Below are 72,089 nucleotides of genomic sequence, written 5' to 3'. Positions count from 1 at the left end.
CTCTGAGCCAGGCTCGCCACCAGCCCACTGCCATCATCGCCAAGACCACCAAGGGCAAGGGCATCCCAGGTACTCTCAGCCTCACATGGCTACTGGTTACGTTATATTACTCATACTAGGCCTCTATCTCAGTGATGGGCTTCCCCTATCTCAGTGATGGGCTACCCTCTATTTCAGTGATGGGCTTCCCTCTATCTCAGTGATGGGCTTCCCTCTATTTCAGCATATGCACACACAAGTCACTGTGGAATGTATTGTTTATGTGTTGCGAAGGACCTTTTACTGACCATGTGACCTGGTTTCAGTACCAGTGTTTTTATTGGTCAGGTCATATGATCAGGAAAAACTCCTGGGCCTATGTATACGTATACAATATAATGTTGAGTATACTGTGTGTATTTTGATGTTGTGTATTCTGCTGTCCACGTTTGCCAGCTGTGGAGGATAAGATGGGCTGGCATGCCAAGCCCCTGCCCAAAGACATGGCTGAGGGAGTCGTGAAGGATCTGCAGGCGCGCATCATGAACAGCAGCAAGCGCCTGTACCCTGCCACGCCCATGGAGGACGCCCCGCCAGTCAGCCTGTGCAACATCCGCATGCCCAGCGCACCCGCCTACAAGCAGGGAGAGAAGGTAACACATAGAACACACACCTCACCACAGGAGGACAGGCTAGTAGTCCTCCCCTCAGCAGCCTCCATTGCACCTCACCATTTACAGTACATCTGGGATTGTGCTCTCATCCCAATGACAGAGGTGTCAACATTATTGACTGCACTGACACTTGGGACTCAGCCCATAGTCCCAAACAAGATATCATAAAATAAGCTGTCACAACTGTTATTTATTTATTCATTTTTCATTTCATCTTCATTTAACCAGGTAGGCTAGTTGAGAACAATTTCTGATTTGCAACTGTGACATGGCCAAGATAAAGCATAGCAATTCAACACATACAACAACACAGAGTTACATATGGAATAAACAAAACATAGTCAATAATACAGTAGAACAAAAGAAAACAAAAAGTATATATAAAGTGTGTGCAAATGATGTAAGATAAGGGAGGTAAAGCAATAAATAGGCCATGGTGGCGAAGTAATTACAATGTACCAATTAAACACTGGAATGGTAGATGTGCAGAAGATGAATGTGCAAGTAGAGATACTGGGGTGCAAAGGAGCAAGATAAATAAATAAAACGGATGGCACTGTGATAGACTGCATCCAGTTTGTTGAGTAGAGTGTTGGAGGCTATTTTATAGATGACATCACCGAAGTCGAGGATCGGTAGGATGGTCAGTTTTACAAGGGTATGTTTGGCAGAAGTGTTTTAGGGAGTGTTTGACAGTGATGAGGGGTGGTCATTTGGTCACAGACCCATTACGGATGCAGGCAATGAGGCAGTGATCACTGAGATCTTGATTGAAAACAGCAGAGGAGTATTTCGAGAGCGAGTTAGTTAGGATTACATATATGAGGGTGCCCGTGTTTACGGATTTGGAGTTGTACCTGGTAGGTTCATTGATAATTTGTGTGAGATTGAGGGCATCAAGCTTGGATTGTAAGATGGCCGGGGTGTTAAGCATGTCCCAGTTTCGGTCACCTAGTAGCACGAGCTCAGAAGATAGATGGGGGGCAATCAATTCACATATGGTATCGAGGGCACAGCTGGGGGCAGAGGGAGGTCTATAGCAAGTGGCAACAGTGAGAGACTTGTTTCTGGAAAGGTGCATTTTTAGAAGTAGCAGCTTGAATTGTTTGGGTACAGACTTGGATAGTAAATACAGAACTCTGCAGGCTATCTTTGCAGTAGATTGCAACACCGCCCCCTTTGGCAGTTCTATCTTGGCGGAAAATGTTATTGTCATGCAGGTGAAAGAGGACCCAAAAGCGACTTGGCGAAAACAGAGTCTTTAATCCAGTAAAGTAAATACAATCAAAAAACACAACTTTCACTCGAAATGACGAGGACAAACTGGAGACTCGATCTTGAACAGCAGGTGAACAGCAGGTTGCCTCGGGAAGGCACTTGAACCAAACAGACTCAGACACCTGCTCACCACGCAGCATCTGAGGAAAACACGACACGACAGGGCGATACACAAACACAGCACGGTGAATTCTAGACAAGGAACCGACAGGGCAGAAACGAATAACAAGGAGAGAAATAGGGACTCTAATCAGGGAAAAGGATCGGGAACAGGTGTGGGAAGACTAAATGATTGATTAGGGGAATAGGAACAGCTGGGAGCAGGAACGGAACGATAGAGAGAAGAGAGAGCGGGAGAGTGAGAGAGGGAGGGGGAGAGAGAGGGATAGAAAGAGGGAAAGAACCTAATAAGACCAGCAGAGGGAAACGAATAGAAGGAGAAGAACAGGGACAAGGCATGATAATCAATGACAAAACATGACAGTACCCCCCACTCACCGAGCGCCTCCTGGCGCACTCGAGGAGGAATCCTGGCGGCAACGGAGGAAATCATCAATGAGTGAACGGTCCAGCACGTCCCGAGACGGAACCCAACTCCTCTCCTCAGGACCGTAACCCTCCCAATCCACTAAGTATTGGTGACCCCGTCCCCGAGAACGCATGTCCATGATCTTATGTACCTTGTAAATAGGTGCGCTCTCGACAAGGACGGGAGGGGGGAGGGAAGACGAACGGGAGTGCGAAGAAAGGGCTTGACACAGGAGACATGGAAGACAGGATGGACGCGACGAAGATGTCGCGGAAGAAGCAGTCGCACAGCGACAGGATTGACGACCTGGGAGACACGGAACGGACCAATGAACCGCGGAGTCAACTTACGAGAAGCTGTCGTAAGAGGAAGGTTGCGAGTGGAAAGCCACACTCTCTGGCCGCAACAATACCTTGGACTCTTAATCCTGCGTTTATTGGCGGCTCTCACAGTCTGTGCCCTGTAACGGCAAAGTGCAGACCTCACCCTCCTCCAGGTGCGCTCACAACGTTGGACAAACGCTTGAGCGGAGGGAACGCTGGACTCGGCAAGCTGGGATGAGAACAGAGGAGGCTGGTAACCCAGACTACTCTGAAACGGAGATAACCCGGTAGCAGACGAAGGAAGCGAATTGTGAGCGTATTCTGCCCAGGGGAGCTGTTCTGCCCAAGACGCAGGGTTTCTGAAAGAAAGGCTGCGTAGTATGCGACCAATCGTCTGATTGGCCCTCTCTGCTTGACCGTTAGACTGGGGATGAAACCCGGAAGAGAGACTGACGGACGCACCAATCAAACGACAGAACTCCCTCCAAAACTGTGACGTGAATTGCGGGCCTCTGTCTGAAACGGCGTCTAACGGGAGGCCATGAATTCTGAATACATTCTCGATAATGATTTGTGCCGTCTCCTTAGCGGAAGGAAGTTTAGCGAGGGGAATGAAATGTGCCGCCTTAGAGAACCTATCGACAACCGTAAGAATCACAGTCTTCCCCGCAGACAAAGGCAGACCGGTAATGAAGTCTAGGGCGATGTGAGACCATGGTCGAGAAGGAATGGGGAGCGGTCTGAGACGACCGGCAGGAGGAGAGTTACCCGACTTAGTCTGCGCGCAGTCCGAACAAGCAGCCACGAAACGGCGCGTGTCACGCTCCTGAGTCGGCCACCAAAAGCGCTGGCGAATAGACGCAAGAGTGCCTCGAACACCGGGATGACCAGCTAACTTGGCAGAGTGAGCCCACTGAAGAACAGCCAGACGAGTGGAAACAGGAACGAAAAGGAGGTTAGTAGGACAAGCGCGCGGCGACGCAGTGTGCGTGAGTGCTTGCTTAACCTGTCTTTCAATTCCCCAGACTGTTAACCCGACAACACGCCCATAAGGAAGAATCCCCTCGGGATCAGTAGAAGCCACAGAAGAACTAACCAGACGGGATAAGGCATCAGGCTTGGTGTTCTTGCTACCCGGACGGTAAGAAATCACAAACTCGAAACGAGCGAAAAACAACGCCCAACGAGCTTGACGGGCATTAAGTCGTTTGGCAGAACGGATGTACTCAAGGTTCTTATGGTCTGTCCAAACGACAAAAGGAACGGTCGCCCCCTCCAACCACTGTCGCCATTCGCCTAGGGCTAAGCGGATGGCGAGCAGTTCACGGTTACCCACATCATAGTTGCGCTCAGATGGCGACAGGCGATGAGAAAAATAAGCGCAAGGATGAACCTTATCGTCAGACTGGAAGCGCTGGGATAGAATGGCTCCCACGCCTACCTCTGAAGCGTCAACCTCGACAATGAATTGTCTAGTGACGTCAGGAGTAACGAGGATAGGAGCGGACGTAAAACGTTCTTTTAGAAGATCAAAAGCTCCCTGGGCGGAACCGGACCACTTAAAACACGTCTTGACAGAAGTAAGAGCTGTGAGAGGGGCAGCAACTTGACCGAAATTACGAATGAAACGCCGATAGAAATTAGCGAAACCTAAAAAGCGCTGCAACTCGACACGTGACCTTGGAACGGGCCAATCACTGACAGCTTGGACCTTAGCGGAATCCATCTGAATGCCTTCAGCGGAAATAACGGAACCGAGAAAAGTAACGGAGGAGACATGAAAAGAGCACTTCTCAGCCTTTACGTAGAGACAATTCTCTAAAAGGCGCTGTAGAACACGTCGAACGTGCTGAACATGAATCTCGAGTGACGGAGAAAAAATCAGGATATCGTCAAGATAGACAAAAACAAAGATGTTCAGCATGTCTCTCAGAACATCATTAACTAATGCCTGAAAAACAGCTGGCGCATTGGCGAGACCAAACGGCAGAACCCGGTACTCAAAATGCCCTAACGGAGTGTTAAACGCCGTTTTCCACTCGTCCCCCTCTCTGATGCGCACGAGATGGTAAGCGTTACGAAGGTCCAACTTAGTAAAGCACCTGGCTCCCTGCAGAATCTCGAAGGCTGATGACATAAGGGGAAGCGGATAACGATTCTTAACCGTTATGTCATTCAGCCCTCGATAATCCACGCAGGGGCGCAGAGTACCGTCCTTCTTCTTAACAAAAAAGAACCCCGCCCGGCCGGAGAGGAAGAAGGCACTATGGTACCGGCGTCAAGAGACACAGACAAATAATCCTCGAGAGCCTTACGTTCGGGAGCCGACAGAGAGTATAGTCTACCCCGAGGAGGAGTGGTCCCCGGAAGGAGATCAATACTACAATCATACGACCGGTGAGGAGGAAGGGAGTTGGCTCGGGACCGACTGAAGACCGTGCGCAGATCATGATATTCCTCCGGCACTCCTGTCAAATCGCCAGGTTCCTCCTGAGAAGTAGGGACAGAAGAAACGGGAGGGATGGCAGACATTAAACACTTCACATGACAAGAAACGTTCCAGGATAGGATAGAATTACTAGACCAATTAATAGAAGGATTATGACATACTAGCCAGGGATGACCCAAAACAACAGGTGTAAACGGTGAACGAAAAATCAAAAAAGAAATAGTCTCACTGTGGTTACCAGATACTGTGAGGGTTAAAGGTAGTGTCTCAAATCTGATACTGGGAAGATGACTACCATCTAAGGCGAACATGGGCGTAGGCTTCTCTAACTCTCTGAAAGGAATGTCATGTTTCCGAACCCATGCTTCGTCCATGAAACAACCCTCAGCCCCAGAGTCTATCAAGGCACTACATGTAGCACCCGAACCGGTCCAGCGTAGATGGACCGACAAAGTAGTACAGGATTTTGATGGAGAGACTTGAGTAGTTGCGCTCACCTGTAGCCCTCCGCTTACTGATGAGCTCTGGCTTTTACTGGACATGAATTAACAAAATGTCCAGCAACTCCGCAATAGAGGCACAGGCGGTTGGTGATCCTCCGTTCCCTCTCCTTAGTCGAGATGCGAATCCCTCCCAGCTGCATGGGCTCAGTCTCTGAGCCAGAGGAGGGAGATGGTTGCGATGCGGAGCAGGGAAACACCGTTGCTGCGAGCTCTCTTCCACGAGCCCGGTGACGAAGATCTACCCGTCGTTCTATGCGGATGGCGAGAGCAATCAAAGAGTCCACATCTGAAGGAACCTCCCGGGAGAGAATCTCATCCTTAACCACTGCGTGGAGTCCCTCCAGAAAACGAGCGAGCAGCGCCGGCTCGTTCCACTCACTAGAGGCAGCAAGAGTGCGAAACTCAATAGAATAATCCGTTATGGACCGTTCACCTTGGCATAGGGAAGCCAGGGCCCTAGAAGCCTCCCTACCAAAAACTGAACGGTCAAAAACCCGAATCATCTCCTCTTTAAAGTTCTGGTACTTGTTAGAGCAATCAGCCCTTGCCTCCCAGATAGCTGTGCCCCATTCTCGAGCCCGGCCAGTAAGGAGTGAAATGACGTAAGCAACCCGAGCTCTCTCTCTAGAGTATGTGTTGGGTTGAGAGAGAACACAATCTCACACTGCGTGAGAAAGGAGCGGCACTCAGTGGGCTGCCCGGAGTAGCAAGGTGGGTTATTAACCCTAGGTTCTGGAGGCTCGGCAGGCCAGGAAGTAACAGGTGGCACGAGACGAAGACTCTGGAACTGTCCAGAGAGGTCGGAAACCTGAGCGGCCAGGTTCTCCACGGCATGGCGAGCAGCAGACAATTCCTGCTCGTGTCTGCCGAGCATGGCTCCTTGGATCTCGACGGCAGTGTAACGAGCGTCTGAAGTCGCTGGGTCCATTCCTTGGTCGGTTCCTTCTGTCATGCAGGTGAAAGAGGACCCAAAAGCGACTTGGCGAAAACAGAGTCTTTAATCCAGTAAAGTAAATACAATCAAAAAACACAACTTTCACTCGAAATGACGAGGACAAACTGGAGACTCGATCTTGAACAGCAGGTGAACAGCAGGTTGCCTCGGGAAGGCACTTGAACCAAACAGACTCAGACACCTGCTCACCACGCAGCATCTGAGGAAAACACGACACGACAGGGCGATACACAAACACAGCACGGTGAATTCTAGACAAGGAACCGACAGGGCAGAAACGAATAACAAGGAGAGAAATAGGGACTCTAATCAGGGAAAAGGATCGGGAACAGGTGTGGGAAGACTAAATGATTGATTAGGGGAATAGGAACAGCTGGGAGCAGGAACGGAACGATAGAGAGAAGAGAGAGCGGGAGAGTGAGAGAGGGAGGGGGAGAGAGAGGGATAGAAAGAGGGAAAGAACCTAATAAGACCAGCAGAGGGAAACGAATAGAAGGAGAAGAACAGGGACAAGGCATGATAATCAATGACAAAACATGACAGTTATAGTTAGCGATGGAGATTTCAAGGTTTATGGTGGATTTCCTAAGCCAGGATTCAGACACGGCTAAGACATCTGGGAGCAGTGAGTAAAACAAACTTAGGGAGTAGGCTTCTAATGTTAACATGCATGAAACCAAGGCTTTTACGGTTACAGAAGTCAACAAATGAGAGCACCTGGGGAGTGGGAGTGGAGCTAGGCACTGCAGGACCTGGATTAACCTCTACATCACCAGAGAAACAGAGGAGAAGTAGGATAAGGGTACAGCTAAATGCTATACGAACTGGCTGTCTAGCACGTTCGTAACAGAGAGTAAAAGGAGTAGGTTTCTGGGCACGATAGCATAGATTCAAGGCATAATGTACAGACAAAGGTAACTTTGAGTACTGTCAACTAGAAGGTCGTATAATTATGCATAAATAACAGGTAGACTTATTGGCTTATTGACTTGCTTTCTTATATTGCTTTCTTCTTATTATTAATGACTGGTTGATTGATTTATAGATTAGTTGATTGGTTGATTAATTGATTGAATGGTTGTCTTTCTACAGGTTTCCACCAGGAAAGCCTATGGCATGGCCCTGGCAAAACTGGGTCGTTACAACGAGCGCGTGGTGGTCCTGGACGGAGACACCAACAACATCACCTACTCAGAGATCTTCAAGAACGAACATCCCAACCGCTTTGTGGAGTGTTACATCGCTCAACAGAACATGGTAGGAAATGAAACCCTCTTGAGTTGGTCCTGGTCACAGGTGATGTGGTCAGGGTCAGATGAAACCGATTGGAACTAAGTATGAACACTCTATAAACACAGACACTTTCTCTAAAGTGTCTTTCTCTAACTTTCTCTAACCTCACCAAGCTTTAAAAAATGACCTGTCCTCCAAATAAATATTTTTGTAAAATATTAAATAAGAATCGTAGAAATGTACTCAGATTAAAATAAGAAATACAATTGCAGCAGCATTTTGTGGCTCAGTTTAGCTCTCCTCTCTCCTCTACTTACATATCTCTCTCTGATGCTTAACAGAATGCCCTCTCCCCAGACCTGGGTTTGAACAGAATGCCCTCTCCCCAGACCTGAGTTTGAACAGAATGCCCTGTCCCCAGACCCGAGTTTGAATATTATTTTAAATCTTTTAGATCCTTTGAGCATTTGCTCTAGCCTGGTTGAGGTGGGAGATATGTGGGCTTTTTAGACTTCTCTTCACTGTCCTTTCTCATGAAATACACTTTTTTTAAGGTCTAATTGCCTGAATCAAAAAATGTTCTCTCTCTATGTTACTGAGGCTGGTATGATGAATAATGCATGTAAGTCCATCCATAATGTAAAACTGGGACTGTAGAGAGAGACAGAGAGGCTGAGATGTGGGTCCATCCATAATGTAACACTGGGACTGTAGAAAGAGGCTGAGAGGGTGAGATGTGGGTCCATCCATAATGTAACACTGGGACTGTAGAAAGAGGCAGAGAGGCTGAGATGTGGGTCCATCCATAATGTAACACTGGGACTGTAGAGAGAGGCAGAGAGGCTGAGATGTGGGTCCATCCATAATGTAACACTGGGACTGTAGAGAGAGGCAGAGAGGCTGAGATGTGGGTCCATCCATAATGTAACACTGGGACTGTAGAAAGAGGCTGAGATGTGGGTCCATCCATAATGTAACACTGGGACTGTAGAGAGATGCAGAGAGGCTGAGATGTGGGTCCATCCATAATGTAACACTGGGACTGTAGAAAGAGGCTGAGATGTGGGTCCATCCATAATGTAACACTGGGACTGTAGAGAGATGCAGAGAGACAGAGATGTGGGTCCATCCATAATGTAACACTGGGACTGTAGAAAGAGGCAGAGAGGCTGAGATGTGGGTCCATCCATAATGTAACACTGGGACTGTAGAGAGAGGCAGAGAGGCTGAGATGTGGGTCCATCCATAATGTAACACTGGGACTGTAGAAAGAGGCAGAGAGGCTGAGATGTGGGTCCATCCATAATGTAACACTGGGACTGTAGAAAGAGGCAGAGAGGCTGAGATGTGGGTCCATCCATAATGTAACACTGGGACTGTAGAAAGAGGCAGAGAGGCTGAGATGTGGGTCCATCCATAATGTAACACTGGGACTGTAGAGAGATGCAGAGAGGCTGAGATGTGGGTCCATCCATAATGTAACACTGGGACTGTAGAAAGAGGCTGAGATGTGGGTCCATCCATAATGTAACACTGGGACTGTAGAGAGATGCAGAGAGGCTGAGATGTGGGTCCATCCATAATGTAACACTGGGACTGTAGAAAGAGGCAGAGAGGCTGAGATGTGGGTCCATCCATAATGTAACACTGGGACTGTAGAGAGAGGCAGAGAGGGTGAGATGTGGGTCCATCCATAATGTAACACTGGGACTGTAGAAAGAGCCAGAGAGGCTGAGATGTGGGTCCATCCATAATGTAACACTGGGACTGTAGAAAGAGGCAGAGATGTGGGTCCATCCATAATGTAACACTGGGACTGTAGAAAGAGGCAGAGCGGCTGAGATGTGGGTCCATCCATAATGTAACACTGGGCCTGTAGAGAGAGGCAGAGAGGCTGAGATGTGGGTCCATCCATAATGTAACACTGGGACTGTAGAAAGAGGCAGAGAGGCTGAGATGTGGGTCCATCCATAATGTAACACTGGGACTGTAGAGAGAGGCAGAGAGGCTGAGATGTGGGTCCATCCATAATGTAACACTGGGACTGTAGAGAGCGACAGAGAGGCTGAGATGTGGGTCCATCCATAATGTAACACTGGGACTGTAGAGAGAGGCAGAGAGGCTGAGATGTGGGTCCATCCATAATGTAACACTGGGACTGTAGAGAGAGGCAGAGAGGCTGAGATGTGGGTCCATCCATAATGTAACACTGGGACTGTAGAAAGAGGCTGAGATGTGGGTCCATCCATAATGTAACACTGGGACTGTAGAGAGATGCAGAGAGGCTGAGATCTGGGTCCATCCATAATGTAACACTGGGACTGTAGAGAGAGGCAGAGAGGCTGAGATGTGGGTCCATCCATAATGTAACACTGGGACTGTAGAAAGAGGCTGAGATGTGGGTCCATCCATAATGTAACACTGGGACTGTAGAGAGAGGCAGAGAAGATGAGATGTGGGTCCATCCATAATGTAACACTGGGACTGTAGAGAGAGGCAGAGAGGCTGAGATGTGGGTCCATCCATAATGTAACACTGGGACTGTAGAGAGAGGCAGAGAGGCTGAGATGTGGGTCCATCCATAATGTAACACTGGGACTGTAGAAAGAGGCAGAGAGGCTGAGATGTGGGTCCATCCATAATGTAACACTGGGACTGTAGAGAGAGGCAGAGAGGCTGAGATGTCCTGTGTAGCTCAGTTTGTAGAGCATGGCGCTTGTAACGCCAGGGTAGTGGGTTCGATCCCCGGGACCACCCATACGGAGAATGTATGCACACATGACTGTAAGTCGCTTTGGATAAAAGCGTCTGCTAAATGGCATATATTATTATTATTATTATATATTATTATTATATTATGTGGGTCCATCCATAATGTAACACTGGGACTGTAGAGAGAGGCAGAGAGGCTGAGATGTGGGTCCATCCATAATGTAACACTGGGACTGTAGAGAGAGGCAGAGAGGCTGAGATGTGGGTCCATCCATAATGTAATACTGGGACTGTAGAAAGAGGCAGAGAGGCTGAGATGTGGGTCCATCCATAATGTAACACTGGGACTGTAGAAAGAGGCTGAGATGTGGGTCCATCCATAATGTAACACTGGGACTGTAGAGAGAGGCAGAGAGGCTAAGATGTGGGTCCATCCATAATGTAATACTGGGACTGTATAGAGAGATGCAGAGGCTGAGATGTGGGTACATCCATAATGTAACACTGGGACTGTTTAAAGAGGCTGAGATGTGGGTCCATCCATAATGTAACACTGGGACTGTAGAGAGCGGAAGAGAGGCTGAGATGTGGGTCCATCCATAATGTAACACTGGGACTGTAGAGAGAGGAAGAGAGGCTGAGATGTGGGTCCATCCATAATGTAACACTGGGACTGTAGAAAGAGGCAGAGAGGCTGAGATGTGGGTCCATCCATAATGTAACACTGGGACTGTAGAAAGAGGCAGAGAGGCTGAGATGTGGGTCCATCCATAATGTTATACTGGGACTGGAGAGAGAGAGAGGCAGAGAGGCTGCGACATGACCTACTTACAGTATGCCATTCTCCCTCCCTCCCTCCCGCCATTCCTCCGATGCCTCGCCATGCTCCCTCCCTCCTTACACACAGCTGGCACTGCAGCCTCTCATACAGTATACTGCCCACCACTCGCTGTCTGTTTATTTCTCTTTTTCTCTTTCTATCTGTGTCTTTGTAGGTCTCTTTCTTTCAAATCAAAATCAAATCAAATCTAATTGCATTTGTCACATGCGCCGAACACAACAGGTGTAGACATTACAGTGAAATGCTTACTTACAAGCCCTTAACCAACAACGTAGTTTTAAGAAAAATACGTGTTAACAAAATATTTACTAAATAAACTGAATATAAACTGAAAATATATATACATTTTTAAAAAATGTATCTTTCTGTTTCTCTCTCTCCCCTCCCCACTTATTTCACCCTCTCATCGCAATCTGCCCGTATATTAACATTTTGGAAAAGCCAGCCGTTCAGGCCTGGCTGTACCGTATACAGTAGATGCCTGGCCATTTGTCTGGTTCCTCATGGTAGCCTGTTCAGATGTAGGTCAGGGCTGTGTTTGATCAGCCGTTATAACAAGTCAGTCATGCTGAGCTGAGAGGTGAAATATTAATCAGAGAGGAGGGTGGGTGTGGCCGTCTGGCTGATCTCACTGACTGACTGGGTGACTGACTGACTGGCGGACTGGTTTACTGGCTGACGGACTGGGTGACTGACTGACTGGGTAGGTGACTGCCTGGCTGACTGACTAACTGGTTGACTGACGGGCTGGGTAGGTGACTGCCTGGCTGACTGACTAACTGACAGGCTGACTGACTGACTGGTTGACTGACGGTCTGGGTAGGTGACTGCCTGGCTGACTGACTAACTGACAGGCTGACAGGCTGACTGACTGACTGGTTGACTGACGGGCTGGCTCGCTGGCTGGCTTGCTGGCTGCTAGACTATTATCATGAAGACGATGTGCAGAAAAGAGCCAGAATGACAAGTTCAAATGACACGGACAGATTCTCTAATGAGGAATTATTAATATTGATAAGAGAAGCATGAACAAATCAGAGAGGCACTGGTGTTAATGTTATGACTGATTTATGACTGCATTATGTCATGTGTTTGTGAATACTGTATCAAGGGGGCAAGCTGCAAATCAAATAATCACACAGTGGACATCCCGCCACTGTTTTTGGTAAACAGAAAAAATATATATATATATGTTGCGAGAGAGATACAGAAAAGTAGACTAATTAAATTTTCTTCTATACAATGACAGGAGTCAATAACAGGAGTTCTGTTCTCTTTGACCAGATTCAAAGTAGTGGAGAATAGGGACATGGGATAATAGTACCTCTGTTTGGTACTGCTATAGAATATGAATGAGTCCATATTAGGGGGGATCGGGGAGGGCTCTGGAGACAGGAAACAGGAAATTACAATGCATGAGAGTGATTCCTCACATATGGTACCGTAAGCTCCTGTGCTTTTGGACTGACTGACTTCTCACTGACTTTTACATAACTTCTGGAGGCGTGCACCTTTGATTGTGATTGGCTCAGCAGTTGTCGTTCCCATGGAGACCTCACTTGACCCTTTGGATCCTCAGGTCATAGAGATACAATAAATATTGTTCTATGTAATTCTGTGGTTCTGCTGAACTTCAGAAGTACTGTATCTGCAGCTGATTTGTGTTCAGTATCTTCCTACATGTCTAAGACTCTGCAGGTGCAGGACCACCATACAAATTAAGTACAGTGCCCTCTGTAATTATTGGGACAGAAAGTGATTTTTTTGGCTCTATACCCCAAAAGTTTGGATGTTAAATAAAACAATGACTGGGGTTAAAGGTTAAAGGGAGGACTGGCAGCTTAAAGTTGAGGGTATTTTCATCCATATTGGGTGAACTGTTTAGAAATGACAGCATTTTTTGTACATAGTCCCCCCCATTTTAGGGGACCAAAAGTATTGGGACAAATTCACTTATATTTTTATTTATTTTTTATTTCACCTTTATTTAGCCAGGTAGGCAAGTTGAGAACAAGTTCTCATTTACAACTGCGACCTGGCCAAGATAAAGCAAAGCAGTTCGACACATACAACAACACAGAGTTACACATGGAATAAACAAAACATACAGTCAATAATACAATTGAAGAAAATCTATATACAGTGTGTGCAAATGAGGTAAGAAAAGGGAGGTAAGGCAATAAGTAGGCCATGGTGGCGAAGTAATTACAATATACCAATTAGACACTAGAGTGATTGATGTGCAGAAGATGAATGTGCAAGTATAGATACAGGGGTGTAAAGGAGCAAGATAAATAAAGTATTGGGATGAGGTAGTTGGATGGGCTATTTACAGATGGGCTATGTACAGGTGCAGTGATCTGTGAGATACTCAGACAGCTGGTGCTTAAAGCTAGTGAGGGAAGTAAGAGTCTCCAGCTTCAGTGATTTTTGCAATTCATTCCAGTCATTGGCAGCAGAGAACTGGAAGGAAAGGCGGCCAAAGGAGGAATTGGCTTTGGGGGTGACTAGAGAGATATACCTGCTGGAGCGTGTGCTACAGGTGGGTGCTGCTATGGTGACCCGTGAGCTGAGATAAGGCGGGGCCTTACCTATCAGAGACTTGTAGATGACCTGAAGCCAGTGGGTTTGGCGACGAGTATGAAGCGAGGGCCAGCCAACGAGAGCGTACAGGTCGCAGTGGTGGGCAGTATATGGGGCTTTGGTGACAAAACAGATGGCACTGTGATAGACTGCATCCAATTTGTTGAGGAGAGTGTTGGGGGCTATTTTGGAAATGACATTGCTGAAGTCGAGGGTCGGCAGCATGAGTGAAGGATACTTTGTTGCAAAATAGGAAGCCGATTCTAGATTTAATTTTGGACTGGACATGCTTAATTTGAGTCTGGAAGGAGAGTTTACAGTCTAACCAGACACCTAGAGATTTTTACTTGTCCACATATTCTAAGTAAGAACCATCCAGAGTAGTGATACTGGGTGGGCAGGCAGGTGTGGGCAGCGATCGGATGAAGAGTGTTTTACTTGCATTTAAGAGCAGTTGGAGGCCACGGAAGGAGAGTTGTAAGGCATTGAAGCTCGTCTGGAGGCTAGTTAACACAGTGTCCAAAGAGGGGCCAGAAGTATACAGAATGGTGTCGTCTGCGTAGAAGTGTATCAGAGAATCACCAGCAGGAAGAGCGACATCATTGATGTATACAGAGAAGAGAGTCGGCCCGAGGATGAACCCTGTGGCACCCCCATAGAGACTGCAGAGGTCCAGACAACAGGTCCTCTGATTTGACACATTGAACTCTATCAGAGAAGTAGTTGGTGAACCAGGCGAGGCAATCATTTGAGAAACCAAGGCTGTTGAGTCTGCTGATTAGAATGTGGTGATTGACAGAGTCAAAAGCCTTGGCCAGGTCGATGAATACAGTAATGTCTCTTATCGATGGCAGTTATGATATCGTTTAGGACCTTGAGTGTGGCTGAGGTGCACCCATGACCAGCTCTGAAACCAGATTGCATAGCGGAGAAGGTATGGTGGGATTCGAAATGGTCGGTAATCTGTTAATTTGGCTTTCGACTTTAGACCTTAGAACGGCAGGGCAGGATAGATATAGGTCTGTAGCAGTTTGGGTCTAGAGTGTCTCCCCCTTTGAAGAGGGGGATGACCGCGGCAGCTTTCCAATCTTTGGGAATCTCAGACGATACGAAAGAGAGGTTGAACAGGCTAGTAATAGGGGTTGCAACAATTTCGGCAGATAATTTTAGAAAGAGAGGGTCCAGATTATCTAGCCCAGCTGATTTGTAGGGGTCCAGATTTTGCAGCTCTTTCAGAACATTAGCAATCTAGATTTGGGTGAAGGGGAAATGAATGGTGGGGGCTTTGGCGGATTGCATGTGTATTAAATTTGTCGTAAAGTTGAGTATTTATTCCTATATTCATAGCACGCAATGACTACATCAAGCTTGTGACTATACAAATTTGTTGAATGCATTTGCTGTTTGTTTTGGTTGTGTTTCAGACAATTTTGTGGCCAATAGAAATGAATGGTAAATAATGTATTGTGTCATTTTGGAGTCAATTTTATTGTTAATAAGAATATAATATGTTTCTAAATACTTCTACATTAATGTGGATGCTATGGATAATTCTGACTGAATCGTGAATAATTATGAGTGAAAAAATTACAGACCCATAAATATCATACCCCCCCAGAAATGTTAACCTCTCCTGTTATTGTAATGGTGAGAGATTAGCATGTCTTGGAGGTATGATATAAAATACTAACCTCTCCTGTTATTGTAATGGTGAGAGGTTAGCATGTCTTGGAGGTATGATATAAAATACTAATTTCCCCTGTTATTGTATTGGTGAGAGGTTAGCATGTCTTGGAGTATTGATATAAAATACTAACCTCTCCTGTTATTGTAATGGTGAGAGGTTAGCATGTCTTGGAGGTATGATATAAAATACTAATCTCCCCTGTTATTGTATTGGTGAGAGGTTAGCATGTCTTGGAGTATTGATATAAAATACTAACCTCTCCTGTTATTGTAATGGTGAGAGGTTAGCATGTCTTGGAGTTTTGATATAAAATACTAACCTCTCCTGTTATTGTAATGGTGAGAGGTTAGCATGTCTTGGAGGTATGATATAAAATACTAATCTCCCCTGTTATTGTATTGGTGAGAGGTTAGCATGTCTTGGAGTATTGATATAAAATACTAACCTCTCATGTTATTGTATTGGTGAGAGGTTAGCATGTCTTGGAATATTGCTATAAAATACTAACCTCTCCTGTTATTGTAATGGTGAGAGGTTAGCGTGTCTTGGAGGTATGATATAAAATACTAATCTCCCCTGTTATTGTATTGGTGAGAGGTTAGCATGTCTTGGAGTATTGATATAAAATACTAACCTCTCATGTTATTGTATTGGTGAGAGGTTAGCATGTCTTGGAGTATTGCTATAAAATACTAACCTCTCCTGTTATTGTAATGGTGAGAGGTTAGCATGTCTTGGAGTATTGATATAAAATACTAATATCCCCTGTTATTGTATTGGTGAGAGGTTAGCATGTCTTGAAGGTATGATATAAAATACTAACCTCTCCTGTTATTGTAATGGTGAGAGGTTAGCATGTCTTGGAGGTATGATATAAAATACTAACCTCTCCTGTTATTGTATTGGTGAGAGGTTAGCATGTCTTGGAGGTATGATATAAAATACTAATCTCCCCTGTTATTGTATTGGTGAGAGGTTAGCATGTCTTGGAGTATTGATATAAAATACTAACCTCTCATGTTATTGTATTGGTGAGAGGTTAGCATGTCTTGGAGTATTGCTATAAAATACTAACCTCTCCTGTTATTGTAATGGTGAGAGGTTAGCATGTCTTGGAGTATTGATATAAAATACTTACCTCTCCTGTTATTGTCATGGTGAGAGGTTAGCATGTCTTGGAGTATTGATATAAAATACTTACCTCTCCTGTTATTGTCATGGTGAGAGGTTAGCATGTCTTGGAGGTATGATATAAAATACTAATCTCCCCTGTTATTGTATTGGTGAGAGGTTAGCATGTGTTGGAGTATTGATATAAAATACTAACCTCTCCTGTTATTGTAATGGTGAGAGGTTAGCATGTCTTGGAGTATTGATATAAAATACTAACCTCTCCTGTTATTGTAATGGTGAGAGGTTAGCATGTCTTAGAGTATTGATATAAAATACTAACCTCTCATGTTATTGTATTGGTGAGAGGTTAGCATGTCTTGGAGTATTGATATAAAATACTAACCTCTCCTGTTATTGTAATGGTGAGAGGTTAGCATGTCTTGGAGTATTGATATAAAATACTAACCTCTCCTGTTATTGTAATGGTGAGAGGTTAGCATGTCTTGGAGGTATGATATAAAATACTAATCTCCCCTGTTATTGTATTGGTGAGAGGTTAGCATGTCTTGGAGTATTGATATAAAATACTAACCTCTCATGTTATTGTAATGGTGAGAGGTTAGCATGTCTTGGAGTATTGATATAAAATACTAACCTTTCCTGTTATTGTAATGGTGAGAGTTTAGCATGTCTTAGAGTATTGATATAAAATACTAACCTTTCCTGTTATTGTAATGGTGAGAGTTTAGCATGTCTTGGAGTATTGATATAAAATACTAACCTCTCCTGTTATTGCAATGGTGAGAGGTTAGCATGTCTTGGAGGTATGATATAAAATACTAATCTCCCCTGTTATTGTATTGGTGAGAGGTTAGCATGTCTTGGAGTATTGATATAAAATACTAACCTCTCATGTTATTGTAATGGTGAGAGGTTAGCATGTCTTGGAGTATTGATATAAAATACTAACCTCTCCTGTTATTGTAATGGTGAGAGGTTAGCATGTCTTGGAGGTATGATATAAAATACTAATCTCCCCTGTTTTTGTATTGGTGAGAGGTTAGCATGTCTTGGAGGAATGACATGTGTGCGTCTTTAACTCTATTTTAATACACATATAACTGAATTTGGCCCATTACTTTTGGTCCCCTAAAATGGTGGTACAATGTACAAAAAGTGCTGTAATTTCTAAGCGGTTTAGCCGATATGGATGAAAATACCCTGAAATTAAAGCTGACAGTCTGCACTTTACCCCCAGTCGTTGTTTGATTTTAAACCCAAACCTTTGGAGTATAGACCCAAAATAATAAAAAATCCTTCACTGTCCCAATAATTGTGGAGGTCACTGGACATGTCCCCGAGAGGTTCAAGAGGGACTAGATTTACTGCCTGGCTCCAGAGGAGGCTCATCCAGGGAGGAAGAGGAGGATGGATCCTGAATTTGTGCCTACGTCTTGAATAGCACCCTATTCCCTTTATAGTATACTTAAAACCAGGGTGCACACAAAGTAATGCACTATATAGGGAATGTGGGGCCATTTGGGATGCATCCCTTGTAAATTAATAGACGGTGACATGGAAGATGTCACCCTTGGCTTCATTAAAATAATTTCCATCCATTATTCGCTCTAACTAATCTTGCCAAAGTCACCAGCTGCCATTGTTATAGTGTGATGGAACCCCTTCTTCCCCTTTTCCCTCTAGGTGAGTGTTGCCACTGGTTGCGCTGCCCGTGAGAGGAACGTTGTGTACGCCAGCACCCTGGCCTCCTTCTTCACCCGCGCCTACGACCAGCTCCGCATGGCTGCCATCTCAGAGAGCAACATCAATCTGTGTGGCTCCCACTGCGGCCTGTCCATTGGTGAGTCTGTCTGTCAGCCATTCATCCACCCCAAACACCCTCACTACATGCTACTCACACAACCTCCCATCATCACCCCCATGAACTGTAACCTATCACCTCACAACCCCACCCTATTCCCATTGACCTCACTCACTCTGCACTCTTTCTATTGGCTCAAGTCAACGCATCCTCAAATGTTCTGAAAGCCTAAAGTGACTGTCGTCCACCTTGATCCAAGTTCCTATTTTTCTTTCTCTCTCTCCACTTCTGTGTTTTCCTCCTCACCTCCTCCTTCACCCTCTGAGTTCCCAAGCCTCCCTCTCTCCTCCCCGACCCCTGACACTGTCTGTCCTGGACGCTGTCACCTTTACCGGAGGACCTGATATCCCTCTCCTCTGTTAGTCCTTCAGGTACACTGCATGCCACCCTCTCAATCTGTCTGTCTGTCTGTCTGCACACCTGCCTGCCCCACTCTCTGTCTGTCTGCTCTACTGTCTGTCTGTCTGCCCACCTGCATGACACTCTCTCTGTCCTATTGCCAGTCTGTCTGTCTGCACACCTGCCTGCCAAACTCTCTGTCTGTCCTACTGTCTGCCCACCTGCATGACACTCTCTCTGTCCTACTGTATGTGTTACGCCCCTGAAACCAGGGGAGAAATAATCACGACAGTGATACGGTGTTGTATTCTCAATTCAACGTATAGTTCAATCATTTCACAAAAGTAACACATTACATAACAGAACACCCATTATACAAATAACACAGCAAAATATCTTATTAACAACACGCATGTTCATTCACAATCGACATAAAATGGCAGCTACTCTCAGTACGATGCTATCCTTCACTTCAACCGAGCAGGGCTAATATTACTCTCTTCAAACTTAACTCTACCTTCCTCAAGACGTTACTAAAACACACCTTAAACACTCTTGACATGTTCGCTAGTTATAACATTTAAATTACTATTTTTTATCATCAATAAAGTACCTGAAAACAGGGGAGAAATAATCACGAGAGTGATACGGTGTTGTATTCTCAAAATCAACATTTAGTTCAATGAGAAAAGACCGCGAATTTCCCCAGGAATATGGGTGGAGACCAGAGCAATCGATCTCAGACTCATAGATTAAGAGCATTTCGTAGATCACAGATTAACACTTTTAGGCACTACAAAATAAAGTAACCAATATAACGTTTACACATTACTCTCACAATTCGTACCCTTTGACAGATTTTAACTTTAACACAATTATATGAATGTTATCAATCTCTATCAACTAATACTGAATGCATCTTTTTAACCTTAGATGTTTTAAGATCCTCACATACTATGAATTTACAAATACTTTTCAATGTATAACAGGCTATTAATATTTCCTTTAACCTGTCACATATGTCCTACTGTCTGTCTGACCATCTGCCTGCCAGTCTGTCTGTCTGTCCTACTGTCTGTCTGCACACCTGCATGCCACTCTCTCTGTCTGTCTGTCTGTCTGTCTGTCTGTCTGTCTGTCTGTCTGTCTGTCTGTCTGTCTGTCTGTCTGTCTGTCTGTCTGTCTGTCTGTCTGTCTGTCTGTCTGTCTGTCTGTCTGTCTGTCTGTCTGTCTGTCTGTCTGTCTGTCTGTCTGTCTGTCTGTCTGTCTGTCTGTCTGTCTGTTTGTCTGCACACCTGCCTGCCACTCTGTCTGTCTGTCTGTCTGTCTGTCTGTCTGTCTGTCTGTCTGTCTGTCTGTCTGTCTGTCTGTCTGTCTGTCTGTCTGTCTGTCTGTCTGTCTGTCTGTCTGTCTGTCTGTCTGTCTGTCTGTCTGTCTGTCTGTCTGTCTGTCCTACTGTTTGTCTGCACACCTGCCTGCCACTCTCTCTCTCTGTCTGTCTGTCCTACTGTTTGTCTGCACACCTGCCTGCCACTCTCTCTGTCTGTTTGTCCTGTTGACCTCATTCCTTTCTGGTCTTATACACCTGCATGTCTGTCAGTTCACCAAGCCTTTCGCTTTATATTGGGTTGAAATAGTATTCAAGTTTTGTTGAGCCTGCCTGGAGTGTGGGATGGATGTGGTTTTCACCAGGCACGCTCAATGAAGCACGTCTAAAGTCCCTGAAAAACAACATACTGTTTGCTTTCTGCTACATTTGACAACATTTTGGAATTAAATTATTCTAACTTGGTGAGTATGTGTGTGTTCCAGGAGAGGACGGGCCTTCTCAGATGGGCCTAGAAGACATAGCCATGTTTAGGGCCATCCCCACAGCAACCATCTTCTACCCCAGCGATGGCGTTTCTATTGAAAAGGCAGTGGAGCTTGCCGCCAGCACAAAGGTACTTATTATATCCTCCCACCAAAAATATATCGGTTCTTATCCCCATACCCCCAAAAAGCTATTGGTCCTTATCCCCATACCCCCAAAAAGCTATGGGTCCTTATCCACATACCCCCAAAAAGATATGGGTCCTTATCCCCATACCCTCAAAATGTTATTGGTCCTTATCTCCATACCCTCAAAATGCTATTGGTCCTTACCTCCATACTCCCAAAATGCTATTGGTCCTTACCTCCATACTCCCAAGATGTTATTGGTCCTTACCTCCATACTCCCAAAATGTTATTGGTCCTTACCTCCATACTCCCAAAATGTTATTGGTCCTTACCTCCATACTCCCAAAATGCTATTGGTTTCTCATTCCCTCCCACATTATGTTATTTGTCCTCCAACATTAATGTAATCCCTCTACCTCCCAGACCACCCCAAAACCAGAGGATGGGCTTTGTGTTCTCACCCTACAATGTAATACCTGTTTCCAATGAATTCCAATATACATTGTACTATGTTATCTTTTTTTAGGGTGTTTGCTACATAAGAACCAGCCGCCCCGAGAATCCCATCATCTACAGCAGCAATGAGGACTTCCATGTTGGACAGGCTAAGGTGAGCATCACTCAGCTCTGAAAATGTTCTACATTACGTTAACTACACAGACTAATCATAGCCTTGACTAAACCACTTTAGTTTTCTATCTTGCTTCAGGACGTGCTAGGACGTGCTATGATTAGTAAAAGGATTAGTTTAATCAGTTGTACAGCTTCCATAATAGGAACTACTGTATCGCACTGAGAACGTTTTGTCTGACAACTGAAATAGTTTCTACTATGGATGCAGTACAAGTGGTTGACTGGCTGGAACACAAGCCTGCAGACAGACAGGGTTGTCTTCTAGTAGGATAAACAATGAATCTCTCATCCAATAGTCACAAGCAGGAAGAGTTGTATGAGATGTGCTAGAGCCTTGCTGCTAACCCTTCCCTGTCCATCTCAGGTGGTGTACCAGAGTACGGAGGACAAGGTGACCGTGATCGGAGCTGGGATTACTCTGCATGAGGCCGTGGCTGCAGCTGAGATGCTCAAGAAAGGTACAGTACAACTACAGCCAGATCAATGATATAACTATGTGGGTGTGGAGAAATACTTGGAACTCCTGTCTGGGGTAATGATCTCTTTTCTTCACACACTAATATTGGCTCCATGCACTAATGCGCTGCTATTTAATTCAATCAGTTCATTAGCGTTGGTGCACAACATCTTATTCTCCTATAAGTGTTAGACTTTCTCAACTATATGTTCAAGTTTATCCAGGTTAGAAAGCTTTATCCCTCCCTCAATGATTTATTATCATATATATTATATATTTTTATTATATATATATTTAAGGTTCAGGTTTCAGAGTCATTCTCTGTGTAGCTGCCTGTGTCTTATTATTGTTTCTCCACTGAAACACTCTACTCAAGGATCCACAATTCCAGTAACTCCAGTAACACATTTCCAGGTTTTCCAAAAATCCTGGTTGAAGGATTCCAGTTTTCCTGCTTATTAATTTCTAATTCCATGAATCTTCCAACCAGGATTTCTGAAAAACCTGGGAATTCTGCAATCCTCTGCACTGCTGTTGATTAACGCTATGTTTTCCACCTTGTTGTTTTCCCAGAAAGGATCTTCATCAGGGTGATTGACCCGTTCACCATCAAACCCCTAGACTCCAAGACCATCATTGAGCATGCTCGCCAGACCAGGGGGCGTATCCTCACTGTAGAGGATCACTACTACGAAGGTACGCTTTTTCTGACCAGTGTTTCAACCTCCTTTGACCAAACACCAGGAAGTTAGAGAGGGACCAAACACCAGGAAGTTAGAGAGGGACCAAACACCAGGAAGTTAGAGAGGGACCAAACACCAGGAAGTTAGAGAGGGACCAAACACCAGGAGGTTAAAGAGGGACCAAACACCAGGAGGTTAAAGAGGGACCAAACACCAGGAAGTAACCACTTCACCAGACTCCAGCATTCGAGGGTACTTTATGTAGTTTAGCCACATTGTAGTGTTTTAGCCATATACAGTGCCTTGCGAAAGTATTCGGCCCCCTTGAACTTTGCGACCTTTTGCCACATTTCAGGCTTCAAACATAAAGATATAAAATTGTATTTTTTTGTGAAGAATCAACAACAAGTGGGACACAATCATGAAGTGGAACGACATTTATTGGATATTTCAAACTTTTTTAACGTGCAAAATTATTCAGCCCCCTTAAGTTAATACTTTGTAGCGCCACCTTTTGCTGCGATTACAGCTGTAAGTCGCTTGGGGTATGTCTCTATCAGTTTTGCACATCGAGAGACTGACATTTTTTTCCCATTCCTCCTTGCAAAACAGCTCGAGCTCAGTGAGGTTGGATGGAGAGCATTTGTGAACAGCAGTTTTCAGTTCTTTCCACAGATTCTCGATTGGATTCAGGTCTGGACTTTGACTTGGCCATTCTAACACCTGGATATGTTTATTTTTGAACCATTCCATTGTAGATTTTGCTTTATGTTTTGGATCATTGTCTTGTTGGAAGACAAATCTCCGTCCTAGTCTCAGGTCTTTTGCAGACTCCATCAGGTTTTCTTCCAGAATGGTCCTGTATTTGGCTCCATCCATCTTCCCATCAATTTTAACCATCTTCCCTGTCCCTGCTGAAGAAAAGCAGGCCCAAACCATGATGCTGCCACCACCATGTTTGACAGTGGGGATGGTGTGTTCAGGGTGATGAAAAGTTCAATTTTGGTTTCATCTGACCAGAGCACCTTCTTCCACATGTTTGGTGTGTCTCCCAGGTGGCTTGTGGCAAACTTTAAACGTCACTTTTTATGGATATCTTTAAGAAATGGCTTTCTTCTTGCCACTCTTCCATAAAGGCCAGATTTGTGCAATATACGACTGATTGTTGTCCTATGTACAGAGTCCCCCACCTCAGCTGTAGATCTCTGCATTTCATCCAGAGTGATCACGGGCCTCTTGGCTGCATCTCTGATCAGTCTTCTCCTTGTATGAGCTGAAAGTTTAGAGGGACGGCAAGGTCTTGGTAGATTTGCAGTGGTCTGATACTCCTTCCATTTCAGTATTATCGCTTGCACAGTGCTCCTTGGGATGTTTAAAGCTTGGGAAATCTTTTTGTATCCAAATCTGGCTTTAAACTTCTTCACAACAGTATCTCGGACCTGCCTGGTGTGTTCCTTGTTCTTCATGATGCTCTCTGCGCTTTTAACGGACCTCTGAGACTATCACAGTGCAGGTGCATTTATACAGAGACTTGATTACACACAGGTGGATTGTATGTATCATCATTAGTCATTTAGGTCAACATTGGATCATTCAGAGATCCTCACTGAACTTCTGGAGAGAGTTTGCTGCACTGAAAGTAAAGGGGCTGAATAATTTTGCACGCCCAATTTTTCAGTTTTTGATTTGTTAAAAACGTTTGAAATATCCAATAAATGTCGTTCCACTTCATGATTGTGTCCCACTTGTTGTTGATTCTTCACAAAAAAATACAGTTTTATATCTTTATGTTTGAAGCCTGAAATGTGGCAAAAGGTCGCAAAGTTCAATGGGGCCGAATACTTTCACAAGGCACTGTATATTGCATGGCCTTTACAACCTGGCAACCTGAAATATTTTGCCATTATTTATTTATGATTATGCAGCCAGTGTCCTCTCATTGGCCCATAGACACTTGGGTGTGTTGTGGTGGCATGTTCCAATTGGATGAGTGGCTGAGACGTGATGCAGTGGCATGTTCTCATTGGCCCGAAAAGCACCACGTGTTAGGTACTGTCATGGTGGGCGAGATATATTCTGTTCTGGTGTATTTTGTTTGCTGAGGAGGGAGACTGTGTGTGTGTGTGTGTGTGTGTGTGTGTGTGTGTGTGTGTGTGTGTGTGTGTGTGTGTGTGTGTGTGTGTGTGTGTGTGTGTGTGTGTGTGTGTGTGTGTGTGTGTGTGTGTGTGTGTGTGTGTGCGGGCCAGAGAAGCAGAGTGCTGTCAGATTTCCTTAGTGGAGTGTGCTCCCATGGGGCTTTCTGTGACCCAGATATCACATAGACAGCTATGTCCAACACAGACAGCCATGCCTAGTCCTGCCCAGCCTGTGTCTGTGTAGGTTAGGTCCGGAGGAGATGAGAGTGGGGGTGGGGAGGGGACAGACTGGACCAAAGATGTGTGGCATCCAAAATCAGTAGCATCCCCCTCTCTGTCCCCTAAGGGGAGAGAAACTAGAGATAGCATGGGCGAAAAAGAGTCAGAGAACGAAGGACAGATAGAGGGTGAGAATATAGGAGGGGAGGGGCTTGCATCAAATCAAATCAAATCAAATCAAATTTATTTATATAGCCCTTCGTACATCAGCTGATATCTCAAAGTGCTGTACAGAAACCCAGCCTAAAACCCCAAACAGCAAACAATGCAGGTGTAAAAGCACGGTGGCTAGGAAAAACTCCCTAGAAAGGCCAAAACCTAGGAAGACCTAGAGAGGAACCGGGCTATGTGGGGTGGCCAGTCCTCTTCTGGCTGTGCCGGTAGAGATTATAACAGAACATGACCAAGATGTTCAAATGTTCATAAATGACCAGCATGGTCAAATAATAATAAGGCAGAACAGTTGAAACTGGGCAGCAGCACAGTCAGATGGACTGGGGACAGCAAGGAGCCATCATCAGGTAGTCCTGGGGCACGGTCCTAGGGCTCAGGCGAGAGAGAGAAAGAAAGAGAGAATTGACCAGTCCTCTTCTGGCTGTGCCAGGTGGAGATTATAACAGAACGTCAAGATGTTCAAATGTTCATAAATGACCAGCATGGTTGAATAATAGTAAGGCAGAACAGTTGAAACTGAGCAGCAGCATGGCCAGGTGGACTGGGGACAGCAAGGAGTCATCATGTCAGGTAGTCCTGGGGCATGGTTCTAGGGCCAGGTCCTCCGAGAGAGAGAAAGAAAGAGAGAAGGAGAGAATTAGAGAAACACTTAGATTTACACAGGACACCGAATAGGACAGGAGGTACTCCAGATAAACAAACTGAGCCCCGACACATAAACTACTGCAGCATAAATAGAGGCTGAGACAGGAGGGGTCAGGAGACAGACACCCCCGGACAGGGCCAAACAGGAAGGATATAACCCCACCCACTTTGCCAAAGCACAGCCCCCACACCACTAGAGGGAGTATAGCCCACAAAATACAACCCAAGGGGTGGGGGGAACCCAGACAGGCCGACCACAACAGTGAAGGAGCAAGCCAGTGACTCAGCCCCGTAACAGGGTTAGAGGCAGAGAATCCCAGTGGAAAACGGGAACCGGCCAGGCAGAGACAGCAAGGGGCGGTTCGTTGCTCAGAGCCTTTCCGTTCACCTTCCCACTCCTGGGCCAGACTACACTCAATCATATGACCCACTGAAGAGATGAGTCTTCAGTAAAGACTTAAAGGTTGAGACCGAGTTTGCGTCTCATCATGGCAAGCTCAGAAATAGATCAATGGCTTCATCCAAATGACCAATGAGCAATGAGTGGCTTCAGGTAGAACCTTTAGGCAGTGGGCACTGATCTAGGATCAGCTTATCTACCCTCAATCATAACCTTTAAGTGTAGCGGTATAAACACAAAGCTGACCTTAGGTCAGTGTTTGAGCTCAACTTAATCCTAGTGTCTCAGATTGGGGTCAATTCCATTTCAATTCAGCAAATTTTGGGAAGGAAACCGAATTTCAAATTGACTGAATTGAATATGAATTGACCATAACCCTGTCGCAGAGAAGGTTCTTCCTGTCCCTTCCCTTTGTCATGTCACGTATTTAATGTATTGTTGCTGTTCCTCAGGTGGTCTGGGGGAGGCAGTGTGCTCAGCGGTGGTGAACGAGCAGGGCTTCACCCTACAGCGGCTGGCCGTGGCCCACGTTCCCCGCAGCGGCAAGTCCAACGAGCTGCTCAAGATTTACGGCATCGACCGCGAAGCCATTTGCCAGGCCATCAGGAAGATGCTCAGCGGCTCTGCCAACGCCAAGTAGCTCCACCCCTTCCTGCCTAAGCCCCACCCGACCCAATTCTACCACCCCTCAGATAAACGTTTCATGTCACATGACACCACCCCACCCGGTAACCTCGCCCCCTCACCGTGAAAGTCCACCCCTGTGTTTACTGAAGTAACGTGAGTTTGTGCTGAATGTACATTTTGACGTAACCGTCACACATTTAACTTTTTTCCCTCACACACACACACACACACGTACACACACACACACACACACACACACACACACACACACACACACACACACACACACACACACACACACACACACACACACACGCACGCACGCACGCACACATACACATACACATACACACACGCACGCACGCACACACACACACACACACACACACACACACACACACACACACACACACAAAACCCCACTCCCACTTCCTGGTAACCATGGGTCATCACAGGGTCAAGTTTAGAAATGAAAATGAGAGGTAGTCAGTAGTCCTCCAACCCGGTTGGCAGGTGTAGATTCTCCGTACCAAACAATCCAATAAAGACTGTACATGTTGTTTGTTACTCAATGCAGGTACCTTTATGTGATGCTCATGTGTTTTTAAATTCTTCCTCTTTGATATTTTCAACCCCAAAACAACCAGCAGCAGTCTATTTTAATACTTTTATATTGTTCTGATGTAGTTCTGAAGACAGGCTGGGGCATGTGGTAGTGAAATCTAGGTGTCGTCTCCATGACATGTGGTAGTGAAATCTAGGTGTCGTCTCCATGGCATGTGGTAGTGAAATCTGTGGTAGTGAAATCTAGGTGTCGTCTCCATGACATGTGGTAGTGAAATCTAGGTGTCGTCTCCATGACATGTGGTAGTGAAATCTAGGTGTCGTCTCCATGACATGTGGTAGTGAAATCTAGGTGTCGTCTCCATGACATGTGGTAGTGAAATCTAGGTGTCGTCTCCATGACATGTGGTAGTGAAATCTAGGTGTCGTCTCCATGACATGTGGTAGTGAAATCTAGGTGTCGTCTCCATCCATGTGGTAGTGAAATCTAGGTGTCGTCTCCATGACATGTGGTAGTGAAATCTAGGTGTCGTCTCCATGACATGTGGTAGTGAAATCTAGGTGTCGTCTCCATGACATGTGGTAGTGAAATCTAGGTGTCGTCTCCATGACATGTGGTAGTGAAATCTAGGTGTCGTCTCCATGACATGTTTGTAGAGCGTAGTCCAATAAAAAATAAATACAGACAATCAAATAGAAATGTATGTGGGCCATAAATATCAGTGAAGTGAAAAGACCATACAGTTTGAACCATATGTCTCTTTAAATCACAACACCCAACTTGTACTGGACAGCTCGTGTTAGCACAGCACACATGAACTTCTTTTCATCTCTACAGCTCAGGCGTAGACTAGCTAAACATATGGCGTCAGAGAACTGCCAAAATGTTGTGCGTTCAACCTTTGGCAGATATCTAACTCCATATTAACACCTTTTACCTGGATGAGCAAACAAGAAGAAGTACGTTAGCCCGAACTGTCTGAACATACCAATAATGTTTCTATTCCATTTACATTTTTGTCATTTAGCGTATGCTCTTATCCAGAGTGACTTACAGGAGCAGGATCAATGTGTTCTCTACAGCAAATAGTTTGAGTTGGAGGTCGGGGAGAGGGATACAGGGCCAGCTAGGACTTACAGTATGGTTCAGCGTTTCCATTTGAATTCAGTCAATTCAGGAAGTGAATTGATCCTAACCCTGGATTAGAGAGAGTCTCTGTGCTTGTGGCCATGGTGATGTTGGGAGCATGCTGTTACATCTGAACTGTGAACCTAGTACAACACCTCCTTCGTTACTTGAACTTCTGTATGTACCTTATACTTTTATTTATTAAAGCCCTCTGCATTTGAATTCTAGAGTTTGCAAGTAGTTCTGTGTGTTTTTTTGACTGTGTATCTGTGTGTTGTGTATGTGTGCATGCATATCAGAGTGTAGATCTATTGAAAGGCAGGTTGGTGGATTTGCTTATTCAAAACATTCGCATTAGACTATTGTGCATGGAAGACTAACCAAAGGGTACATGTTCAATAGATAAGACTACTAAACTAATATAAAACAATATGAAAAGTTTCATGACAAAACACTATATATACATTTTTCAGAAATGTTGGTAAATTAGCTTTGGTGTGTTTTTTCACTAATCATAGCATGGGGCTGTTGAATGACAGACATGTACAGTATTTGTTTAAAATCTGTTTAAAATCATTTCAGAGAGACAAATAACCATGTTTTTTCCCTAAATGCTAAAAATCCATATGTAAAACATTTACATCTGACATTTTAGTCATTTAGCAGATGCTTGTATCCAGAGCGACGGACAGTACTGTAAGTGCATTCCTCTTAAGATAGCTTGGTGAGACAATCCCATATCACAGTCAAATATACAGGATACAAAAGTTCCATTCCAGCTAAACAATAGATATATAGCGTTTAGCATAAAATAAAAAAAATCATACATCTATAATCTGTTAATAAAAATCTGAGAGAAGTAATATTTTACACACACATGAAGGTACCCATAAGCAACCAATTCTGATGAAAAAAAAACACAAATGTGAAGAATTGGTACATATAGCATTTTGGAAATAAACTTCATATTAAAAACTTCAGGGGAGATATTTTCATGATAGAAAATAGTTCAAATCCGTGTAAAATATATTAGTACATTTTAAAATGTATTTTTTAGTGTGCCATTCAGTTTGAATAGGATTATAATTGCAGAAGGTTTATCTTTCTTTTCAACTCTGTACAATTTTCCATTTGATCAAAACCAGCACCTACAGAGAGTATCCAGATATGATCAGGAAAGATTGACAGATGACAGAGCAGAGTTGGTCCATCGGTCACCATTGTTACGCTGAGATCCTATCAGCAGACAGTATAAGTTTGAATATATCAAGTCCTGAGATCAGTTCATCCAATGGCAGCTCGGCAATGTGCACAGGTAGGTAGCACAGTAATGTGTGTAGGTAGCACAGTAAATGCCACTGCCCATTCTACTTTGTTGTCGTGTCTTTGGCTATGCCGGATTAAGTGATATGACATGCTATTCTATAAAATAATTTATCTCATTATACTAATCATGTAAATGTAATTAACTAGAAAGTCGGGGCACCACGAAATAATGTTTATAGAGCTGTTATCTACCGAATAAACTCTTAAAGACCTGGTAGTCTTTTACATCAGTAGCAGTCAATTATTAATCGTCACCTCACTCAGTCTCATCTGAAAGTTGTAAATTCTTGGTTATATTCACAAACCCTGGCTAACAAGTAATACAAAAATTGGTTTAATTATTTATTTACTAAACACCTAAATAATCACACAGAATTACATCTACACAGAATAGATCATACATTGATTACAAATGATGTCATAAAGGAAAACGTCCCTAGTGGACGGAACAGATGAAAGAGCGGGCAGCTATGCTATCGTAAATACAGTATCTTATGCATTCTAAATAACTGCCCATTTGGAAAATGAAAATGCAATAAATATTTACTCTGAGCTGCGCTTCGGTAGATTGGTTGTAGATAGAAGGCCGGGTTGTCCAGCATGGATCTCTTGTCCTCTGAAGAATGTCTAGTGGTGAACTGGAGCGCGGTAGAATGGATACTCTGTGCGTCCTCTCCTAGCCCACTTTTACAGTTGCTGCGGCTAACTCAATCGGCTGGGAGGTATCACTTCTTTAGTGAATAAGAGTTCAAAGTTCATACCAAGTTGCCATACTTTAAGCTCATGCTATATTCTAACTGATATAAATAATAATTTTCACAAATATTCATATATATTTAATATATATATTTAAACATTTAAATTGCACAACAATTCCATGGGAATCTGATAACTAGAACGTGTAGACTTTTCAAGATACAGTTTATCATCCTATCATCCGTAATAATGTCTCAGACGCCAACTGATCTGACATCATATTCATTAAGTACCAACGCATATTTTCAACTGGTTGGATTACCGAAATATGGTTCCGTTTCCCACCTTTTGATGTTACCAGACTCTCTATGTTAACAAAGGGATTTTCAATAGTCTCATCGGTAGAGTAGAGGGAGAGAAAATGAGTGGATATTTATTGGGGTCATAAACCTCCCCCAACAGGCCAATGTCATGACATAGTGTTCTATTGTTGACAACGGCATGGGTCACCTGGGTCTGTTGTCAGTTACCTGCCATAGAGAACTGTATTTCTGCTTGGCTCCTCAAACTGCAAACTCCATGATTCCACATCCCATAAGACAGTGTGTAGACGGGGGAAATAATTATTTACATTTAATTATAATCAATAGTGAGTTCAACATGATTATATTTGTATTACATTATTACAATCATATTACACTGTATTCATCCCAATTACTTCAATCAATAATCAATTGTACCATAATATGAGGGAAGGTTTAAAACAGCCACAAACACAGAGCAACAGACAACCCCCAGTAGACCTCAGAGAAGACAGTAATATGCTGTGGGTTGTTAAAGATACTAGGAAGGTAGAGGCAGAATGAGTTATCGTTGCATTCATCAAAAAGGTAGTTTTGTTGAAGTTCACTATGGATGTGAAGAAGAGTTTTGGACATCCTGTTGTTCTGTATTTGGGATGGACTTGAGGTTCGTGTGAGAGTATATATATGACATGCAGTACCTCTGGTATGATAGGGAGGGCCATCTTTAGTGTGAGCTGGCAGAGATGGAAAGTATTGTGTTATTTCTCATTGTCATTGACGAGTAAGCCATTACACACACAAAACCATACACAAGAAGCTCATGCTTTTTAGTATACATGAGACTATAAACACCTCAAATTACAGTGTAAACATACACACAAGACGGACAGTACAGGTGACCTTACCAGAGAGCTTGACCACAAATGAAAATGAAAGCGTCGAAACCACAGAGAAATGCTGGCGTCATAATGACTGGAAAGACAAGGACACTGATTGTAGACACAAAACTGCCCATATTGAGTGACGAGAAAACAAAGTAACAATTACTCAGGTTTCTTGAATAGTCAATGACATTTACTCACAGTAATATGGTCCATAGACTGCCATACCACAGCACAGTCCAAGGCAAATTGAGAATAGATTTTAAAAGTTATCTTCAAAAGAGAAGCATGTTGGTCAAAAGATTAAAAAGATCTTGCATTTTCTTATTTTAGTTTAAGCAAGCATGCAAACTTACAGTAGTGGAAGAAACAGATTTTTTAAAAGTATTGTCCTGGGTCCAGAAAATTGATACAATACAAGAAAAAGATCAACATTTTAACTTTTGAGAGATTGTTTGAAACAGAAAGAAGATGCAAACCCATGGTTATTAACCAAAATCCCATTCCCAACCCAGGAATGGTGAGAGGTACCTACCATGAAGGAGTAGTAGGGTGTAGTAGGCCACTAGCTCATGGCCCCTCAGTGTATGATGGGGTGGTAGCATTCAAGTGAAGCCAGACAGGCAGTGTAAAACTGTCAGAGCCTGTCAGACTGGTATACAGGTCCTATACTACAGCAACTTGTCAGACTGGTATACAGGTCCTATACTACAGCAACTTGTCAGACTGGTATACAGGTCCTATACTACAGCAACTTGTCAGACTGGTATACAGGTCCTATACTACAGCAACTTGTCGGACTGGTATACAGGTCCTATACTACAGCAACGTGAGACTGGTATACATGTCCTATACTACAGCAACTTGTCAGACTGGTATACAGGTCCTATACTACAGCAACGTGAGACTGGTATACAGGTCCTATACTACAGCAACTTGCCAGACTAGTATACAGGTCATATACTACAGCAACCTGTCAGATTGGTATACAGGTCTTATACTGCTCCGACATGAGGGACAGTGGAAAATCCCAGACATATCACTGTCCTATTCACTTAGCATAAACACAAACAAAAATACACCACATGAACAAATGTATGTGGACACCTGCACAAACATCTCATTCCAAAATCATGGGCATTAATATGGGGTTGGTCCCCCCTTTGATGATATAACAGCCTCCACTCTTCAGGGGAGGCTTTCCACTAGATGTTGGAATGTTGGGCGATTAGGCCTGGCTCGCAGTCGGCATTCCAAATGTGTATGATGGGGTTGAGATTACGGCTCTATGCAGGCCAGTCAACCTGTCAGGGGGCATTGTCATGCTGAAACAGGAAAGGACCTTCCCCAAATTGTTGCCACAAAGTTGGAAACACAGAATCGTCTGGAATGTAATTGTATGCTGTAGCGTTAAGATTTCCCTACACTGGAACTAAGGCGCCCGAACCATGAAAAACAGCCCCAGACCATTATTCTTCCTCTACCAAACTTTATAGTTTGCACTATGCATTGGGGAAGGTAGTGTTCTCCTGGCATCCGCCAAACCCAGATTCATCCATTGAACTGCCAGATGGTTAAGCGTGACTCGAGAGAACGCGTTTCCACTGCTCCAGAGTCCAATGGCGGCAGGTTTTACACCACTCCAGCCGATGCTTAACAATCTTAGACTTGTGTGCGGCTGCTTGGCCATGGAAACCCATTTCATGGAACTTCCAAACGAACAGTTCTTGTGCGGATGTTGATTCCAGAGGCAGTTTGTTACTCGGTAGTGAGTTTTGCAACCGAGGACAGACAATTTTTACGCGCATCAGCACTCGGCTTACTGTTCTGTGAGCTTGTTTGGCCTAACTCAACTCTGTTGCTCCTAAATGTTTCCACTTCACAATAACAGCCTATACAGTTGACTGGGGCAGATCCAGCAGGGCAGACATTTTACAAATTGACTTGTTGGAAAGGTGGCATCCTATAACGGTGCCACGTTGAAAGTCACTGAGCCTTTCAGCAAAGTCATTCTACTGCCAATGTTTGTCTATGGAGATTACATGGCTGTGTGCTCAATTTTATACACCTGTCAGCAACGGGTCTGGCTGAAATAGTCAAATCCACTAATATGAAGGGATGTCCACAAACTTTTGTATACAGCGCATTTGGAACGTATTTAGACTCCGTCCCTTTTTCCACATTTTGTTATGTTACAGCCTTATTTTAAAATCTACACACTATACCCCAAATGACAAAGCAAAAACAGGTTTTTAGAAATGTTTGCAAATGTATAAAACTAAAATACAACTTTTTTACATAAGTATTCATACCTTTTGCTATGGGAATTGAGCTCAGGTGCATCCTGTTTTCATTGATCACCCTGGAGATGTTTCTATAACTTGGAGTCCAACTGTAGGTAAATTCATTTGGACACAATTTGGAAAGGCACACACCTGTCTTTATAAGGTCCCACAGTTGACAGTGCATGTCAGAACGAATGCCAAGCCATGAGGTCGAAGGAATTGTCCGTAGAGCTCTGAGACAGGAGTATCAAGGCACAGATCTGAGGAAAGGTAGTACAAAATGTCTGCAGCATTGAAGGTCCCCAAGAACACAGTGGCCTCCATTCTTAAAAGGGAAGAAGTTTGGAACCACCAACACTCCTCCTAGAGCTGGCCGCCCAGCCAAACAGCAATCGGGGGAGATGGGCCTTGGTCGGGCGGGTGGCCAGGAACCCAATGGTCACTCTGACAGAGCTCCAGAGTTCCTCTGTTGAGATGGGAGAACCTTCCAGAAGGACAACCATCTTTGCAGCACTCCACCAATCAGGCCTTTATGGTAGAGTGGACAGACAGAAGCCACTCCTCAGTAAAAGGCACGATAGCCCACTTGGAGTTTGCCAAAAGGCACCTAAAAGACTCTCAGACCATGAAAAACAAGATTATCTGAAAATGAAACCAAGACTGAACTCTTTGGCCTGAATGCCAAGTGTCCCGTCTGGAGGAAACCTGGCACCATCCCAACGATGAAGCATGGTGGTGGCAGCTCTATACAGGATCGAAAGAAATATGAACGGCGCAAAGTACAGAGAGATCCTTGATGAAAACCTGCTCCAGAGTGCTCAGGACCTCAGACTGGAGAAAAGGTTCACCTTCAACAGGACAACGACCCTAAGCACACAGCTAAGACAACGCAGGAGTGGCATCGGGACAAGTCTTTCAATGTCCTTGAGTGGCTCAGCCAGAGCCCGGACTTGAACCCTATCGAACATCTCTGGAGAAACCTGAAAATAGTTGTGTAGTGACGCTCCCCATCCAACCTGACAAAGCTTGAGAGGATCTGCAGAGAAGAATGGGAGAAACTCCCCAAATACGGGTGCCAAGCTTGTAGCATCATACCCAAGAAGACTCAAGGCTGTAATCACTGCCAAAGGTTCTTCAACAAAGTACTGAGTAAAGGGTCTGAATATTTATGTGAATGTAATATTTCTAAAAACCTGTGTTTGCTTTGTCATTATTGGGTATTGTGTGTAGATTGATGAGGGAGGATTTTTTAAAATACATTTTAAAACTAGCCTGTAACGTAACAAAACTTGGAAAAAGTCAAGGGGTCTGAATACTTTCCGATTGCATCGTATATCTTAATTTGACATACTGTTTTATGGCATGCAAGAAAGTACAAGATGGATAGACAGCAACTCGCCCAAGCCTTCCCCATTTCTCCTTCTCCCAAATCCAGTCAGCTGATGTTCTGAAAGAGCTGCAAAATCTGGACCCCTACAAATCAGCCTGGCTAGACAATCTGGACCCTTTCTTTCTAAAATGATCTGCCGAAATTTTTGTAACCCCTATTACTAGCCTGTTCAACCTCTCTTTCGTGTCATCTCAGATTCCCAAAGATTGGAAAGCAGCTGCGGTCATCCCCCTCTTCAAAGGAGGGACACTCTTGACCCAAACCTCTACAGACCTATATCTATCCTACCCTGCCTTTCTAAGGTCTTCAAAAGCCAAGTCAACAAACAGATTACCGACCATTTCGAATCCCACCGCACCTTCTCCGCTATGCAATCTGGTTTCAGAGCTGGTCATGGGTGCACCACAGCCACGCTCAAGGTCCTAAACAATATCTATACGAAACAATATTGTGCAGCCGTTTTCATTGACCTGGCCAAGGCTTTCGACTCTGTCAATCCCCACATCCTCATCGGGAGACTCGATAGCCTTGGTTTCTCAAATGATTGCCTCCCCTGGTTCACCAACTAATTCTCTGATAGAGCTCAGTGTGTCAAATAGGAGGGCCTGTTGTCCAGGCCTCTGGCAGTCTCTATGCCCTCGATTCATACCCGTCGCCAAACCCACTGGCTCCAGGTCATCTACAAGACCCTGCTAAGTAAAGTCCCCCCTTATCTCAGCTCGCTTGTCACCATAGCAGCACCTACCTGTAGCACGCGATCCAGCAGGTATATCTCTCTGGTCACCCCCAAAACCAATTCTTCCTTTGGCCACCTCTCCTTCCAGTTCTCTGTTGCCAATGACTGGAACGAACTACAAAAATCTCTGAAACTGGAAACACTTATCTCCCTCACTAGCTTTAAGCACCAGCTGTCAGTGTCACACCCTGACCATAGTTTGCTTTGTATGTTCTATGTTTTGTTTGGTCTGGGTGTGATCTGAGTGGGCATTCTATGTTGGATGTCTTGTTTGTCTGTTTCTGTGTTTGGGCCTGATATGGTTCTCAATCAGAGGCAGGTGTTAGTCATTGTCTCTGATTGGGAGCCATATTTAGGTAGCCTGTTTTGTGTTGGGTTTTGTGGGTGATTGTTCCTGTCTTTGTGTTTGTTACACCAGATAGGGCTGTTTTCGTTTTTTCACATTTCTTGTTTTGTATATTGTTCATTTATCATCTTCATTAAAGATGTATCACAATAACCACGCTGCGTGTAGGTCCGCCTCTCCTTCAACAGAAGAAAGCCGTGACAGAATCACCCACCACAACAGGACCAAGCTGCGTGGTAACGGGCAACAGTAACAGCGATGTCAGGATTTCGGGACATGGGAGCAGAATCTGGACTACACAACTTGGGAGGAGATAGACAGGTGCGCGGTCGATCCAGGGAGAGTGCCGGAGCCCGCCTGGGATTCGATGGAGCAGTGCGAGGAAGGTTACAGGAGAATGAGGTTGGCGAAGCGAACACGGCTGGCAAGGAAGCCCGAGAGGCAGCCCCAAAAATGTATTGGGGGGAGGCACACAGGAAGTATGGCGAAGCCAGGTAGGAGACCTGAGCCAACTTCCTGTGCTTACCGGAGGGTGAGAGAGACCGGGCAGGCACCGTGTTATGCTGTGGAGCGCACGGTGTCCCCAGTGCGGGTGCATAGCCCGGTGCGGCACATACCAGCTCCGCGTATCGGCCGGGCTAGAGTGTGCATCGAGCCAAGTGCCATGAAGCCGGCTCTACGCATCTGGTCTCCAGTGCGTCTCCTTGGGCCGGCTTACATGGCACCAGCCTTGCGCATGGTGTCCCCGGTTCGCCTGCATAGCCCAGTGCGGGCTATTCCACCTCGCCGCACTGGCAGGGCGACCGGGAGCATTCAACCAGGTAAGGTTGGGCAGGCTCGGTGCTCATGAGCTCCAGTGCGCCTGCACGGTCCGGTCTATCCGGTACCACCTCCACGCATCAGCCCTCCGGTGGCAGCTCCCCGCTCTCGCCCTGAGGTGCGTGTCCTCGGCCCAGTATCACCAGTGCCGGCACTACGCATCAGGCCTATAGTGCGTCCCGCCTGTCCAGTGCTGCTAGAGCCTTCCTCCTCTCCAGCGCAGCCGGAGTCTCCCGCCTGTCCGGCGCTGCCAGAGCTCCCGCCCCTCAGTCCAGAGGTGCCAGAGCCCCTCATTCCAGAGGCGCCAGAGCTCCTCAGTCCAGCGCTGCCAGAGCCTTCCTCTCCAGCGTCGCCGGAGCTATCCGCCATCAGTCGCCAGTCTGACCAGCGCCATCAGAGTCGCCAGTCTGCCCAGCACCGCCTGAGCCACCCATCTGCCCAGCGCCGCCAGTGCCCCAGTCTGCCAGGAGCCGCCAGTGCCGCCAGTCTGCAAGGAGCCGCCAGTGCCGCCAGTCTGCCAGGAGCCGCCAGTGCCGCCAGTCTGCCAGGAGCCGCCAGTGCCGCCAGTCAGCCAGGAGCCGCCAGTGCCGCCAGTCAGCCAGGATCTTCCGGAGCCGCCAGTCAGCCAGGATCTGCCAGAACCGCCATTCAGCCAGGATCCTGCCAGAGCAGCCAGTCAGCCAGGATCTGCCAGAGCCACCAGTCAGCCAGGATCTGCCAGAACCGCCATTCAGCCAGGATCTGCCAGAGTCGTCAGCCAGTACTGAGCTGCCCCTCTGTCCCGAGCTGCCTCTCTGTCCCGAGCTGCCCCTCAGTCCAATGGGTTCATTTAGAAGGGTCTCCGTGGTTAGGAGGCCACGGAAGCGGACAATGGGGCGGACTAAGACTATGGTAAAGTGGGGGAAAAACCAGAGCCGTCACCGCGGACAGATGCCCACCCAGACCCTCCCCAATTGGTTCAGGTTTTGCGGCCGGAGTCCGCACCTTGGGGGTACTGTCACACTCTGACCATAGTTTGCTTTGTATGTTCTATGTTTTGTTTGGTCAGGGTGTGATCTGAGTGGGCATTCTATGTTTGATGTCTTGTTTGTCTGTTTCTGTGTTTGGACCTGATATGGTTCTCAATCAGAGGCAGGTGTTAGTCATTGTCTCTGATTGGGAGCCATATTTAGGTAGCCTGTTTTGTGTTGGGTTTTGTGGGTGATTGTTCCCGTCTTTGTGTTTGTTACACCAAATAGGGCTGTTTTCGGTTTTTCACATTTCTTGTTTTGTATATTGTTCATTTATCATCTTCATTAAAGATGTATCACAATAACCACGCATTTTGGTCTGCCTCTCCTTCAACAGAAGAAAGCCGTGACAGTCAGAGCAGCTCACAGATTACTGCACCTGTACATAGCCCATTTATAATTTAGTCCAAACAACTACCTCTTTTCCTACTGTATTTATTTATTTTGCTCCTTTGCACCCCTTTATTTCTCTCTCTACTTTGCACATTCTTCCACTGTAAATCTACCATTCCAGTGTTTTACTTGCTATATTGTATTTACTTCGCCACCATGGCTTTTTTTGCCTTTACCTCCCTTATCTCACCTCATTTGCTCACATTGTATATAGACTGTATTATTGACTGTATGTTTGTTTTACTCCATGTGTAACTCTGTGTCGTTGTATCTGTCAAACTGCTTTGCATTATCTTGGCCAGGTCGCAGTTGTAAATGAGAACTTGTTCTCAACTTTCCTACCTGGTTAAATAAAGGTTAAATAAAAAAAATATCATGACTATGATTCTGAGCGATGGGTCTCTGAAAAGGAAAAGGACTGTATTTAATCTCTCTGCAATGTGGCTCTAGAATTCCTTTGACTGGAAATATCCCGTATGAGATCTCCTCCATTCACACGTGTGCGTACACACGACATACACACACTCACATACCCACCCCTGCTCATTTCTACCCCCTGTCGCCCCTAACACAGACATGCACCCATCCCTGCACATAAATCCAGACTCGCTCCTCCCCCGCCAAACACTAACAAACACGTACCCAGACAGACACAAAGGCACATACAGAGTGTGCGCAGGGTGTGCTGAACTGTGAATTATGATAATAGATGAGTAATGCACATTAATAAAGCATTATCCTAAGTGACAGAAAATGAGAGATGGGGAGGACAATAGTAGAGAGGGGCACATGGAGGGGGAGAGGAGCGATATAGGGAGGAAAGGGAGAGATGGGGGAGAGGAAGATATATATAGGGAGAGAGAGAGGAGACATAGGGAGAGATGTAAAGGAGAGATAAATGAAGAGGAGATGGAGAAGAAGGAGAGATACAAAGAGAGGAGAGATAAAGGGAGAGATGTATGGAGAGAGGAGAGGGAGAGATATGGAGCAATATAGGGATCGAGGAGAGATAGGGAAGACATAGAGAGAGAGAGGGAGAGAGAAATAAAGATAGAGGGAGAGGTATGAGAGCTATAGGGAGAATGTATAGGGAAAAAGAAGAGGGGGAGAGAGTGAGAGGGATAGAAATAGTGTCCACCACCCAAAGAACATCCAGCCACCAAGCATTGGAGTCAACATCCAGCATCCCCGTGGAACACTTTCAACACCTTGTAGAATCCATGCCCCGACAAATTTTGGCTGTATTAGGAAGGTGTTCTTAATGTTTTCTACACTCAGTGTACATCTTCTTGGACATGTCATATAATTGAACACTTAAAGCAAAATTATGGTCATTCCGGAGTCTGCATTAGCCATACAGCATTTACTGCGATGCGGCCTCTGCAGAAGTCAGGGCATTCATACTTCTTGCACTTCGCAGAGAGCTGTTGTGAAGGAAGCTGTCAAGGAAGTGAGTTTGTTTCTACAGGACGTACCGCCCCCACCTACCTTCAACCAATCATATCAATGTGGAGCTATACGGAACCCTCTGCATCGTTACATAATATGGACAATGCGGTACAGAGCTTAATTTGGCATCCGCAATTGTGTCACACCCTCCATATGGAAACTCTGGACCACATAAAACCTTCTTATAGGCAGGTAGCCTAGTGGTTAGAGTGTTGGGTCAGTAACCGAAAGGTTGCTAGATCGAATCCCTATGCTGACAAGGTAAAAATCTGTCGTTCTGCCCCTGAACAAGGCAGTTAACCCACTGATCCTAGGCTGTCATTGTAAATAAGATTTTGTTCTTAACTGACTTGCCTAGTTAAATAAATGTTAAATAAAAATTGTCTCTCAGTGTCCTTTGTGTTGTTCTGTCTATTTTGTATGAATAAACTACATTAATTATTCTGAAAGACTTCAGACCCTTTTATACACATGGAAGTCAATTTTTATTACATCAAAAAATATCAACATTTGATATGTAAATAACAGCAAGAATAACATTTGAGATGTACATTTAAAAAAATCTAAAATGAATTGAACATCAAGGGACAACCTCAATTTCTCAATATTTTCACAACATGGATAGAAGGTCAGGGCTCTGTGCAGGACAGTCAAGTTCTTCCACAACGATCTCGACAAACCATTTCTGTATTGACCTTGCTTTGTGAATGGGGCATTGTCAAGCTGAAACAGGAATGGGCCTTCCCCAAACTGTTGCCACAAAGTTATAAGCACAGAATCATCTAGAATGTCATTGTATGCTGTACAGTTGAGGCCTTGCCTGAACCATGAAAAACAGCCCTAGACCATTATTCTTCCTTCACCAAACTGTATATTTTGCATTAGGTATTGGGGCAGGTAGCGTTCTCCTGGCATCTGCCAAACCCAGATTCGTCCGTTGGACTGCCAGATGGTGAAGTGTGATTCACCATTACAGAGAACACGTTTCCACTGCTCCAGGGCCCAATGGCAGCGAGCTTTATACCACTCCAGCCGACGCTTGACATTGCTCATGGTGATTAAACCTATACTCTTGGGGGGGGGGTTATTTAAGTAGGGTGTCAGACGTTTTCGGGCAGGGACTCCGCTGTACTGAACTTAGGGAGAAGCTTGTTCCACCATTGGGGTGCCAGGACAGAGAAGAGCTTTGACTGGGCTGAGCGGGAGCTGCCCTCCTGTAGGGGTGGGAAGGCCAAGAGACCAGAGGTGGCAGAACGGAGTGCTTGGGTTGGGGTGTAGAGTTTGACCATAGCCTGAAGTTAGGGAGGGGCAGGTCCTCTTCCTGCTCCGTAGGCAAGCACCAGGGTCTCAAAGATGATGTGAGCTTCGACTGGAATCCAGTAGAGTGTGCGGAGGAGCTGGGTGACATGGGAGAGCTTGGGAAGGTTGAACACCAGGCGTGCTGCGGCGATCTGGATATGTTGCAGGGGTTTGATGGCAAAAGCGGGGAAATATATGATCTCTCCCCTGTGTGAGTCATCATATGATCTTTCAGGCATATCTTCTGACTAAAGCACTTGCCACAATCACTGCACTTATATGGTTTCTCCCCAGTGTGTATCCTCATATGTCCTGCCAAGTTTCTCATTCGGCTGAAGCATTTTCCACAATCTTTGCACTGATATGGTTTCTCCCCAGTGTGAATTCTCATATGTTCCGTTAGGGTTCCCTTCTGACTGAAACTTCTGCCACATACATTACAGAAATATGGTTTCTCCCCAGTGTGAATTCTCTGATGTGCTTTTAAAATGCTACTTTTCAAAAAGCATTTCCTGCAGACAGGACACCTGTGTGGTCTCTCCCCTGAATGAGCCTCCCTCAATGGAACTTTCAACTCACTGGCTTCCCTGATCTTAGAGCTTTGTTCTTTCTTCGTCCAGGTTGTCTTTGATTTGATTGGCTGTAACCCTGACATTAATCCTCCAGAGTCTACCCCATTGTCACTTTCACTGTTCCCAATCTGAGTTGCAGAGCAGTCTGAGTGTACTGTAGAGAGGGGTTGAGATTCACTTGTTGGTTCTGATGCACTGCAGCCCTCTCCATTTGGTTCTGTTTTGATGTCTTGTTCAGTTGTTTTGGTGGGAAGAGAGTCCCTCTCTCTGTTCTCCATAGTCTGGGTTTGGGGAAGATATAAGGGCTGAGGAGGGTCCGGATCATAGTCACTTTTTACACAGGGTAGAGTGAATATGAACTCTTTGATATCAGACGCCAGCCCTTCAAGCTGCTCTTCCTCCTGACTGGTCACAAACTCCTCCTGTTCCTCTTTAATCTGAGGGGTCTCTGGGTCCTCCTGGTCCAGACTGGGGCTCCAGTCCTGCTGCTCAGCAGGAATGTCTTCGGGGACAGGGGGAGTGAGCTGCTGGGAGTCTGAAGAGAAGAATAGGGTATCAATAAGATGTAGTTTCAATTTCAATGTGGCCTTGAGCCCAATTATTAGATTAAAGACAGTAAGCTACAATAGGAATGTTCAATTTCATCAGTTGTAAATAGTTCTAACATTACAGCTAAACAATTGAATGAATCAGGTGTTTAGTGGCAGTGGCCTGGCTAGCCCATCTTCTCTAGACAAAGATTATATCTCAGTCTAGCATTATAACACTAGCCCACAATGCACTGTGGGATTTATTTACCGACCTGTGTCTGTTTGGCAACGCTTTTCCCACTTCGAAGGGTATATCCGTGGTCGGTGGACCGGTCTGATAAAGAATGTGTTGTTTGCGTCACCGTGTGATGCCCAGGAAATAATTACATCTAATTGTTAGATGCTACCACCCCCCTCCAAATGAAAACCAAACATGGATGTCAATGTTTGCGTGCGCTCCATTCTACTTCGTCTGTGGCAGCATGGTGCCCATATTGCGAGGTAGATTGTTACACCAGATAGCGTGATTTAACCAAAGATGATGGTATCTCCTAGAATTTTGCAAGTTTGCAAAAAAAGGTATTTCACTATACTTGTGCATGTCACATTAAAACTTGAAACAGACTTCCAGGCATTGCGCTAACGTTAGTTAGCATTGGCTGGCAAAACTACCTCCAACTTCCTTCATACTGGACACAGAGACATAAAAATGATATCCAAAAGTTAATCTGATTTTGGGGAAGTAGATAAATGGCATCAAAATCTGAGCAAGAGAACAAGTACATTGGAGTGTCTAGTTTGAGAAACAGACGCCTCACAAGTCCTAAACTGGCAGCTTCATTAAATAGTACCCGCAAAACACCAGTCTTAAAGTCAACAATGAAGAGTCCAGGATGCTGGCCTTCTCAGCAGAGTTGCAAAGAAAAGGCCATATCTCAGACTGGCCAATAAAAATAATAGATTAAGATGGACAAAAGAACACTCACACTGGACTGAGGAACTCCGCCTAGAAGACCAGCATTCCGGAGTTGCCTCTTCACTGTTGACATTGAGACTGGTGTTTTGCGGGTGCTATATAATGAAGCTGCCAGTTGAGAACTTGTGAGGCGTCCATTTCTCAAACTAGACACTAATGTACTTGTCCTCTTGCTCAGTTGTGCACCAGGGCTTCCCACTCCTCTTTATATTCTGGTTAGAGACTGTTTGTGAAGGGAGTAGTACACAGCTTTGTACGAGATCTTCAGTTTCTTGGCAATTTATCGCATGGGAAAAGCCTTCATTTCTCAGAACAAGAATAGACTGACGAGTTTTAGAAAAAAGTTATTTGTTTCTGTCCATTTTGAGCCTGTAATCGAACCCACAAATGCTGATGCTCCAGATACTCAACTAGCCTAAAGAAGGCCAGTTTTATTGCTTCTTTAAATCAAAACAACATTTTCCAGCTGTGCTAACATAATTGCAAAAGGGTTTTCTAATGATCAATTCGCCTTTTAAAATGATAAACTTGGATTAGCAAACACAACGTGCCATTGGAACACATGAGTGATGGTTGCTGATAATGGGCCTCTGTACGCATATGTAGATATTCCCTAAAATAATTAGCCGTTTCCAGCTACAATAGTGATTTACAACATTAACAGGGTCTACACTGTATTTCTGATCAATTTTATGTTATTTTAATGGCCCAAAATGTTTTGCTTTTCTTTCAAAAACAAGGACATTTCTAAGTGACCCCAAACTTTTGAACGGTAGTGTATATTTCAGTTATGTGAGATACCCTGTAAGAGACTTCGTGCCCAAACCCATGAAGTGTGATAAAACTATTTGGACATGTGTCAAGTGTATGTAGATGTAACAGTATAATTTTAAACCGTCCCCTCGCCCATACCCGGGCGCGAACCAGGGACCTTCTGCACACATTAACAACAGTCACCCACGAAGCATCGTTACCCATTGCTCCACAAAAGCCGCGGCCCTTGCAGAGCAAGGGGAACTACTACTTCAAGGTCTCAGAGCAAGTGATGTAACCGATTGAAACGCTATTTAGCGCGCACTGCTAACTAAGCTAGCCGTTTCACATACGTTACATAGACAGGAGGAGTATTGTATGCCAGTTGAGGCAAAATGTTGCAATTATGGTAGTGAGCAAACACCTGATTCATGAAGTGCCCTGTTAGAGTGAAGAAGACAGAGGTGACAAGAGTAAGGGCTGTCCAGCATGTCTCCTATCTGGAGGCGTTGAGAAGAGTAGAAGGGAGTAATGTTGAAGAAACCATGCTAGTTGGATTAGAGACAACCGTAAATGTTACTCGCCAACAGGATCCTGACATGATGCATGTTAAAAAGGTGGACTTTATAACTAGTGCAAGAAACGATACAAACTTGACAGCGCAAACAATGAGGAAATCTGAGAAAATAGGTAATCATTGAATTTGTATATAAACCCTTCCTGGGTTTCAAACACATTAAAGCACTTACATTACATATTAAACAAAAGACAAAACCCCTACATATCTACAATACAAAATGTATAATACCACCATACAACAATATTACAATGCACGCGTGTGTCTGTACCTTTGTGTGTGTGTCTTCACAGTCCCTGCTGTTCCATAAGGTGTATTTTTACCAGTTAAAAAAAAAATCTGATTCTACTGCTTGCATCAGTTACTTGATGTGGAATACAGTTCCATGTAGTCATGGCTCTATGTAGTACTGTGCGCCTCCCATAGTCTGTTCTGGACTTGGGGACTGTTGAGGAGACCTCTGGTGACATGTCTTGTGGGGTGTGTATGGGTGTCAGAGCTGTATGGTAGTAGTTTAAACAGACAGCTCGGTACATTCAACATGTCAATCTCTCTTCCACTTCAAGCCATGAGAGATTGACATGTATATCATTAATGTTAGCTCGCCGTGTACTTTTAAGGGCGTGCCGTGCTGCCCAGTTCTGAGACAATTGTAATTTTCCTAAATCCCTCTTTGCGGCACCTGACCAGACTACTGAACAGTAGTCTCGGTGCAACAAAACTAGGAACTGTAGGACTTTGTTGATAGTGTTGTTAAGAAGGCAGAGTAGCGCTTTATTATGGACAGACTTCTCCCCATTTTAGCTACTGTTGTATCAATATGTTTCGTTGCAGTTATTTCAGTAGCTGACGTGTATAGTGTTGAATCATCCGCATACATAGACACACTGGCTTTACTCAATGCCAATGGCATAGCGTTAGCAAAGGCCTAAACAGTTACCCTGGGTAATTCCTGATTCTACCTGGATTATGTTGGAGAGGCTTCCATTAAAGAACACCCTCTGTTCTGTTAGACAGGTAACTCTTTATCCACATTATAACAGGGGGTGTAAAGCCATAACACATACGGTTTTCCAGCAGTAGACTATGATCAGTAAAGTCAAAAGTTGCACTGAAGTCTAACAAAACAGCCCCCAAAATCGTTTTATCATCAATTTATCTTAGCCAATTGTCAGTCATTTGTGTAAGTGCTGTGCTTGTTGAATGCCCTTCCCTATAAGCATGCTGGGGGCAAAAGGAGGTGCAACTGGGTATTGGGAAGGTGTTCCTCATGTTTTTTTCACTCAGTGTATGTGTATTAGTTTTTCTACTGATGTTTTGTAATACATTCTTATGCACTGTGACTTCAAAGGTGCAGAAAAACAAATATGGTGTATTCTGTTGTCAATTTGTTTACTGAAATGTATTTTATTACTTAGGGTTGTTAACAGGCTGATTGGTCAGCTATTTGAGCCAGTAAAGGGGACTTTACTATTCCTGGCCTGAGGGGACACACTTTCTAGTAGGCTTAAATTGAAGATATGGCAAATAGGAGTGGCAATAGCCTCCACTATTATCCTCAGTAATTTTGCATCCAGATTGTCAGACCCCGGTGGCTTGTCATAGTTGATAGACAACAATAATCAGATCACCTCTTCCACACTCACTTTACAGAATTCAAAAGTACAATGCTTGTCTTTCATAATTTGGTTAGATATACTTGGATGTGTAGTGTCAGCGTTTGTTGCTGGCATGACATGCCTAAGTTTGCTAATCTTGCCATGGAGCCATCTGATTCCATGAATGACAGAGCAGAGTTTGCCAATTTTCCAAACTTGTAATTTAAGGTCCTCCAAAGCTTTTAACTATCATTCTTTATATTACTTATTTTTGTTTCATAGTATAGTTAATTTTTCTTAAATTTGCAGTACGCTTGCCAATTGATTGGGATGCCAGACTTCTTTGCCATTCCTTTTGCCTCTTGCCTCTCAACCATACAATTCCTCATCAATCCAAGGGGATTTAATAGTTTTTACAGTCATTTTCTTAATGGGTGCATGCATATTAGTAACTGGAATAAGGAATTGCATAAATATGTCAAGTGCAGCTTCCGGTTGTGAGTGCGGCTGAATGTTTTTTGGGGGACTTTACAGCAGAGGCATTACAAAGAATACTATCAACTAACGTTGCTTGGATTATCTTTCATAATGGCAATACATCATTAAAAAAAAAACAATTAAATTGATACACACTTATAGGGTTAGGGTTCCCACACCGCCATATTGCAGTGCTTGGTTACGGAAAACGGACGTTAGACAGTGGACTATCTGTGCTAATTAGCCATATGTATCTCTGAACACCAGTGTGTAAACGGAAGACAGACGCCACAAACGTGTTGTCACTGAAAAACACTCTCGGCCAAACTGTTAAAAACGGGTGAAATAGTGTACAGTGTGTATTTTGCATTTGTTAAATAATTTTGATGTGATATAAAAGTAGAGGGATTTATGTTTCTAGAACCGTAACCGCGATTGAGAATCGATTCATTAGTATTTAGCTTCTAGAGCCAATTGGCCTTTTAAACAGAAAATGTAAGGTCCTTGGACTAAGAAGCAACGTTGGGCTTCTTGGGTCCAATATTTGGCTACACCAAACTGTACCTACCTCTTAAAAAGATCTGGTTAAATCACATTATGTTGTCTCAATCTGTAGCTAATTGCGAGGCTGACTAGGAAACAGACAGGTGCGCACACAAAGCAAGAACACAACATGAAATCTATGTTTGCTTTTCATTTCGATGGGGGACTGGGGGTGATAGCATCTACAATTGTATTTAGGCCTAATTATTTATTGGGCACTGATCTGTGATACAAACGAGGACTTCCTAATCAGAACCTTCTACCGATATATGCCCGGACCTTGGAAAAGTTGCCAAACAGGCATGGGTTGGCAAATAACTCACAAGGTGGACCATGTTAAGGTCCAGCTAGAAAATATGAGCTGTGGCCTGACTAGCTTCGTCTCGCAACTAGCCATTTAAAATGAACATGAACACTTTTGACTTTTCCTTTGAATGTTACAGAATGATATCTGTAACAATAAAAGTTACTATAAATGATTATTTAAATGGCTACTGTGGCTAGTTGCCGGACAAAGCTATGGCCTGCTAGGTGGTTCAATTAGATTGTTATAACGAGCTATTCACTACTAACCTGCAATATGTAACTTTATGTCGGGATTGAAAGCCAAATCCAGCAGCCTTTGTAGACGTTCGATCTCCTCCTTCGAACGGGAGATTTCTTCCTGGTAGTCTGCTATGGTATTTTCCACTGCCCCTAATATCTCAACAGCCGCTGCTGTTAAGCGCTCGTTTAGAAAAACCTGCAAAAGCTGAATTTTCGACATTTTGATGGGAATCTAAGTACACTTTGTTTTACTATGAAGATATGTGTTTTGCTGCTAACAAGGTGTCTAATGGTAGCAAGCATTATCAGCGTCTGGTCAGCAAAATAAAATAAAAAGTACTTCCGCGTCAGGGAATTTCAACCAATTTCAAAATAAAGGTCCCCATATAATAGTAGAAAATAGTAACCTGTATTTATTCATGATGTATGGAACATAATTGTCAAAATATTAACAATTGTTCATATTCGTTAATATTTAAGTATTCAATGTCCATTCAATTTGGGTTTTAAAACATGTTCAAATAAATGCCCCCAATTCAAATCACTGTATATGCATTCAGCTCATATTGGCTTATAGAGAAATTGTTTTTATTTTTGTAAAAATGGGGTGGGGGTTATTCAGTAGGGTTTGTGGAATCTAAATATAGTGTCATTTCATGGGGCTCTGAAAAAATACAGATTATTGCTGGCCTTTTACTGTGGTCAAAAAGCTTAAAATTGGTTTGGTTTGATACTATATGGTTGAAATTTAGCACTGTACAGGAAAAACAATTAATTGTGTGTCCATAAAACCAGTGTCCAGTCTACTCCCTAGAGTCCCTAAAATACAAATCAGGTGAGTTTGAACAAAAAGCTATGTTATAGGAAGCTTTATGTTGACATTTGAACAGTGAGAGACATATCAGCACCATGGACAGCTATAATTTTAGAATGTTATGTTGTCAGCCTATTTTCAAATAATGTATGTGGTAAATATGTGGCCCAAAGCATGTCAATCCATCATTGGTAATAGGTCAGCATAATGACCCTCTAGATTGTATATATCAATTACTCCCCTGGTTACAAGAATTGGGCATGATACAGTGGTCAGTGCCATGCATACTGATAGCTGTGATCAGCATCTCACACAATCAGCTTTACTTCAACAACATTTCAGGTTAAACTAAATACAGACACATCATCGCTTGATATTCTATTCAGGCAATTAATCACAAAAGAGGGTGCACCCACAAATTGCAGTCAATGTGATGGCGTATTGATTAGACAGACTGTTTGGACCACCACACCAGATATTCTTGTTATTTTTTAGCCCTTTGTAGCAGAAAATGGTAGAGTTAAGAGAAACCCAGTTATTCCATCCATTGCAATTAAATCCCAGTTGGCAACAAGAAACAGATGTACAGATTGAGCTCTGTAATATGTCACTCAGGCGCAAAATCTCAGAGGGGGCAGAGCTGGATTTGACACCAATATACGAGCAGATGACTAACACATTTCTGTTGGCACGAGAACAGAAGGAATGATATATTTCTAGGAAGTAGTTAATGAGCCTCACACACAAACAAATTGCAATGATGTACAAACACTTGATTCAGAATCAGAGATTTCTGTCATTCCACAGTATGAATACTTCTCCAATCACAAATATATCAAGTATATCGGACAAAATTACGAAAGACAAGAATTGTACTTTTGAATTCCATAAAGTCCGTGTGGAAGAGGTGAAAAAAACTATATATATTGTTGTTTATCAACAATGACAAGCCACCAGGGTCTGACAATCTAGCTAGATGGACAATTACTGAGGATAATAGCAGACGATATTGCCACTCCTATTTGCCACATATTCAATTTAAGCCTACTAGAGAGCGTGTGCCCTCAGCCCCGGAGGGAAGCTAAAGTCATTCCGCTACCCAAGAATAGTAAAGCCCCCGTTTCCGGCTAAAATAGCCGACCAATCAGCCTGTTACCAACCCTTAGTAAACTTCTGGAAAAAATGTTGTTTGACTAGATACAATGCTATTTTACAAAAAACAAATTGACAACAGAATTTCAGCATGCTTATAGGGAAGGACACTCAACACGCACAGCACTTACATAGATGACTAATGATTGGCTGAAATAAATTGATGATAAAATGATTGTGGGGGCTGTCTTGTTAGACTTCAGTGCAGCTTTTGACATTATTGATCATAGTCTGCTGCTGGAAAAGCATATGTGTTATTGCTTTACACCCCCTGTTATAATGTGGATTAAGAGTTACATTTCTAACAAAACAGAGGGTGTTCTTTAATGGAAGCCTATAAAATATAATCCAGGTAGAATCAGGAATTTCCCAGGGTAGCTGATTAGGCCCCTTGCTTTTTTCCATTTTTACTAATGACATGCCACTGACTTTGAGTAAACCCAGAGTTTCTATGTATGCGGATGACTCAACACTATACACGTCAGCTACTACAGCGACTGAAATGACTGCAACACTCAACAAAGAGCTGCAGTTAGTTTTAGAGTGGGTGGCTGATGAGACCAGTTAGCCTTAAATGTTTCTAAAACTAAACACATTGTATTTGGAACAAAACACTCCCTAAACCTCAACTAAATCTTGTAATAAATAATGTGAAAATTGAGCAAGTTGAGATGACTAAACTGCTTGGTGTAACACTAGATTGTAAAGTGTCATGGTCAAAACATGTTGATGCCGTAGTTGTAACGCCCGGGGTGTAGTGGGGAGCGCTACTTTTTAATGAACCACAACGGTGAACAGACGCCAACCCAAACAAATGCCCCAAACACGGAGGACGTAAACAGTCCAGCAAAAATCCAAACACAACACACGGACAACCATGACATACAGCCGTGTACACATGGACACTGAAATAATCCTGTACAACCAGCAGGCGGGCCGACTGGTAAATAAAGCCCAACCAATTAACCTAAACTAAACACAGGTGCAACCAATAAACAGAAAAGGGGGAAAAGGGATCAGTGGCAGCTAGTAGGCCGGTGACGACGACCACCGAGCACAGGAAGGGGAGCCACCTTCGGTAGGAGTAGTGACAGTAGTAGCTAAGATGGGTAGAAGTCTGTCTATAATATAGCAATGCTCTGCCTTCTTAACAACACTATCAACAAGGCAGGTCCTACATGCGAGTACTGTTCAGTACTGTTCAGTCATGTGGTCAGGTGCCACAAAAAAGGACTTAGGGAATTTGCAATTGGCTCAGAACAGGGCAGCACTGCTGGCCCTTGGATGTACACAGAGAGCTAATATTAATACTATGCATGCCAATCTCCCCTGGCTGAAAGTGGAAGAGAGATTGAGATTGACATGTTGAATGCACCAAGCTGTCTATCTAAACTACTGGCACACAGCTCGGACACCCATGCATACCCCACAAGACATGCCACAAGAGGTCTCTTCACAGTCCTCAAGTCCAGAACAGACTATGGGAGGCACACAGTACTACATAGAGCCATGACTACATGGAACTCTATTCCACATCAAGTAACTGACGCAAGCAGTAAAATTAGATTTAAAAAACAGATTAAAAAAACACCTTATGGAACAGCAGGGACTGTGAAGCAACACAAACATTGGCACAGACACATGCACACACACACACACACACACACGCGTACACACACATATGATAACATACGCACTATACATACACATGGATTTAGTACTGTAGATATGTGGTAGTGGTGGAGTAGGGGCCTGAGGGCACACAGTGTGTTATGAAATCTGTGAATGTATTGTAATGTTTGAAAATTGTATAAACTGCCTTAATTTTGCTGGACCCCAGGAAGAGTAGCTGCTGCTAATGGGGATACATAATAAATACAAAAAATACAAATCACACAGTGGATGAAGTGTTACCCATTTTAATGTTTCTGAATACTACATCAGTATTTTCTGAATGCCATAAGAGATTACTTAGAGCTGACCAAGTGAAACAGTCTCCTCACTTTAAAAAGCCCACTTCACAGTTTGAATGTCACGCCCTGACCTGAGAGAGCCGTTTTATTTCTCTATTTGGTTAGGTCAGGGTGTGATGTCGGGTGGGCATTCTATGTTTTGTATTTCTGTGTGTTTTGCCGAGTGTGGTTCCCAGTCAGAGGGCAGCTATCGTTGTCTCTGATTGGGAATCATACTTAGCAGCCTGTTTTGCCACCTTAGTTGTGGGTAGTTGTCTGTGTTAGTGGCCTGTATATCCCTAGTAAGCTTCATGGTCGTTTTTGTTGTTTCTTGCTTTTTTGGCGACATTTATAATAAAGGGAAATGTACGCTCACCGCGCTGCACCTTGGTCCGGTCATTTCCGTGACGACGATCGTAACAGAACTACCCACCACACATGGACCAAGCGGCGTGGCCGGGAGGAGCAGCGTTTTCTGGAGGAATGGACATGGGAGGAGATCTTGGAAGGCAAGGGACCCTGGGCAAAGGCTGGAGAGTATCGGCGTCCAAGGGAGGAGATAGAGGTGGAAAATGCAGAGCGGCGACAGTACGAGGAGTTGGCACAGCGGAGCACGAGAGGCAGCTCCCCAATTTTATTTGGGAGGGGTCACATGAGGAGATTGGCTGAGTCAGGTTGGAGACCTGAGCCAACTCCCCGTGCTTACCGTAGGGAGTGTGGTACTGGTCAGGCACTGTGTTATGCGGTGGAGCGCACGGTGTCTCCAGTGTGCGTTCAGACCCCGTTTCACTACATTCCAGCTCCCCGCATCGACCGGGCTAGAGTGGGCATCCAGCCAGGACGAATGGTGCCAGCTCAGCGCATCTGTCCACCAGTGCATCTCTACGGCCCAGGATATCCTGCGCCCGCTCTGCGCATTGTGTCTCCGGTGCGTCTGCACAGCCCAGTGTGTCCTGTGCCAGCGCCCCGCATTTGCCGGGCGAAGGTAACCATCCAGCCAGGACGGGTTGTGCAGACTCTACACTTGAGAGCTCCAGTGCGCCTCCACGCCCCAGTGTATCCGGTTTCCTACGCCAAGAACCATATTTAGCAAACATACATATACTATTTCCAGCATAGTCACATTTTCAGAGGAATACCCATTTGTGAAAATGTACACTAGTCATGACCAGCTTTGGCATGTAAATTGCACTAAGACAAAAGTGTCAGTTGGCTATAGTTTTCGAATTACTCAACAAATTGCTGCACAAAGCCACACTTTGTCTAGTTGTATATGACAGCATAAGATGTGTAGAGGTTCTCCACTTTGGTCTGAAAAAACGTCATTCACTTAAGCACTGGCAAATGCAAGAAATGTGATTACTCTCAACATAAAGACATTCCTAACAACTCAAAGGAAACTATCTTCATTAACCACTGAGGATTTGAACTAAATAAGCAATTGGGATTGGTTCAGTGGTAAGATAATTGATGTGTACCTTGATCTTGTAAAAAGTATAAATGCAGATAGATGTTCTGCCTAAGGTACCTGGAACAGCATGCAATTGGTGGTGTTTTGAGAACGTAATAATAGCTGTGAAAAGCACATTGGAAAAAAGCACATTGGATGAAAAATAAATTATGTGCTAGCAATGGTATAACATCAGGTTTAGGTAGGTTATTTTCTAAATGTAATCCGTTACAGTTACTAGTTACCCGTCAAATTATAATCGGATTACATTCAGTTACTTTTATATTACTTTCCCCTTAAGAGGCATTAGATGAAGACAAAAATGTATGTTACCAATTGAACGACGTATATTGCAGGATAAATCAATGTTAACGTTTACATAGCTGCCCATATATAGATGTCAAAAATGTCTTTATGGGTTGATTATGTAGGCTTCTTCTAACCCATCGCTTTCTACTACGTATGACATGATACAATTATATAAATAAACAAGAATCAAACAGTCAAAATAATGATTATTTTGTTTTAATTTTAATTATATATTTTATTTTTACCAGTAGGGTATTATGTTCTTGACATTCATTTACTTAAGCTCCATCTATTTCTCAATGTGCTCCACCTTATAATATTCTTTATCTTATAAATCTTATAAAGAAAGTAGCAATTATCCTTGAGATTTTCCCCATGGAGTTATATTTGTTTTTGCATTATGCTGTATCACATCCGCCCATGATTGGGAGTCCCTTAAGGCGGTGTGCAATTGGCCCGACATTGTCCAGGTTTGGCCTGGGTAGGCCATAATTGTTAATAAGAATTTGTTCTTAACTGACTTGCCTAGTTAAATAAATAAAAATATTGTTTACAGTCGACTTTTATTTTGAAGGCGAAATCCAAAATCCGGAAGTATAAATGCGGATAGGATCTGGTTAATGTTGCTGCCGTGACGTGCATGCAAGAGTGCTGCCAGTGTAAACAATTCAAACGCTTCCTAGTCAAAGATATCAGTTTATAGTATGGGGGGTGATAAGGGACATATATAAGCCTAGGCAACCGTACCAGCTGACATGATACCAACGCCTTACTAATGTCTGAATTATGCCCACATCGCGTGTTAATGAGATTCATAATGTACATCATTTATATTAATTAAATCTTAACCATAAATGTTAGAAACGTACTATTTTTGACTGCAAGCAGACATTCCGCAGTAGCCACCTTGAACTATAGTGTAGCATACGACTTGTGTATTTCCTGTTATCGCTAATGACCTAGAGAAGATGATGCCCAATCTATAGATAATCTGTCTTTCCCTCAACACCTCATGGCATGGTATGTTATCTTATTTAACTGTATACAGATCTAAATGTTGTTAGCCAATCACAGACTGTGTTGTTACCAGTTCCACATCAGACAACCAATAAAAGTTGTGTCCACGGCTTTCAGAGGAGTTCATAGGTGCTATTCGGAATCCTTGGGATGTCCCTTCAATCGAATAGAGCAGTTCATAAACTTCCCCAGAGGTTCATGCTATTCGGGATGTCCATACCTCTATCAAGTATAAATGTACATTGGTTAAATTTAGTGTTAATTTAGGGTTCAGGGTAAGGACGTCTCAAGGAATCCGGATTGCGGTGACCGTTCATAGAGTGAGAGACACAGACTTAATTTATTTTTTATAAGCTGCAGAAGCGATTTGAGTGTCTGCCCCAGATAGTTTCATTAGAGACGATGAAAATAATTACCCAGATGCACTTGATCCAATTGAGGAGTAAGTAGGCTATATTTAAGTTGTGATATCGTAAGGAAATATTTAGGGCTACGTGGTTTATTTGGAAATAATAGTTTTTTGTTTCTAACGTATTGTCAAAAGCACGAAGGCAATATTATTTACTGTGTCGATAGCGCAGTAGGCTAGTGTACAATAACATCATTTGATGTGCTAGTATTATTTATTTAATGGATTCATTCAATTGTAAATGAAATAACTACTTTTCACTGAAGGGAAACGAGGTACAACATGCAACTTCAATCAAAGACCTAAAATCATGACTGACAATATCACAACGGTATCCTACTTCATTCATTGAATACTGTATGTATTGCTATCACTGGGAGTATGTTAATGAAGGCTTTTCAGCTGTTGAACTATGCCAATGTCGAACTCATTTCTAAATATCTTTCTTTTAGTCAAGATGTGATGAGCCAGATCAACCACTCAGCTTCAATGCAGCTGTGTGTGTGTGTGTGTGTGTGTGTGTGTGTGTGTGTGTGTGTGTGTGTGTGTGTGTGTGTGTGTGTGTGTGTGTGTGTGTGTGTGTGTGTGTGTGTGTATGGAGTTCCAAGTAAAGACTTGAGAAGATGGCAAAGGAAATAGTGATGAGAGTGAGAGCATACAGTATGGAAATAAAGACCCCTTGAGATCTATAATTAGTGTGGGGTGCCTCTTGTCTCCTTTTTTCCCGTTTGAGGATACTACAATCACCCCTGGTGGAGGTTCTTGGAACACTGCGATTTAAGTCTGAGCAGAGGTTGATGAAAACCTTCAAAGGTGGTGGTTCTGTTGCATGTTATCTTGAATACCAGGCAGATGTTTGAGTACAGAATCAAATGGTGTGAACTGAACAGGCTAAACTGGTTGAGACTCTTTGAGAAAGGGGTTCAAACAGAACCCTTTTTAGTTCCAGGTAGAAGTATTTTTGGTTCCATGTAGAACCAAAAGAGTCCAAGTTCTACCTAGACACAGAAACAGTTCTACCAGGAACCAAAAAGGGTTCTCCTATGTGGACAGTGGAAGAATCCTGTTAGTTTATAGATAGCACCTTTGTATATGAGTGTAGCCTTATATGGCAGTTGTGGTTCTGTGGATATCTGTGTAAAATAAAATGGTGCTGGTGGGTTAAGATAATCAGAAATACTATGAAACATCCCCACTTTTAGCACACATTTGCAAGCAGGCAAAGTCACCTATTTGTGCTGAGGCATGTGTGATCACTCAACATTGACAGGACCAACAAAACATACATGCTTGGGACTCCCGAATGACACAGCAGTCTAAGGCACTGCATCTCAGTGCTAGAGGCATCACTACAGACCCTGGTTCGTTTCCAGGCTGTGTTTGGGAGTCCCATATGGCAGCGCACAATTGGCCCAGCGTCATTGCTATAGCATAGATTGCTGTATAAAATCTGGACCGTTGCTTTTCCTATGGCTAAGCAAACAAGTGGTAGCACATGCTTTTTGCACGTCTCTATAACAAAGTCTATATCCTCACATACCCCCTCAATTCGAACCCTGCTTTTAACCATAAGACATCTCCACAAATGTATAGACGAAGGATTGCATGGTGACAGTGATTGTGTCTGTTAATCCGGTAAAGGGGGGGAATCGAGGTCAAATCATGACATCAGTGATTTTCAGGTCAGAGAAAGACTTTTTTAAAACCTTTATTTAACTAGGCAAGTCAGTTAAGAACAAATACTTATTTTCAATGGCGGCCTTAGGAACAGTGGGTTAACTGCCTTGTTCAGGGGCAGAACGACTGATTTTTACCTTGTCACCTCAGGGATTCGATCTTGCAACCTTACGGTTACTAGTCCAGCACTCTAAACACTAGGCTACTGCCTAAGATGCCAGAGATTCTGAGTTGACAGACTGTTCAAAACAAAACAAAAATCCCAGTCTGAGCTCATTTCCCCCCCCAGAGTTCCCAGTTGTCTTGAACACACTGAAGTCAAAAGTCAGTAATTGCCGACTTCCGAGTTGTTTTGAATGGGCCACTAGAGACCTAGGCTACTTCTAACAAAGGAAAGGGGATACCTAGTCAGTTGTACAACTGAATGCACTCAATTGAAATGTGTCTTCCGCATTTAACCCAACCCCTCTGAATCAGAGAGTTGCAGGGTGCTGCCTTAATCAAAATCCACGTATTCCTTGCCCAGGGAACAGTGGGTTAACTGCCTTGCTCGGGCAAAACTACAAAGAAAGTTAATTTTGTCAGCTTTGGGATTCAATCTAACAATATTTTGGTTACTGGCCCAACGCTCTAACACTAGGCTACCAAGAAGCCCTTGTGTTTGTATTGATGCGAGAAATATGCCTATCTACACAGTAATGATGGCTGCAATATTAACTAGTCTAATCATTTTTGCATTGAGGTGATAGGCCTATTTTAGCTAAATCGAAAATGAAATTGATTAACTGAACAGACACAAACTAACACGTAACACGCGCAGACGTTAAGGCTTTTATGGTGAGATCATTCATAATAAACTTACACGCAAACTGACACATGTCGTGTCAGTGACACGTTACGAGAACTGAACACCACATCTACATGTCGTGTCAGTGACACGTTACGAGAACTGAACACCACGTCTACATGTCGTGTATGTGTCACGTTACGAGAACTGAACACCACGTCTACATGTCGTGTATGTGTCACGTTACGAGAACTGAACACCACGTCTACATGTCGTGTATGTGTCACGTTACGAGAACTGAACACCACGTCTACATGTCGTGTCAGTGACACGTTACGAGAACTGAACACCACGTCTACATGTCGTGTATGTGTCACGTTACGAGAACTGAACACCACGTCTACATGTCGTGTCAGTGACACGTTAGAGAACTGAACACCACGTCTACATGTCGTGTCAGTGACACGTTACGAGAACTGAACACCACGTCTACATGACGTGTATGTGACACGTTACAAGAACTGAACACCATGTCTACATGTCGTGTCAGTGACACGTTACGAGAACTGAACACCACGTCTACATGACATGTATGTGTCACGTTACGAGAACTGAACACCACGTCTACATGACGTGTATGTGTCACGTGTTGTGAAACCGTCGACAGTTTGACTCTATCAGTAGCTTCAGTTAGGTGACTTGGTGAGAGGTATCAGAAGCTTCAGTTAGGTGACTTGGTGAGAGGTATCAGTAGCTTCAGTTAGGTGACTTGGTGAGAGGTATCAGTAGCTTCAGTTAGGTGACTTGGTGAGAGGTATCAGTAGCTTCAGTTAGGTGACTTGGTGAGAGGTATCAGTAGCTTCAGTTAGGTGACTTGGTGAGAGGTATCAGTAGCTTCAGTTAGGTGACTTGGTGAGAGGTATCAGTAGCTTCAGTTAGGTGACTTGGCGAGAGGTATCAGTAGCTTCAGTTAGGTGACTTGGCGAGAGGTATCAGTAGCTTCAGTTAGGTGACTTGGTGAGAGGTATCAGTAGCTTCAGTTAGGTGACTTGGTGAGAGGTATCAGTAGCTTCAGTTAGGTGACTTGGCGAGAGGTATCAGTAGCTTCAGTTAGGTGACTTGGTGAGAGGTATCAGTAGCTTCACGAGACTTAATTCTGGCATGAATCACCCCCCATATCGGCTTGTGTTTTTGAACCTGCACAAAGTAAAATTGTTATTCCGCCACCTGCTGTAATGGAAATGTAGCGCATCTGAACTCAACAATCTCCACCTGTTCCAATTCTATAATGCAAATCAAACACACAGCAAAAGTTGTGGACTAACTTTCCACTATATATATTCAGAAATATATTCACTGTGAAATATCCTACAACTCATCTCTACCTGATGTATGACTAATAATAAAGGTTGAGAAACTACTCAATTTATTTGCGCCCCTGTACTAACAAATCTATAAAAATAACTTACAACAAAAACGTAAAAATGATAAACTAATTAAAAATAACATTTTATTAAGAAGAAGCATGATACACCAATCCACTCTAAGATGCTCACAACAATATAGCATGGCATTACATGGACTGGGGCCATGTCAGGTTGATGAGAAAGAACACCATGCAGTGGTGTCAAACCCACTACACAGATATAAGAGGTCATGGCAGACTAGAGCTGGTGAGGTGACACTCCAACATTTGAACCAGGTGCCTTCTGCATGAAACAAAATATGTGCTGATTTTAGTACAGCTACAAGACAGTCACTGAAATGTATTGTGTATAATTCTAAGCAAAAGGAAGGTAACTACAGCCACTTTGTTTACATACTCATCTCATATCTATATACTGTACTCGATACCATCTACTGCATCTTGCCTATGCCGCTCTGTACCATCACTCATTCATATATCTTTATGTACATATTCTTTTTCCCCTTATACACACAAGTGTAAGACAGTAGTTTTGGAATTGTTAGCTAGAGTACTTGTTGGTTATTACTGCATTGTCGGAACTAGAAGCACAAGCATTTCGCTACACTCGCATTAACATCTGCTAACCATGTGTATGTGACAAATAAAATTTAATTTGATTTACATACATGTATGCTTAAAAATGCATTGTTCTGTTAGGCACAACATTGCAGGCTTCTACAATGTAGTGCATGTTTATCCCTTAATACATTCAACCAATATCATTGACCTGATGGGTTTGTTTGTCCTCCTACTGCAGGTATAACGGTAGCATGTTTTCAAATCTGAAGCCCTTTCCCCTCCCTGAGGGTGACCCAGCAGTTGACTTTTAACCGGAATCGGCAAGACAATATAAAGCTGATTTTCTGCTCAGGGTGAGGCTTTTTATTTGCAGTGAGGAAATAGTGGGCAAAGTTTTACAATATTTACAAAACAAAATAGACTGTTGGTTGCAACAGGATCATAAACTGTTCCACATAAGAGCTTGTTCAAAGAAAAATCCAGGCTACAATAATGTCAATTAACCCAGCAGCATGCCAACCTTTCCCTGGCTCTGTCCTGTCTCAAACAACAAAATGGCAAGGTGTTAAATACAGCTACCCATAATGTAACGGCCAATGAGAATACATTCACAAAATGGTGATCAATTGACAAAGGCAACTATTACAATACATGTGTAATATTCCCGGGAGGGACTTATAAAGGTGCTACAACATGCTTTATAAGTCCCTCCCGGGAATATGCTACTTCCGAGTACCCCGTACCATGAATTAACCATGCACTCGAACACTCCCACTGTTTACCTGTCAAACTATGATCAGGAAATGGACAGACCACCCTCAACAATCACAGGAATAAACAAGGTAATCATTCACATTTCTTTAAATTAGCCTTCAGGTTTTAAATGTTACACATGATCACATTTTAGTTGAACTTTCTGATCGGTAAATGCATTAACAGACAGAGTAATATTATCGGAGACGCACTACAGAAGGTTTTGGCGACCAAACCAATTTCCAACGTGCCAATGGGGGGATTAGATTATGCTGAGGCAGCAGTTTATGGCCCATGACATGAAAGGCCAAAAGCGGTGAGGAAAAAGCACCCTTCTCAAATGAAATAGTAATCTGCACTGCTTGGTCATGTCGCCAACAGGGAAGCATGGTGAATCGGCCAGAACATAAATCTCTTTCCCATAAATCATGTTTGAATTTTCAAACTAATTTTCATTGGGAAGGCAGATAAAGTTGAAAAAAAAATCAAAAGCAATCACTTCTGCATGTGAAAACACAGAATCCTACTCATTATGCCACATGTTAATTACGTCACTTCTGTTTTTAGCCGACTTCACCGTGGGCTTTGAATGGGGAACCTGGCTCATGCCTGGGAGGCAGCACGGTTCCAAAACAAATGCAATCAACTTTCACATGGTGCAAAACACGACTACCGGGGCGCCGGTCCAGATGAATAGAATTCCCTCAATCTCAAAAGCGTTTATTTTCCCGAGTGATCAACTATCAACATATCGGGCTTCTTATCATAAACCGTTTGTCATGTCTGGTCATTTATATAATAAGCAAGGCTTTATATTAAGTGATGATGGCCTAGGATGATCATCACCAGGGGTGAATTCCATTTCAAATCCAATCAATTCAGAAAATAAACCAAATTCCAATTCCACATCTTCATAATTGAAAAGTGTTGAGGAGAATTGGAATTTCAATTAACTTCCTGAATTGACTGGAATTTAAATGGAATTACACCCAACCCTGATCGTCACACCCTCAAAATGTAAACATCCTTTCATGTAGTTAGATAACAACAATGTACTAGATTGCTGTGACTTTATAGGGGATAGTCCAAGTAGGGGAGAGGATTAATGTTGGAACAAATTTAAAAATCTTACTGTGGAAACCAAAATAACTAAGTTTTACAAAACATATTATATACATTTGAGGCCATGCTCAGAAGGGTTATGAAACATCAGTGTTTTACAATGGAAAGGTCCTCCTACAAGTCAGAGTACAATTTAGCCCCAGCAGCATTGTCATGTTTATCCCTCTGGGTTCATTCTCCTCCTCAGTTCTTACAAGTGAAGCATTTACCACAAAGTCAGCAACGTGGTTTCTCTCCTGTGTGATGTCTTCGCTGGTGCCATTTTAGATGACTTGCTGATCTGAAGCATTCTACACACATGGGGCACTTAAATGGTCTCTCATCTGATGGTGCATCTCACCTGTGTGAATCCTAATATGGCCTTTCAGGCTTTTCATCTGGCTGAAGCATTTGCCACATTCTTTGCACGGATACGGTTTCTCTCCAGTGTACTGTCCTCATATGTATGGTCAGGGTTTTCTTCTGACTGAAGCATTTGCCACAATCACTGCACTGATACGGTTTCTCTCCAGTATGTATCCTCATATGGTCTGTCAGGTTTCTAATCCGGATAAAGCATTTGCCACAATCTTTGCACTGATATGGTTTCTCCCCAGTGTGACTTCTCATATGTTCTGTCAAGGTGCCCTTTTCTCTGAAACTTTTGCCACATACATTACAGCAATATGGTTTCATGCCAGTGTGAATTCTCTGATGAGTTTTTAAAATGCTACTTTTCAGAAAGCATTTCCTGCAGACGGGACACCTGTGTGGTCTCTCCCCTGAGTGAGCCACCCTCAATGGAACTTTCAACTCACTGGCTTCCCTGGTCTTAGAGCTTTGTCCTTTCTTTGTCAATGTTCTCTTTGATTTGAGTGGCTGTAACCCTGACATTAGTCCTCCACCATCCACACCATTGTCACTTTCACTGTTCCCAATCTGAGCTGCAGAACAGTCTGAATTTACTGGAGAGAGGGGCTGTAATTCATTGTTTGGTTCGGATTCTCCGTAGGCCTCTCCATGTTCTGTTTTGACGTCTTGTTCAATTGTTTTGGTGGGTAGAGAGTCCCTATCTCTGTTCTCCACAGTATGGATTTGGTAAAGATGTGAGGACTGGGATGGGTTCTGATCACAGTCCCTTTTCACACAGGTAGAAATGAATATGAACTCTTTGGTATCAGACTCCAGCCCCTGAAGCTGCTCTTCCTCCTGACTGGTCCCAAACTCCTCCTGTTCCTCTTTAATCTGTTTGGGCTCTGGGTCGCCCTGGCCCGGACCTGTGATCCACTCCTGCTCACAGTGCTGCTTCTCAGGGGGAACTTCTTCAGGTACAGGAAATGTGAGCTGCTGGGGATCTGATACGATAGGATAAATTATTAGTATTCAATAGCTCTGAGCCAAGTTCAAATGAATATTAATGTTCATATATACTGAACAAAAATATAAAAACGCAACATCCAACAAATTCAAAGATTTTACTGAGTTACAGTTCATATAAGGAAATTAGTCAAATGAAATGAATTCATAAGCCCCTAATTTACATATTTCTCACGACTGGGAATGCAGATATGCATCTGTTGGTCAGATACCTTTAAAAAAGTAGGGGCGTGAATCAGAAAACCAGTCAGTATCTGGTGTGATCACCATTTGCCTCATGCAGCTCAACACAATTCCTTCGCATAGAGTTGATTAAGCTATTGATTGTGGAATGTTGGAACTATGGAATGTTTTCCCACTCCTTTTCAATGGCTGTGTTAAGTTGCTGGACATTGGCATAAACTGTAAAATGCTGTCATACACGTCAATCCAGACTATTCCAAAATGCTCAATAGGTGACATGTCTGGGGAGGCCATGGAAGAACTGGAACATTTTCATCTTCCAGGAATTGTGTACAGATTCTTGCGACATGGGGCCGTGCATTATCATGCTGAAACATGAGGTGATGGTGGCAGATGAATGGTATGACAATGGGCCTCAGGATCTCATCAAGGTATCTCTGTGCATTCAAATTGCCATCAATAAAATGCTATGTGTTCGTAGATTACGCCTGCCCATACCATAACCCCACCATGGGGCACTCTGTTCACAATGTTGACATCAGCAAACCGCTCATCCACATGACACCATACACGTGGTCTGCGGTTGTGATGCCAGTTGGACGTACTGCTAAATTCTCTAAAATGAGATTGAAGGTGGAATATGGTAGAAAAATTACCATTCAATTCTCTGGCAACAACTCTGGCAGACATTCCTGCAGTCAGCATGCCAATTGCACACTCCCTCAACTTGAGACATCTGTGGCATTGTGTTGTGTGACAAAATTGTACATTTTAGAGTGGCCTTTTGTCACCAGCACAAGGTGCACTTGTGTAATGATCATGCTGTTTAAATCAGCTTCTTGATATGATGGTTTATCTTGGTAAAGGAGAAACGCCCACTAACAATGAAGTAAATACATGTATTCCCAAAACTTGAGAGAAAAGCTTTTTGTGTGTATGGAACATTTCGGGGATATTTTATTTCAGCTCATGAAACATGGGAACAACACTTGCGTTTATATTTTTGTTAAGTGGAATCAGCAAACGTTGGTTAATCGGTTGATTACCAGGCCTGACTGGTTCAATCACACTGATTGGTCTAGCAGCGGTCATCATTCACTACTGACCTGCTCTATGTAACATTATGTCAGGTTGGAAAACCAAATCCAGCAGCTTCCGTAGACGATCGATCTCCTCCTTCGAACGGGAGATTTCTTCCTGGTACTCTGCTATGGTATTTTCCACTGCCCCAAATATCTCAACAGCCACCGCTGTTAATCGCTCGTTTAGATAATCCTGTAACAGCTGCATTTTAGACATTTTGAGGGAAAGTAAAGTGGAAACGTTTAGCCTATTTTCTGTGGAAGCTGGCTAGCTAGCCATCCCCTTCGAGTTAAACAGCAAAGACATTTTCCTGTTGTATCTGTAAACAAGGCTAACTCTTCTTCTTCGTGTGGTTTCCCGGCAGACGTACTAGACGCTTTATTGCGTATTGCTGCCCTTCACAGGTCGGAGAGTGAATTGTATATTTTGTTCACAATTAAGTCAAATCAAAGTTTTTGTTACGTGCGCAGTGAAATGCTGACTTACAGGCTGTAAACAATAGTGCGGAGAAAAAAAGTATGTGTGTGTGTAGGTAAGTAAAGAAATAAAACAACAGTAAAAAATAAATTTGAAAATAAGAATAGCAAGGCTATATACAGACACCGGTTAGTCAGGCTTATTGAGGTAGTATGTACATGTGTGTATGGTTAAAGTGACTATGCATATAAGATAAACAGAGAGTAGCAGCAGCGTAAAAGAGGGGTTGGTGGGCACACAATGCAAATAGTCCGGGTAATCATTTGGTTACCTGTTCAGGAGTCTTATGGCTTGGGGGTAAAAACTGTTGAGAAGTCTTTTTGTCCTAGACTTGGCACTCCGGTACCGCTTGCCATGCGGTAGTAGAGAGAACAGTCTATAACTGGGGTGGCTGGGGTCTTTGACAATTTTCAGGGCCTTCCTCTGACACCGCCTGATGTAGAGGTCCTGGATGGCAGGCAGCATAGCCCCAGTGATGTACTGGGCTGTACGCACTACCCTCTGAAGTGCCTTGCGGTCGGAGGCTGAGCAATTGCCATACCAGGCAGTGATGCAACCGGTCAGTGATGTCTGGTGAGGACCTGCCTTACAACAGGCCTACAAGCCCTCAGTCAGCCTATTGCAGACAGTCTGAGGTCTGATGGAGGGATTGTGCGTTCCTGGTGTAACTCGGGCAGTTGTTGTTGCCACCCTGTACCTGTCCCGCAGATGTGATGTACTGATCCTGTACAGGTGTTGTAACACGTGGTCTGCCACTGCGAGGGCAATCAGCTGTCTGTATTGCCCTGGCCACATCTGCAGTCCTCATGCATCCTTGCAGCATGCCTAAGGCATGTTCATGCAGATGAGCAGGGGCCCTGGGCATCTTTCTTTCTACTGACTTTTTTCAGAGTCAGTAGAAAGGCCTCTTTAGTGTCCTAAGTTTTCATAACTGTGACCTTAATTGCCTACCGTCTGTAAGCTGTTAGTGTCTTAACAACCGTTCCACAGGTGCATGTTCATCAATTGTTTATGGTTCATTGAACAAGCATGGGAAACGGTATTTAAATCCTTTACAATGAAGATCTGTGAAGTTATTTGGATTTTTACTTATTATCTTTGGAAGACATGTCCTGAAAAAGGGACATTTATTTTTTTGCTGAGTTTATATGTATATATATATATATATATATTTAATCCATGGATTATATTTTAAATGGTAAATGTGTACATTTTCATGTTTAAAAAAATGTATTATTCAAAACAAGCTGTTGAGTTACTTACTGCTCCTCAGCAGCTGCTCCACTTCCATGGGTGCATAATTCCTTGGATTGTTTTGCTAGCTATTTGCTATGAGGGGGAACTGCAGCATAAATTATAACAGCACAAAGTAAATGGACCGTTCTGGGGCGCTCAAATGTGCATTCAGTCAGAACTTCTAGGTCTGTTCTAGACTACCTCCCCACTGAGTCTCTCGAGCCAGATGGCTTACTTCTGGACATGAGACTAGATCTGCTCTATCAGGTACAGATGGCGCAAAAGCAAATTTTAAATAAATAATCAAAATAGTACAGGAGCCTGGGACCTGATAAACCATACAACTACATCCAACAAGAGTCGAAGGAAAGAGGGAGACACAAGCTAGAACCTTCTCATTGCGGATCTGGAAGGACAAAAACTTTTTTTTAGCTCCCATTCCAATTTCAAGTCTTTCTGACTAACTCCATGATATTAGCTAGCTATCCCCAGTTAGATCATGTTTTCCTTTATTATATCTGCATGCTTATTTCGTTCTCCCTGGTTTCCACTGCCACAAAGTCAAAACTGGCTATATCCTAAAAATGAATTTAAACAAACATTTGCTTTTAAGGTTAGCGGTATGATTAAGGTTAGGTTTAAAATCAAATTGTCAGAAAATAAGCTGTAGAGGTGGTGCCATGTGGCTCAGTTGATAGAGCATGGTGTTTTAAATGCCAGCATTGTGGGTTCGATACTCATGGGGGACTAGTGTGAAAATGAATGCACTATAAATCCCTCTGGATGAGAGTGTCTGCTAAATGACTGAAAGTTCTTATTTTTTACTGTTGAAATAGGCGGGCTTTATGACTTAGCATTGGTAACTAGTGACGACCGTTCTCCCTGATGCACTCGTTCTTGAGCTGGCTGCTTGTTCTGAAGTATAATCTAATCTGTTCAAAACAGGGGCAGCATGTGCAGCAGTGGTCATTTGATTTTTGACATGCAAAAGTGAAATAGGTGTATTTATGCTGTTGTTGAAATGCACAGATATTTTATATATCTTCTCAAAGAAACTACCGGTATTTTGAAAACTATGCAGTGGTGTAAAGTACACCACATGACCAAAAGGTATGTGGACACCTGCTCATCGAACATCTCATTCCAAAATCAAAGGCATTAATATGGAGTTGGTATCCCTTTGCTGCTTTAACAGCCTCTACTCTTCTGGGGAGGCTTTCAACTAAATGTTGAACATTGCTGAGGGGACTTGCTTCCATTCAGCCACAAGCATTAGTGAGGTTGGCCACTGATGTTGGGCGATTAGGCCTGGCTTGTAGTCGACATTCCAAATCATCCCAAAGGTGTTGGATTGGGTTTGAGGTCAGGACTCTGTGCAGGCCAGTCAAGTTCTTCCACAACGATCTCGTCAATCAATTTCTGCACGGACCTCACTTGGGGCACTGTCATGCTGAAACTGGAAAGGGCCTTCCCCAAACTGTTGCCACAAAGTTGGAAGCACAGATTAGTCTAGAATGTCATTGTATGCTATCACATTAAGATTTCCCTTCACTGGAACTTAGGGGCCTAGCTCGAACTATGAAAAACAGCCCCCCAGACCATTATTCCTCCTCCACCAAACTTTACAGTTGGCACTATGCATTGGGGCAGGTAGCGTTTTCCTGGCATCTGCCAAACACAGATTTGTGCATTGGACTGCCAAATGTTAAAGTGTGATTCATCACTCCAGAGAACGGGTTACCACTTCCGCACGGTGATCTGGGGTGTTAATACTTATGTAAATCAAATATGAATGTTTTTCATTTTAATTTGCAAGAATTTCTAAAAACATGTTTAAATGTTGTCATTACAGATGGGTAGATGGGTGAGAAAAATAAATTGATTTAATCCATTTTGAATTTAGGCTGTAACACAACAAAATGTGGAATAAATGAGGGTTATGAATACTTTCTTTAAGGCACTGTAAGTACAAATACTTTGAAGTACTACTTAGGTGTTTTGTTAGTTGTAACTCTACTTTACTTTTTATATGTTTTTACTACTTTTACATTTACTCCACTACATTCACTAATACAGTAATACAGAAAATATGTACTTTTTACTCCCATTCATTTTCCCTGACACCCAAAAGTACTAGTTGCTCAGGCAGGATAGCAACATGGTACAATTCACATACCTATCAATCTGTAAGACCAACCTGTTAGAAGCTGACCACCATAGTCCCTATGCCCAAGAATACTAAGGTAACATGCCGAAATGACTACCGACCTGTAGCACTAACGTCTGTAGCCATGAAGTGCTTTGAAAGGCTGGTCATGGCTCACATCAACACCATTATCCCAGAAACCCTAGACCCAATCCACTTTGCATACCGCCCCAACAGATCCACATATGATGCAATCTCTATTGCACTGCCCTTTCACACCTGGACAAAAGGAACACCTACGTGAGAATGCTTTTCATTGACTACAGCTCAGCGTTCAACACCATAGTGCCCTCAAAGCTCATCATCACTAAGCTAAGGACCCTGGGACTAAACACCTCCCTCTGCAACTGGATCCTGGACTTCCTGACGGGCCTCCCCCAGGTGGTAAGGGTAGGTAACAACACATCTGCCACGCTGATCCTCAACAGGTGGGCCCCTCAGGGGTACATGCTCAGTCCCCTCCTGTACTCCCTGTTCACTCATGACTGCATGGTCAGGCACGACTCTGTCATGACGTGGCCCTTTTCGGGTGTAGATCGTGGCTACCACCTCTCTCACTCTCTCCTACACCCAGGTTCTGTTATCTCAGGTCGTAAATTCCTGGCGGAGACTCTATCTTCCTTTTCATGCAAAGAGAGAGACCAAAGTGAACAAAGGATTTCACGTGGTTGAACTCCTAAATCCCCAAAATGGGAAAACTGAAACTATGTCCACTACTGAGAATGTGGGAATTATGTTGAGTGTGTCTCCTTTGGTGACCTCACAAAGGACAGGAAACACACATAACTATATCTCTGAATATGTACATTTCTCAATTATGGTGTTTGCATCTAATTCTTGTATAAAATGAAAGAGTAAAGATGAAACTATTTGTGAAATGATGTAATATGATGGTAAACATTTAATGTGAGATAATTGTATTCCCTTTAAAGTATAACTAAGTCATTGGCCCGCCCCCGTGAGCACAGACATGATCTGACGTCATGGAACAGCCCTTTCCTATTGTTACGAATAAAAAACCCTCCTGAGGATATTCTCTTCAGACCACACATACCTCGGTGTAAGCTGGGGTGGCACAGATTTGAGTACCAAGACTAAGCAAACTCACATCGTGAGCTGTGATTGTGAATAGTTATTGAATTACTAACCATACCACATGGAGCATTGGCTACTTGGCTGGAAATTCAATTCTGAGACTATCGATCCCTACAGAATACGAACAAATCTTAGATACGAATTACTAGTCTGAAGATAGAAATGATGGAAACCTGGGACGAGAATACCGGAAACCGCCGAAACATCTATCTATGACAACATCTCTGAATGATACTCTCAAGTATCCATTTTAACCAATTACTTTGATATTCAGGGAAACAGAAAGAGAGAGAGACGGATGAACTCTCCAGCAGACGGACCGGATTCCAACAGAGAAAATCACAACGACACATGGGCGTAAATATATATTGATTGCAATTATTCCCGAATTAGTTAGCGTTCATGTGCAAAGGATTAGCATTTCAATTAATATAATTATCAACTGTGTGTAGTGCTTTCCTGCTCTCTGAGTCCACACCCACTTCCCTTTGTCCACCAAGCCATCATACCGGCTTAGCCCACTAGGGAATCTGCCCTATCCTTGTTAGTAACCAATATCTACTGTTTATTTTTTTGCATTTCTGTGATTATTTAGTTAGTTAGTAGATAAATGATTAAGCCAATTGGTGTATGGATGATTTATAGTAAAGGCTGGGTTCGTGCAGATACCCAACAAATGACAACGTTTTGAATGAGACTGACGTGAGGTAAAGAATAATTCATTAATAGACTAATTGATCAGATATTAGTTTATTCTGAAAATTCTAACTTTGTAATCTGAAGATTTTCTGTGGTGCCCCGACTTCCTAGTTAATTAAATTGACATGATTAGCTGAATCACATAATAATAATTTATTATTAATTTATTATGTCTTATGTCTTTATTTGACCTTTAATTAATCAGGTAGGCTAGTTGAGAACAAGTTCTCATTTGCAACTGTACCTGGCCAAGATAAAACATAGCAGTGTGACACAGACAACAACACAGCTACACATGGAGTAAACAATAAACAAGCCAGTAACACAATAAATAAATCAATGACACAATAGAAAAAATAAAGTCTATATACAGTGTGTGCAAAAGGCCTGAGGAGGTAGGCAATAAATAGGCCATTGGAGATAAGTTACAATTTAGCAGATTAACACTGGAGTGATAAATGAGCAGATGATGATGTGCAAGTAGAGATACTGGTGTGCAAAAGAGCAAATCAAATCAAATTTTATTTGTCACATACACATGGTTAGCAGATGTTAATGCGAGTGTAGCGAAATGCTTGTGCTTCTAGTTCCGACAATGCAGTAATAACCAACAAGTAATCTAACTAACAATTCCAAAACTACTGTCTTATACACAGTGTAAGGGGATAAAGAATATGTACTTAAAGATATATGAATGAGTGATGGTACAGAGCAGCTTAGGCAAGATACAGTAGATGGTATCGAGTACAGTATATACATATGAGATGAGTATGTAAACAAAGTGGCATAGTTAATGTGGCTAGTGATACATATATTACATAAGGATGCAGTAGATGATATAGAGTACAGTATATACGTATACATATGAGATGAATAATGTAGGGTATGTAAACATTATATTAGGTAGCATTGTTTAAAGTGGCTAGTGATATATTTATATTAGCAATATGCAGAAAAGTAAATCAGTATGGGGATGAGATAGGTAGATTGGGTGGGCTATTTACAGATGGACAATGTACAGCTGCAGTGATCGGTTAGCTGCTCAGATAGTTGATGTTAAGTTGATGAGGGAAATAAAAGTCTCCAACTTCAGCAATTTTTGCAATTCGTTCCAGTCACTGGCAGCAGAGAACTGGAAGGAAAGGTGGCCGAATGAGGTGTTGGCTTTAGGGATGATCAGTGAGATTTACCTGCTGGAACATGTGCTACGGGTGGGTGTTGTTATCGTGACCAGTGAACTGAGATAAGGCGGAGCTTTACCTAGCATAGACTTATAGATGACCTTGAGCCAGTGAGTCTGGCGACGAATATGTAGCGAGGGCCTGCCGACTAGAGCATACAGGTCGCAGTGGTGGGTGGTATAAGGTGATTTGGTAACAAAAGGGATGGCACTGTGATAGACTGCATCCAGTTTGCTGAGTAGAGTGTTGGAAGCTATTTTGTAGATGACATCGCCGAAGTCGAGGATCGGTAGAATAGTCAGTTTTACTTGGGTAAGTTTTGCTTTGTAGCGAAATAGAAAGCCGATTCTAGATTTGATTTTTGATTGGAGATGTTTAATATGAGTCTGGAAGGAGAGTTTACAGTCTAACCAGACACCTAGGTATTTATAGTTGTCCACACATTCTAGGTCGGAACCGTCCAAGGTGGTGATGCTAGGCGGGCGGGTGCGGGCAGCAAACGGTTGAAAAGCATGCATTTGTGTTTACTAGCGTTTAAGAGCAGTTGGAGGCCACGGAAGGAGTGTTGTATGGCATTGAAGCTCGTTTAGAGGTTGGTTAGCACAGTGTCCAAGGAAGGGCCATAAGTATACAGAATGGTGTCGTTTGTGTAGAGGTGGATCAGGGAATCGCCAGCAGCAAGAGCGACATCATTGATATATACAGAGAAAAGAGTCAGCCCAAGAATTGAACCCTGTGGTACCCCCATAGAGACTGCCAGAGGTCCGGACAACATGCCCTCCGATTTGACACACTGAACTCTGTCTGCAAAGTAGTTGGTGAACCAGGCGAGGCAGTCATTAGAAAAACCAAGGCTATTGAGTCTGCCGATAAGAATACGGGGATTGACA

The 72,089-nt window shown here is 43.5% G+C and overlaps 3 protein-coding genes and 1 long non-coding RNA gene across 6 annotated transcripts in view; 2 read left to right on the top strand and 2 right to left on the bottom strand.

The window, feature by feature from the left end:
• LOC124028160 (transketolase-like) overlaps positions 1 to 27,382 on the top strand; it is a 34,556-nt gene extending 7,174 nt beyond the window's left edge. For all 3 annotated transcript variants that reach the window (XM_046340299.1, XM_046340298.1, XM_046340297.1), the window contains exons 6-14: positions 1 to 69; positions 436 to 632; positions 7,783 to 7,947; positions 18,564 to 18,720; positions 20,893 to 21,023; positions 21,548 to 21,631; positions 22,019 to 22,112; positions 22,685 to 22,807; positions 26,880 to 27,382. The exon at positions 1 to 69 is cut by the window's left edge and continues 50 nt beyond it. In XM_046340299.1, the coding sequence (XP_046196255.1) occupies positions 1 to 69; positions 436 to 632; positions 7,783 to 7,947; positions 18,564 to 18,720; positions 20,893 to 21,023; positions 21,548 to 21,631; positions 22,019 to 22,112; positions 22,685 to 22,807; positions 26,880 to 27,067 (1,208 nt within the window). In that variant the 3' untranslated portion in view covers positions 27,068 to 27,382. The remainder of the gene's footprint in view (positions 70 to 435; positions 633 to 7,782; positions 7,948 to 18,563; positions 18,721 to 20,892; positions 21,024 to 21,547; positions 21,632 to 22,018; positions 22,113 to 22,684; positions 22,808 to 26,879) is intronic.
• A 2-nt stretch (positions 27,383 to 27,384) lies between these two features.
• Positions 27,385 to 28,976, top strand: LOC124028192. The gene is made up of 2 exons (XR_006837562.1): positions 27,385 to 27,815; positions 27,866 to 28,976. It is a non-coding gene; the product is annotated as an uncharacterized LOC124028192 (long non-coding RNA).
• Positions 28,977 to 40,844: 11,868 nt separating this feature from the next.
• Positions 40,845 to 48,578, bottom strand: LOC124028120 (zinc finger and SCAN domain-containing protein 31-like). The gene is made up of 2 exons (XM_046340274.1): positions 48,282 to 48,578; positions 40,845 to 42,789 (listed from the first exon to the last, which is right to left on the bottom strand). The coding sequence occupies exons 1-2, from the start codon at positions 48,472 to 48,474 to the stop codon at positions 41,468 to 41,470; spliced, it is 1,515 nt and encodes a 504-aa protein (XP_046196230.1). The 5' UTR covers positions 48,475 to 48,578; the 3' UTR covers positions 40,845 to 41,467.
• An 11,210-nt stretch (positions 48,579 to 59,788) lies between these two features.
• On the bottom strand, positions 59,789 to 64,647 carry LOC124028128 (zinc finger and SCAN domain-containing protein 31-like). Its single transcript, XM_046340286.1, has 2 exons — positions 64,329 to 64,647; positions 59,789 to 63,017 (listed from the first exon to the last, which is right to left on the bottom strand). Exons 1-2 carry the CDS (start codon positions 64,519 to 64,521, stop codon positions 62,035 to 62,037), a joined length of 1,176 nt encoding a protein of 391 aa, XP_046196242.1. The 5' UTR covers positions 64,522 to 64,647; the 3' UTR covers positions 59,789 to 62,034.
• Positions 64,648 to 72,089: the final 7,442 nt, after the last annotated feature.

Source organism: Oncorhynchus gorbuscha, linkage group LG03, assembly GCF_021184085.1.
Source record: "Oncorhynchus gorbuscha isolate QuinsamMale2020 ecotype Even-year linkage group LG03, OgorEven_v1.0, whole genome shotgun sequence".
Classification (NCBI taxonomy): Eukaryota; Metazoa; Chordata; class Actinopteri; order Salmoniformes; family Salmonidae; genus Oncorhynchus; species Oncorhynchus gorbuscha.
This window is presented reverse-complemented; position numbering and strand designations above follow the sequence as displayed.

Coding starts and splice junctions, on each gene's coding strand:
- LOC124028120 (XM_046340274.1), bottom strand. CDS start 48,474: ATGTCGAAAATTCAGCTTTTGCAGGTTTTTCTAAACGAGCGCTTAACA. Junction 42,790..48,281: donor CATAAAGTTACATATTGCAG/GTTAGTAGTGAA, acceptor TCTTCTCTTCAG/ACTCCCAGCAGCTCACTCCC.
- LOC124028128 (XM_046340286.1), bottom strand. CDS start 64,521: ATGTCTAAAATGCAGCTGTTACAGGATTATCTAAACGAGCGATTAACA. Junction 63,018..64,328: donor CATAATGTTACATAGAGCAG/GTCAGTAGTGAA, acceptor CTATCGTATCAG/ATCCCCAGCAGCTCACATTT.